At 41.6% G+C, this 53,638-nt stretch overlaps 2 protein-coding genes across 3 annotated transcripts; both read left to right on the top strand.

The window, feature by feature from the left end:
• The first annotated feature begins 6,174 nt into the window (after positions 1-6,174).
• On the top strand, positions 6,175-17,058 carry LOC137261990 (uncharacterized). The gene is made up of 11 exons (XM_067799794.1): positions 6,175-6,532; positions 6,857-6,948; positions 9,454-10,008; positions 10,377-10,673; positions 11,078-11,226; positions 12,416-12,599; positions 13,517-13,681; positions 14,197-14,573; positions 14,825-14,945; positions 15,409-15,488; positions 16,881-17,058. Exons 2-11 carry the CDS (start codon positions 6,882-6,884, stop codon positions 16,926-16,928), a joined length of 2,043 nt encoding a protein of 680 aa, XP_067655895.1. The 5' UTR covers positions 6,175-6,532; positions 6,857-6,881; the 3' UTR covers positions 16,929-17,058.
• Positions 17,059-32,777: 15,719 nt separating this feature from the next.
• On the top strand, positions 32,778-44,423 carry LOC137261340 (matrilin-2-like). 2 transcript variants are annotated; one of them, XM_067799081.1, is made up of 10 exons: positions 32,778-32,957; positions 35,224-35,329; positions 36,043-36,594; positions 37,424-37,627; positions 38,124-38,459; positions 38,869-39,024; positions 39,797-40,212; positions 42,749-42,902; positions 43,591-43,670; positions 44,136-44,423. In XM_067799081.1, the coding sequence occupies exons 2-10, from the start codon at positions 35,251-35,253 to the stop codon at positions 44,199-44,201; spliced, it is 2,043 nt and encodes a 680-aa protein (XP_067655182.1). In that variant the 5' UTR covers positions 32,778-32,957; positions 35,224-35,250; the 3' UTR covers positions 44,202-44,423. The 2 variants fall into 2 exon arrangements, with proteins under 2 accessions (XP_067655182.1, XP_067655183.1); XM_067799082.1 differs by having other exon boundaries at positions 32,883-32,957; positions 35,233-35,329.
• The last annotated feature ends 9,215 nt before the right edge of the window (positions 44,424-53,638 follow it).

The following is a 53,638-nucleotide window of genomic DNA, read 5'->3' as shown; positions in this document are numbered from 1 at the left end:
AGTTTGTTTTCACCGACTTACAAAAGCAAAATTACTTTCTTCCGGGAGTAAAATATGTTGGACAATAGGATTTTATATGACATTGCTTATAACATAACAATTTCACTCTTGGAAGTGAGGTGGAGGTCAAAATAAGATTGCTTGTAATATAAATGTCACTTCGACCCCCACCTTGATTTCTTGGAAGAAGTCTTTATGTTAAATACTGTGTCATGCAAAATCCTTTTGGCCATGATACAAATGCATATTTAACTACTAGTAAAAAGTAGATTTGATTTTCTAACTTGATGAGAACAAATCATAATCTCAATAATTCTAACGGACTTTAGCCCCTGACTTCACGGTTTTCAAAAATGGCGGCGTCCTGTTTGAGGATGTATGCTATTTAAGTTTGTTTTCATCGACTTGCAAAAGCAAAATTACTTTTCACTGGTAGTAAAATATGTATTTTATTGATGGACATTAGGATCTTACATGACATTGCTTATAACATAATAATTTCACTCTTGGAATCGGTCAATATATGGGGTCAATATAAGATTACTTACGATAATATTGTCACTTCGACCACAATCTCGTTTCCGAGGAAGAAAGCGTTATATTCATGCAAAATCCTTTTGGTCAGCAATTTTTAATAAGCAGTCTTGATTTTGTAAACTCGATGTAAACTTTAGCTCCATTTTCTATCCTGGAAGCGTGGTAGGGGGCGAACCATCCGATTTAGTATATACCACAGGCTTTCCACAACGCTCGCTTCGCACACACAAACAACCAATTTAAGCAAAAACTACGGAGTCTGGTTGAAATCTGTGCATAGTGACACTATCACCCAACCCCAAGGAGCAACTGACGGCAACACAACAATTCGGCATGTGTTTGGTGACGTCGAGAAATGAGCAAAATGACGAGCTTCCTACACATTTTCTATACATTTAACTGAAAATCGTTCCTTCTATGACGTCACTGTAGGGCTCTGGCGACAGAGTTTCGTAACCAATCTGCGGTTTCGTTTGCGGGCGAGAGAGAAGCAGACGGCTTTTAAGCAACTTTTGAACGCTTGGTATTAATAAACCACCAGCTTTTCTTTTGAAAAAAATGGTGTTCCGTTTATGACTAACCAGAAGTCTTTCTTATGCAGTGGTAAAAAGAGTACCAAAAATTGAGTTTAGTTGTTCTTTAACAAACGTTGAAACAACAACATGCACGCCAATGTTAATGAACAGCAAATACATGCACATGTGCAGTCTTAAAGGAAACGGTGTCAGTGTTTTTAGCGGGACAATGAAGGAATGCTTGGTTACAAACATGTTTTAGCTAAGAGGAAGATATGCTTACATATATATTTTGATACTAACTACTACTGACACCTACACGTATACCTAGATACTGAACTACTGACACCTACACGTATACCTAGATACTGAACTACTGACACCTACATGTATACCTAGATACTGAACTACTGACACCTACACGTATACCTAGATACTGAACTACTGACACCTACACGTATACCTAGATACTGAACTACTGACACCTACACGTATACCTAGATACTGAACTACTGACACCTACACGTATACCTAGATACTGAACTACTGACACCTACACGTATACCTAGATACTGAACTACTGACACCTACACGTATACGTAGATACTGAACTACTTGTACCTATATGTATATCTAGATACTGAGCTACTGACACCTACACGTATACCTAGATACTGAACTACTGACACCTACATGTATACCTAGATACTGAACTACTGACACCTACACGTATACCTAGACACTGAACTACTGACACCTACACGTATACCTAGACACTGAACTACTGACACCTACACGTATACCTAGATACTGAACTACTGACACCTACACGTATACCTAGACACTGAACTACTGACACCTACACGTATACCTAGATACTGAACTACTGACACCTACACGTATACCTAGATACTGAACTACTGACACCTACACGTATACCTAGACACTGAACTACTGACACCTACACGTATACCAAGACACTGAACTATGGACACCTATATGTATACCTAGATACTGACCTACCGATCATGAAGAATTCAACTCTATGTGATGTGATTGTGCGCCGCACCGTTTTGCATTCATTTACCGGAAAGGTGTTATATGATGACTAGCGTCTCTTTGCAGTTTTCTGATTGGATAGTGGATTCGGAGTCCAAGCCATAAGCTGACAGCATATTGGCTCAAACACAAGGCGCGTGAAGGCATCTCATAGCGTGTGACGTCAGCACAAGCATAGCCCGGTGCTGCTAATGTCATTTGCGGTTTTAAAGTTTAAGCTAGTTCAAATAGATCACTCCGAATAACACATATACAAAGAATATAGGCTACTCTCTGAAACCTGGCAAACTTCATCTCTTCCTGGGCTGTTGGGATCAATTTGTGTGGATTTGTTTTCATCGTATCCCGGTGTATCCATGTTATGTAACCCCTCTCCGTGCACGTAGCTGTGCGGGAGATCCCCGGGATGTTTGATCACTATTCTTCTGCCCTACCACAGACAGACACTGGCCCGTATCGATCAGTGCACGTTCAGTTTACCTATCTGATGCAATGCCAACACAAGACATCACGCCGTTTTCAGATCGACCTCACCTGGCACCAAGGAACAAGCTGCTTGTTGTCAGAAAAAAATTGACCGATCTCACTGTGGCTTATGCTATTGAGCTCAACACTCCGTAAATGCGGGATTTTATACAAGATTTGGAGCATTCTCCATTTACGCAAACAAAACTGAAAGAGCTTAGCGCAATTAAACCACTCAACTTCCTGGTGCGTGATTGTCCCCACCCTCTTTAGGAAGTCCACATTAGATGCTTGTGTAGACATTCTAACATCCCACCCCGTCAACATTCACCGATCTTGGCAGCTATTTGCGCAATTGATCTTTGTCTGTTTACTTGATATAAACAGTGAGTAATAGATTCTAGCGTGACAATGACAAGGTGTGGGAAATGACATCTCCATATAGCGTCAAAGTGACACGTTGACTAGAGTTGAGCTGTAGAGTCACAGCATCTAGGAAATACACAAGAACAAGTGAGTATAACATTCACCTTCTTGTCGGTGCTCCCTCTCTGATCTCCTGATGTCGGCATTTAACATTATTGTATTCTCTACCTCTTGCCTAATCCCGGGAGTTGTTGACGTATACAGGACGTATGCTGAATGTCTTTTCACGGAAAATGAAAGATCATGTTATCTTCCAAATAACAAACTTGAATTTTTGAAACAGGTCACGTGACTTCATACTTTCATTAGCATAATTTACTTGATTTGAACCTCTCATCATCATAATTAATTTGACGTGAATTTCTCATGATCACAATTATCTTGGCTTGAACCTCTCATTATCATAATTTATTTGCCTTCAATCTCTCATGATCACACCTTACTTGACTAAAACCCCCCATTGCCATACTTCATATGACAAATACCAGAGTGTCTTTATCACAATTAACCTGACTTGAACCACTTATCATCACTATGTACTGGAACTGAATCTTTCATTATCACAATGTGCTTAACTTGAACCTTTCATTATCACAATGTACCTGAATTGAATCTCTCATTATCAGAATTTAGTCGACCTGAACCTGTCATTCTTATAATATACAGTATGGTTCAAAATTATTGAGAATAGCTAAAGCATTTCATATTATTAAACGAGAACAAATCAGATAAAAGTGAATGTATTGTGAAAGTGAACTGACCTTTTCATGTTGTGTAGGTAACAATTTAATATTTTATCAAGTCTCCTTGAGCTTCACGGCACAGTCTAAGACGGGTAGGCATACTTCCTATCAGAGAGGTTAGTGTCTCGTGAGTTATGCTGTCCCAGTATCGGACCACTTCTCTCTTCATGTCTTCAATTTTTGTCAACCCCTTTTGATTCACACATTCTTTCATCATCCCCCAAATGTTCTCAATGGGATTTAAGTCAGGACTATATGCAGGAAATGGTAATGCAGTCACATTTTTCTCCTGAAACCACTGCTTGGCATGTTTTGCGGTGTGTTTAGGATCATTATCTTACTGCAAAATCTAGTCATTTCCATAAAACACATGTGCACTTGGAAGGAGAAAATTATCTAATATGTTAGTGTAGCGTTGACTTGTCAGATTTCCCTCAAACACACACAGCGGGGTCGTTCCTAATAAGGATATCCCTCCCCATACATGAAACTTTGGGCTGTATTTAGGTCGTCGATACAACGGTCCTGACGCAGACTTTGTCCATATTTTCACATTATTGGGACATACCCATATTGAGCTTTCATCAGTAAAAATCACATTTTCCCAGTCAAACTTTTCATGTGCCAAACACCACTCAACACGCCTGTCTTTATGTTCTTGTTTCATGAGAGGAGAAGGAATTCCAGTCTTTTTCTCCCATCCAAGATCAATCAAATTTCTTCTAACAGTAGATTTTGATACAACTGTTGATCCCCTTTCTATCATTTCATACCTGATGTTGGAGATGCTTGCCCTTTGCTTTTTAGACGCTAAAATTCCCAGCCGGACGCGATCTGAGAAGTCCAATTTTCTGGGTCTCCCTGCTCCTTTCTGGTGCCCAAAGTCCTTTCCCTCTTTAAAATTCTTCCTAATCCTATACACAGTAGAAAGAGGAGTTCCTGTTCTCTCTGCCAATGTATTTACATCATTTATTCCTTGATTACACAACTCAAAAATCAACCTTCTTTTATCTTCAGCAGACATTGTTGACAGTGCTGAGGAAAATGACGTCTGCTACAAATTCAGGGGAGGTAACTCTAATTGTACTATACTCAGTAGGCCAAGATGAGTTACCTCCCTTATACCATTACTTAGTTTTAACTATCAGTGAATCAGTTGAGGTGTTAGGATAGCTCAAAGTAAGAAGAAAAATTCTCAATAATTATGAACCAGACTATATTTGCCTTCAATCTCTCATTATCACACTTCTATTTGATCAGAACCTCCCATTATCATAATTTATATGAAAAAAATCTGTCTTTAGCACAATTTACTTGAATTGAACCACTTATCATCACAATATCCCTGAATTGAATCTCTCATTATCACAATGTACTTGACTTGAATCTCTCATTATCACAATGTACTTGACTTGAATCTCTCATTATCACAGTTTACTTAACTTGAACTTTTCACCATCACAATCTCTCATTCAATTTACTTGAGTTGAATCTCTCATTATCAGAATTTACTTGATTTCAACCTTTCATTGTCACAATCTCTCATCACAGTTTCCTGGAGTTGCACTTTTCATTATCAAAATCTCTCATTATCACAATATACTTGACTAGAACCTCCCATTATCACAATTTTCTTGACTCGAACCTTTCATTATCATAATCTCTCACCATCATAATTTCCTGGTCTTGAACTTTCATTATCACAATTTGCTTGAGTTGAATCTCTCATTATCTAATTTACGTGTGTTGAATCTCTCATTATCACAATATACGTGACTTGAACCTTTCATTATCACAATTTCCTGGGCCTGAACTTTTCATTTTCACAATCTCTCTTTACTACATTTTACTTGAATCTCTCCTTATCACAATTTACTTGGCTTTAACCTCTCATTATATCCCGTGGGAATACAAATACACCCAAATTATGAGAGAAACCCGACAGGAACGTGTTTATGAACCAACTATTCTCAAAACAATTCGCAAAAGGTGACTGACAGGATCTGGTGGTCAGACTCGCTGACGTATCCCAAGTACGCAGGTCTTTGCTCATGATGTAGATCAATGGATTGCCTGGCCCCGCCTCGATTTTTAACCGACTGGCGTTGAACAACAAACCAACCAACCACTATTGTATACGTTGACGCTTTCCTTCAAGTGAACAGCAGTAGTATAGTATATGTATAGGTAAACTTGCAATAGGCTCCCCTGTCCTACCCCAACCCCGTGGCCCTTCTCTCCCAGTACCCCAAGACATGCAGTCTCAAGAGAAGACTGATACAGTGACCTGGTGACCCATGGCGGTAGTCTCACTTTGACCTGCTTCTAAGCTGATCTCTTGATCCCACTCAAAGTCACAAATGTTAAATAAACATGTGCATAGGACGAAAAGCCATTGGGTTAACAATTTGCACAACTCTGTTCGACCCATACACTGGTCCCCAGGTGCTATGGAATGTCCGCACAGAAAAACTGGTGCATGGGTGCCGACATTTCTATGGTGAAACTGTACACTTGCCGATAGTAATAACAGCCAGGGGACAAGTACATACGATACTTGGACAGGATACTTGCTTTGAACCTCCGGGATTTATGGTACTTGACTTGAATCTCGATACTTGGACAGGGTACTTGACTTGAACCTCCGGGACATATGGTACTTGACTTGAATATCTGGTACATACGCTACTTGAACAGGATGCAGTAATAATAGGCACAGGACAAATACAAACGCTACTTGGAGAAGATACTTACTTGGATCTCTGGTACATACGCTACTTGAACAGGGTACTTGACTTGAATTTCTAGTACGTGCGTTCCTATGCTTGATACTTGAATATGGTACATGGATTTGACATTTGTGCATGATATCAAGACTCCCACATTCGTTTGAGACTGATGCATAACATGGTACATAAGCATGGTCCACATAGACGTTTAATTTCAATTTGCTTGTAACTCGTACGTACACAGTGCTTGGTGGTTTAGCATAATATTTGAGACCAGTACTTGGCTTCAGGATTGTACATCACTTCCAACAAAGACTGAGTTCGGGATGTATTTCGGGATATATTTTTCGCGCATTGTTACTGATGTACTCTCTTCTTGTAGCCAGGAGGCCACTTCACAATCAGCAATGAAAGCGGGCGTCCTGCTCAGTTTTTTTGCCATAGCAACACTTCCGGTTCCGAGTGTACAAATACGTGAGTAACTTTTCATATACTTTGTACAGATTACATTACGTACACTGTACACACTACATATACATTGGAACTATATTAGTAAAACTGCCTGGTGTGATCACAAACTGAGGCGATTCCTTGCAGTAATTATGTTTGTGATTCGAATAGCCCGATACTCAGGACAGGTGACCAATACAATGACACTCATGCGAGTTACATGCTTTGTTAAGCCATTGTTTAGAGGATCGGAGAAGATCCGGGTTAGAATTAGTTTTCACCAGTCCATGCTTGACGTAAGAGGCAATTAACGGGATCGGGTGGCCATGTCATAGAATCTACCGGAAAATTACACAGGCCGATACTCGATTATTTATAGCTGGAATATTGTCGGGTGCACCTTTAAGCGACATGCATACGCATTATTTTGAAACATTGAAATGATGACGTCCGTCATGAAGCATTGGCGATTGAGTCCAGGTTAATGTTAATGTATGGCACTTACGACTATCTTATCGTTGAGAGAGCTTCGAAAATCTGGGCCCTGGACATTATGATGATTATGGAGTAGGGGCACCAAACACAGGACTATAGAAAATGTTAACCTATACTACCTGGCTACTGGACAGCACCCCCGGTCTGGATTCTACATAATTCAAGAGTTCAGGCATGCATTGCCTGCCAAATGACACATGTACTCCGTTCAAGAACTCGGAATGTTAATTCTAATACTTTCAAAACAGAAACCTAAAATCCCTTACGTTCTTGGTTAAAATTCTATATGCTGCCCTGGTCAACAAACCCGTGTTTAGTGGTTGGGGTTCGTGTTTTACACCTTGATGTCGCAGGTGTCCGATGACACACCTGTGCTGTGTAATACAACTCAATGAACAAGTGACCTATAAACAGCCATGGCGGATTCGCATTAAACCATTTCCTCCACTTTGGTCCATCCTTTGTTAGGACTTTTTGTGCCCTGCAGTAATTTCCAGTGATGCACTGAAGTGATTTCAACAGCTGTTATGGAATTTATTTCAACGGATAACATAGGAATGTATTCTGTTGTCACGACGATTAACACTGTATATGAAACAATGCACAAAGGCATGTGTTATAGACATGTGTTCTACCCATGCACCAGCAAGTATTAATACTGAAAATTCTGTTACATAATTCAGCATCGATATTCGATAAGCAATGTAAGTAATCTTTAATGAAAGCTGGCTGTGTTTTACGACTCTGACATCATAATGACCTTGAAGAATCACGTCATATCCTGATTACAACTGGTGGACGAGGCGTAAACTGCTTTATAGGATTGTCTTCGCAGACACACGAGAAGGCATGGCAAACAAAGCAAGCAAAATAATTGTTTGATTTCATTTTATCGTCGAATTTGGATATTATCTCCACCTTGTCTACTTAAAATCCCCTGAAGCTTTACTTGGACCATAAATGTTAATATATCAAACACCGTAGTAAAGAATTCAAATAAATACAGATGAACTGATGTGAAAAGCAGTAGATCACTAGCACAGACAGCACAAGTAATTGATACTTGGAGTAAGGGGCAAGGCACATAACTACATTTATCACATCTGCTACATCTACTGCAGGAGAATTGTGATCTGTATGTCGACGATCTAAATACAAACATGCCATCATAGCCGATGACAAGCTGTTGGATGGCATATGCTGTAGTAGTGTTTGTCTGAATAGACAGGCTTCTCACGTTCGCTACAGCTTAACATCATCATGACAGACTGCAACACTCATGTCAGAAGCGGAATACCAATGACATAATTAACATCTTTCTGTATAACGTTAAACAGATACCTTCACTGCGGCCTCACAGCGACATACACATCAGACCGTTCTCTAGTCGTTCCCGAATGTGCAAGCCAGGCACTGCAGATAGATCGTAGCTATGTTTTCACTTGTGTCAAACTTCTTGCAGTCAGTTCAGTGACATGGAGACATCAACATAGCATCTAAATCACCCGACTCACGTACTACTGTACTCTACCTCGTCAGCTGTTTTGTACAGATGCGTCATCCAACGTACAAAGCCGAGTTATTATGTAACCTCCTCTCATGCAGCCAGTTAATGTATACTATATCTTATGAACCATGTTCCAGCCTACTTACATGCTTCCTCTTGGAAATCTGGAACTACTTAATTGTGAGAGCAAGGATCTAGTTGCAGGTGCATTTTGAAAAGGTTGTGTAATGTTTGAGTGAGTGAGTGAGTTGGGTTTTACGTCGCGTTTAACAACATTCCAGCAGTATCACGGCGGGGCACTCCAGAAACTGGCTTCAAATATTTTACCCATCTATGGATTCGAACCCGGGTCTTCGGCGTGACGAACGAACGCTTTTAGCACAAGGCCAACCCATCATCCCGCTCAACGTTAGAAATAGGGAACTATCAGTGATTTGGGGTGGGGATAGAATGTCTCTAACTGTCAGTGCGAACCCTCAGTATAACGGTTGATCATGAGTTTTGTAACGTTACGACGATGCTTCCAGTGAAAGGCTGCAGCTACGCTCCTGTCGATGTCCACGTCGTGTTTGAGGCGTCGACTCTGTCAACGCAGTTCGTGGGAGGCATCAACAACTACCTTGACCAGGTGGAACTCTTCGTCCTGGACGCCAAGACCACCAACCCGGACACACGGGTCAGCGTGACGGCCTTCACTGACCAAGGCCCCAGTGAATATGTCTCCATTGACTCTCCCATCACCCAAGATCAAATACGGAGCATAATGTCCAGAGTGACCACTTCCGCCAGGCCAGGGATCGTGTCGGACACTCTAGCCTTCCTGCTCAACAAGAACATCGGATCGACCTCCATAGGCAACCCAATCACGCTGGTACTCATCTTCACCAATCCTCTCTCCTCCACGTCTGTCGTCAGGGACTACGTAAACAGACTGTCTGCAGTTCAGGACATCGACGTGAGAATATTTCCTGTGGGGATCCTCGCCTACAACTCCGCCTCTACAATTCCCTTCGTGTTCAACATTCTTGGAAATAACCTAGGATTCTCGCAGTTCATCTCCGACAACAGTCTGCAGTGCAATGGTAAGACAAACGTGTATGTAAGTCCTACACTGTTTGGGCCACACACTAGTTACTGGTTACTGGCCACGTTATTAAATGATCAATTGTCCGCGACGTCATGTGACGTTGTGTCGACTATGTGAGTTCGTCCTGTTATTCACGACGTTGACGTTGTGAAACTTTGTGTCGTCCTTGTGAAAATGAAATGGAAATGTTGTTTATAGTTTGCGTTCACGTTGTGTATACGTGGTGTTAACCTTGTGCAGATGCTGTTGTGTGTAGTTGCTGCGTTGACGTTGTATTAGATGCATAAAATTTCAAGTTAATGTCTTTACGTAACATTCACCATGAAGAATTTCATAAACCTTTCTGTCGTCTCTCTAACACAGGGTCCGTTTCAGTTCGTCAAAGCACATTGTTTGTCCCAATATATACCAGCACTCCCCCAGGTGCTACACCCCCTAGTGCCACGTCCCCTGGTGCCTCGGCCCCCGGTGCAGCATGTTCCAACTGGCACGGTGGGGAGACCCTACTCTATCCCTATCCCGGCCGTTGTGACAAGTACTACCAGTGCAGCGAGAGTGGACCTCACGAGAAGACTTGCCCTTTTGGGTATCTGTACGACTCCTACCGAATGGTGTGTGATCACCCCGGTCTCGTGTTGCAGTCGCCAGTCGGAGGGTGTGGTAGGTGCTGCCAATATAATCAATGCTATAACCCGAAACTTAAGGATTCAGGGTCCCTATTTGTAAAGCATTCGTAGAGACACAACATTCTTAAGCCTATAGTAAACGATAGACTTACGACAGGTCGTAACGTAACGAGCGCTCTGTGTGTCGGGCACATATGCAATATATTACAGAACATGGATACAAACATTTCTGAGAATTTTTAGCAAAAATAGATAACTGCCACAGTGTTTAAAAAGACGTTATTTTTAACTGATCAATTAGGAGTCGTCATTGATATTGACTGACATCATCCTGCGCCCAAAGTCACAGTCACCAATCACCCTGGTATTCAGGAATATTGCCTCTTTCTCTGACGTTATAGATTACTTTCTCTAATGACTCCTCTGTTCACTGTTTAGATTACTGTGCTCCATCCAGCGTGACAGTCCATCCCTTCTCCGACTCCTGTGAGCTATACTATGAGTGTGAGGAGGGAGAGTCCGGCCCCACCCTTGCGCCCCGGTGTTGTCCTAGCAACCAGGGGTTCCTGGTCAACCGAGGATGTCAGGTACGGTCGGAATCCCTGACTACAGGCAAACTGTAGCGCAGATGGGGTTGCACCGCATAGAGAATATGACAAGTCGTCTTATATGCGAGTGAAGCGAGCAAAGGTTGGCAACCTACTTCCCTTGGTTCGACTCGAAAAACATTTTTCATGTCAAAACAAAATATCGTCACCATCAAAGGTACGCTCACTTGGTTGTGCTCTCAGATTTCCTACCCCACGTTTAATAATTACTCACGTTAAATGTCTTTTATTCAACTTTTTAAGCGCCACGCGTGGTATTCAGATCATTCTTCGCCTCCATTACCCTTGCCAGCTTCCGGTTGAAGGAAGTGACGGAACAAGAACGACCAGTATTTTTTTAAAAAAATGCCATAATGCTTAACTTTATCATGAACCTGTTGGAGTTTATTTGTCTTATCTGTCGTAACTATTGTTGGAATTCTCGTAACATTTATTCAACATGAAAACACTTCTGGTGTGATGGGCGAATGAAGCGGGGGAGGTAACTCCATATGGAATAATACCCTCTTGTTCCTTTGAATAAAAAATGTTTCATGTGAGTAATCATTCAACATGGGGTTGGAAACGTCAGCGCATAATCCAGTATGTGTATACCTTTGATGGTGGCGCCATTTTATTTTGACATGAAAAATAGTTTTTGAGCCGAAACGAGGGAAGTACGTTGCCAACTTTGCCCGCTTCGCTGGCATGTAAGAAGACTGGTCATTCTCTCTATGCTGCGAAACCCATTCGCGCTACAATGTACCTGTGCCCTGACAACCATTTTTCCTTTAGGCAAGCCAGAATCATGACATCATGGTGTTCGTATCTCGGTTGGTCCTGACAGGATCTAGCCTGATCTGCATCATGCCCTTGGTCGCAAAGTTTAACAAAGGAATCGGGTTCTTCTCCTACGTGGGACACATCTTGATGCTCCTAGCGTGACGTTCAAGGCGGTGTTACGGCCAGCGAGGTAATGGAGTTGCTTTTTGGGGCAACCCCACATTTCGTGTTGCCATCGCTTCCACCTGTGTGATACACATGAAATAAGTCCCCACCAAGATGACGCTAGTACTGCCCCTACGTCAAAGTTCTGACTTACCCAGTCAGCCGAACTTCACATTACCTTCTGAAAATACAACCGACTGTTTGCAATACGTTGTAAAAAAGTGTTTCTTTTCTCCCACAGTCGTCCCTGAGCTGTAGCCCCCGGAATTACACAGACCATGGGTCATGTCGGAGCTACTACCAGTGTACAGGGGGGGAACTCGTCTCCCAGTGTTGTCCCGACGGGCAGAGGTTTGACCCTGACCTTGGCTACTGCATTGTGGGACAGACAGAGTGTACAGAACCGTGTGGCGGGAAACAGCAGGGTAGGTTGGGGTGACTCAGTGCCGGGATATATGTACTCACTCGCTACAGAACGTCTACTCTGTGAGTCTGAACACTAGAAAAATCTACCGTATATTCCCCCTTCAAGAAATGATATTCATGTGGCTCCATTTGAATTGAAACTGAACCCCAGTGAACTGGAAGATTCAGAACCCGAGGAAAGACTGTACTGTTGTCATTTAGGCTTTTTGCATCACACCGTGTTTCATTGAGCAAATGATTTACTTACGTATGTCCCCTCAGCTTCGTTGCAAAGGTGCTTAACTGTGTACATTTCTTACAAGAACGGAATTACAAACTGCGGTGTAGTAACAGAAACTTACCAGAAGCTTCCATCTCTCAGATATCCTCCGTATTCATCAGCAGGACATACACCGGGAATATCAACATTCGCAACATGTTGAACAAGGGAGATAATTCTACAGATATTCAAATTCAATGTTTCTATGAGTGCGACGTCTCGGTGTTGACAGTAACTCCGCTACGTTTATATACCCGAGGATAACTCATCTTTGCACTGGCTTCAGTGAGGACAGCAGATGATTGCGTAAACAGCAGGTTGAACTATGGAGCCGGATATACCTACATATAACAATACACAGGATTAACAAAAGCCTGGTTGGTAGTGATTGATACAAACATGTTGATAGGAAGCCAGTTCTACACAAAAAGACAAAGGTTTATGTATAATGGACATTAGGGGTGAGATTAAGATTGTTCAAAGATGAGATGACGATAGGACAATGGGATATGGTGACCTTGACCTTCTGACGGTTGCTATTGCTCTGGGTGGCATCAAGCAGTTGTCTGTTCGTCTCGCTTCGGTGTTTCAGAACATCTACACAGATTAGGAAGGAATGTGAAAAAAGGATTTTTTTACAGTGTACATATTTTGCAGCCTGTGTACACACGGCGGACCCCGAGTCTCCGTGTAACTTCCTCACTGTTGATCACGACCGTACCCACAAAAGACGGTGCCCAGAGAAACAGGCATGGGACGCCACTGTCTGTTCGTGTAGTCCTAGCGTGCCGGGGGCAGAGTCCTGTCTGAAGGAGCTACAAAGTACGTGGAACGTTACACTCACTCATTTACACAATCACCTGCACAGACACTCAGACAAACTCTCTCTCAATCAGTCTAGCAGTCTCTCGACCAGTCTGCCTATTAGTCTCTTAATGAGCCATTTACTCATCCACCCATTCAACCACTGTGTCTAGTGCTCATTCCACCACTTACTCAACCAATCAATCAGCTGTTTAGTTACCCACTCATTCAACCGCTATGTCACTTAATTCAACCACTTATTCCAACTCTTCGTATCAATAGCTGAGTCAGCTATTTACTCCACCACTCATTCAACCACTCTGCCAATCACTCATTCAGCCACTTACTTAGCCACATTGTCAGTCATTGAACCACTTACTCAAATTCTATCAATATCTCAGTCAGCTATTTACTAAACCGCCAGTTCTGCCACATACTCAACCTCTCACGCACAGTTTGCTCAAACACCCACTCACTCACTCACTCACTCACTCACTCACTCACTCACTCACCTAATAGTATCTTTGTTCCAGAATGCAAGCTGGACTTCCTAGCTGACATGAATGACGGTGGTCGGTGGGGCTTCAGCGACCTGTCGGGGTCGTGGAAATACGTCGGCAATGTTAATGTGGTCTTCTTTGGTGGCTACGGCATCTTCCAGAACTCCGCCTACCTCACCGTCTTCCACTACCAGAACATCGACTGGCCCTACCCAGTGTGGGTGAGGGTGACATTCCAGTATTTCTCGTCTACCAGCTCCAGGCAGGTGCTCGTCAGTAACGGCTGCTACAACGCTGACCCCGGACAGGCCACGCTGTTCATGACGGTGGACCCAGCCGCTAGAACACTCAGTGCCGGCATCAAAACCAACATCACCGACTACAACCTGTCAGTTCGATGGAACTTTGGGGTGGGTTCGACTTTCGGTATGGTGCTCAAGCACCAGGCATACGTAATACTTACTACAGACACTCAGTTTCAGGTATGCTATCAGCTAAGGACACCAGTGCCTTTGTATCATTATCCATGTAGCATTCATCAACACTGGTCAACATATTTTGCAGACTTATTGGCAAGCGGATAATAAGGTCTAATCCGTACAATATGATGATCTTCTGTCTATTGTATTGTGTAAGTGAGAAGTAACCTTTATTCTAACAGACAAGCAGCGCCACCTGGCTGGTAGCCACGATGCGATATGATGGACAGAGCCTCGATCTGAACATCAGGGACAGAGATGTGACGTCATCAAGCTTAAGCCAAAGTCTTCAAGCGGAAGGTGGTGAGCATCCATTTTTGTGTATAAGCAATCATGACTGAAACAAGTAATGTTGCTGTTTGTGTCCACCGTCGGTTGCCATTGCACCAGAGAAGTAAAACATCTGACAGATCCGGGTAAGACAGAGCGAGGTAAAACTTCCACAAACATTTTTGTCAGTGTGCTAGACCATTTCGTCTTTCCTCACTTACACTTAGGGGTGGTGTGGTAGCCTAGTGGTTAAAGCGTTGGTTCGTCACTCCGACGATTCGGGTTCGGTTCCCCTCATGAATAAAATATGTGAAGTCCATTTCTGGTGTTCCCCGCCGTGATGTCGCTGTAATGATGCTAAAAGTGACATAAAAGTCCATACTCACTCACTCACACGTGGCAGCCCATCAATGTCACATTTTGAGTATAGATACAGTAAATATGCAATATCGCTTTGAACACTTCATGCAAGATATTGTTGCTATTGGTTCTCTAGAAATCAAGAGAAGCTCTTGTGCTTTGAGAATAGGCCGAGGAAGAAGTGGAGAGGCCATGTTTACGGGCAACATAGACGAGGTAAGTCGGTCCGCAGACAAATGTGTGTACATTGTCAATGACCTCGTCATATATAGATCCCATTCCCTTAATCTACGTCATATATAGACCCCACAGCCTTAATCTACGTCATATATAGACCCACAGTCTTAATCTATGTCATATATAGGCCCCACAGCCTTAATCTACGTCATATACAGACCCCACAGCCTTAATCTACGTCGTATATAGACCCCACAGCCTTAATCTACGTCATATATAGACCCCACAGCCTTAGTCTATGTCATATATAGGCCCCACAGCCTTAATCTACATCATATATAGACCCCACAGCCTTAATCTACGTCATATATAGACCCCACAGCCTTAATCTACGTCATATATAGACCCCACAGCCTTAATCTACGTCATATACAGACCCCACAGCCTTAATCTACGTCATATACAGACCCCACAGCTTTAATCTACGTCGTATATAGACCCCACAGCCTTAATCTACGTCATATACAGACCCCACAGCCTTAATCTACGTCATATATAGACCCCACAGCCTTAATCTACGTCATATACAGACCCCACAGCCTTAATATACGTCATATATAGACCCCACAGCTTTAATCTACGTCATATATAGACCCCACAGCCTTAATATACGTCATATACAGACCCCACAGCCTTAATCTACGTCATATATAGACCCCACAGCCTTAATATACGTCATATATAGACCCCACAGCCTTAATCTACGTCATATATAGACCCCACAGCCTTAATCTACGTCATATATAGACCCCACAGCCTTAATCTACGTCATATACAGACCCCACAGCTTTAATCTACGTCGTATATAGACCCCACAGCCTTAATCTACGTCATATACAGACCCCACAGCCTTAATCTACGTCATATATAGACCCCACAGCCTTAATCTACGTCATATACAGACCCCACAGCCTTAATCTACGTCATATATAGACCCCACAGCTTTAATCTACGTCATATATAGACCCCACAGCCTTAATATACGTCATATACAGACCCCACAGCCTTAATCTACGTCATATATATCCAGCAGATAGCGGTAATCCGGTAATTATTGACTTCATTGAGGTAATGTAAAGTCAGTTATACCGACCTCGAAGTTGTCATTAGTTTTTTAAGGTGGTTAGATATGATAACGCTTGTGATACGAAGATGGAGTTGTCATGGAGATGTGCTGATTTCTTCACGCTGTTAAACTAATATGCCCAATACGTCAGTGTTGCCAACACGGAATTGTTGATATTGCTTTAATTGTGATGTTTTTCTGAGATATTGCTGGTTTATATATATACCGATCTGTTTTTGAGATGTAGCCATACATGTTTGCGCATTCATTTATAACAACATAAGATTCTATTTTCATGTCTGTAGGTGTCCATCTACGCCACGTGTCAGAACCCGCCGGCTGCTGATGTCTGAAGATGTCGCCCTCGACGTGTCACCGAGTCTGAGCCATACACCCCGTTGAGAGGTCTTGGTCTCTGTTAACCCCTGTATTGTTATGTTACACTCGCCTCTCCGTCATAAACCACAGCTTCAGCACTCTCTACTCTGCTTCTTGTGTCACTGTGGCTACTTACGAGCTTTATCTCAATCTCAATCTCAATCTCACCACACAATATCTAATGACCTCAACGCTGTCGCAAAACAACACAACCCCAACACTACTTCATGACCTGAACAAGGTCTGTCTATGACCTAAACATAGCCGTAAATCAGGTATGAAGCTGCGAGCTGGATGACATGTATCCATTCTATAAACGATATAATTATGACGGGCTAATAATATTATAATATTTTAAATATTTGGTTAGAGGGTGTATTCTTTTTGCTGTTTGAATGGACGCTGCAAAGACCTGAGAACCTTCCTTTGATACTAGACATGAGGTTATCGCGACATGGCAGCAAGAACAAGGTGACAGAGGACGCTGCAGCTCTCTCTGCTGGAAGGTAATTTTGGATGTTGTACATGTAGTGAAGATCGTTGTGTCTAAACAGGGTGATTGAGAGCACTGCAAATTGTGTTGAACATGACTGCATGACCATTGCAATTCCTTGCTCGGTGTAATATTCAATGCGTAGCAGCAAAACAAACAAACAAACAAACAAATATGAAAACTAACTACATAGATATCAGCTGGCCAGTATGATAGCTCCTGGATGTCAAAGGGCCCAGTGGCCGAGGGTGACGATACACGTTGCTGCTGGGGACTGAATGGACACAATGTGCTAATTATAACTATTACAGATCGGGAAATCCTAATCTCAGGCGTATCAGTGTGTCCTTCGTCATTCATACTATCAGCCACGGGGAGTTTTTGTTGCTTGGCAACTTGTTGCTGTGATACATAAAACTCAAAGCATGTTAGAGAGCACCAACTCGCTGTGTTTTGTAACACTCACGATCGTGACAGCCGTGAATCTTTAACTTATTTTGAGTGAAATATATGGGCAGTTGGTGACAATTTAACAGCGGATCCTGATCAGAGTGAATCGAAGCGATGAATACAGAAGCCCACTTCAACACAAGAGCTGCAGGGAGAGTGAACTCGGACACAGTGGATAAACAACAAAAGCGAAAACTTAAGCCTGTTTCTCTGAGAAGCGTCACATAAATGACTGACCGTTGTCCACTTGCTTCAACACTGCTCACTGAGATAGGCATTGTCATATGATCGATTTTACAGGTGAGTTAGTATATTGAAGGATCTTCATACAAAATTGTTTTTAAGAATCATGACCATTCGAATGAATCGTTTCCATGCACTGCGTTGTAGTATGGCTGGCCTAAACATTTGGCATTTGGCATTTGGCATTTGGCATTTGGCATTATATAATGGATATACCATGCATGGATACACTAGTTTGCATAGAGAACGCATCGGACAGTTACCGTGGGGACATTTGAATTCCAGTAATAACAATAAAACAAAAAAAACAAACAAACAAAAACAACAACAACAAAAAACAAAACAAAACAAAACAAAACCCACAATTAAAATAAAAAAGGGTGTGACTGCAACTGCAACTGCAACTGCTTACATCGCGGGAGCCAGTTTTCTCCATTTTCAACAGAAAAGTGGTTTTGTTGTGTTTTCCATGTTGCTTAATGGAGTGTCTGGCAAAAACACTGGAAGTCATCAGTTCTAGGCCAGATTTAACAGTTATTGCCATCGTGAGCTAATAAGATCATATAACTTGACTTCAACATTAGTACCAACATTAGGCGCTGCCACCCGTTTCTCCACGCTGAAAGAATCACGTATATTCCATACATAGGGTAGACCTAGGTCTAATTATCGCAAACAACTTCTGGTCGCGAACAAACGTTACCCACGTTTCCAAGGTGCTGCTGAGAGTTGACGACTGAGCATGCACGCTAAAAATACCGTTTCCAATTGGTACAACAGACAGGGACATGTTCACTATCTTCAATGAGTCCCTGTGGCTACTGATACCATGATCCGCGGCTGGTAAGCGAAAACACATTTGTAAGAATGGCAGCAAAATCGGGGCGCGGTGGGAGAGCTGTCTGAGGCATCAGGTTAGTAATCCAGCGAACTTGGAGGTGACAGGATCGAACTCACCTGTGACCGGGTGTTAAAAACCTTGGAGTCAACCTTTTGTGCAGACTCTTTCAGTGTTGTCACAACCACTAGTGTGCAGTACACAACCCTGTGCATTTAAAAGAACCCACAAATACGTTTGGTAGATGACCAGACGGTGGCCACACGAACACGTGCAAACACCTAGTGCAACGTGCAGTAAACTTGTACAAAGTACTGTGGCCAGTCCATCCAGCTGTTAATGGGTACCTTCGAAAGGATGGGAAAGCCACATTAAAAAAAACAACATATGTCGCTTTTAGCAATATTACAGCAATGTGGCGGGAGCACCAGTAATGGACTCACGCACTGCATCGAGGGGAATCGAACCCGGGGTTTCAACGATGTCTCCCTTGGTCTGGGTTGCACGGAAGGTGAATGCTGTATCTATACCGAAACTCCGCTATTATACAATGAAGAAGTTCATCATTATTGCTTGCAACTTCTAGAATGTTCACAGCCATCTTGGCGCTGAGGTGATCATAATTCCCATTCATTAACCTAGACTTAACGTAGTCGTAGCGCTGAGGTGATCATAATTCCCATTCATTAACCTAGACTTAACGTAGTCGTAGCGCTGAGGTGATCATAATTCCCATTCATTAACCTAGACTTAACGTAGTCTTAGCGCTGAGGTGATCATAATTCCCATTCATTAACCTAGACTTAACGTAGTCGTAGCGCTGAGGTGATCATAATTCCCATTCATTAACCTAGACTGAAAGTAGCCTTAGCGCTGAGGTGATCATAATTCCCATTCATTAACCTAGACTGAAAGTAGTCTTAGCGCTAAGGTTGTTTTTGTACAACGGCAAATAAAGGGCTTTTTTCACGAAGCAACCTACACTAAGGTTAACCTTAACTCCCATTCTTTAACATTGCGCTAAGGTTACCTTAGTAACTTACGATCTCCTTTGTGCTTTCTGAAAGGAGGTCACAAATCAATTGAAGTTAAGAAACGTCGAGCGCCGACAGTCTAGATGACCGTCTTTGACGCCTTAACTTCTGAGAGTTTCTTGGACTTCAGTCCTGCCCAACAACGAAGCATTCGTGATACATGTGGTCTCAACTTAAGCAAGTGAGTTTGTGTAAGTTTGCCTTCTAGCGCCTCACGGGCAGCTTGGGTTATCCGGGGTAATGATAATCAGATTCTGATTACTCCGTCCACTGAGTAACCAGCATCAGATAGATACTAGGCGCTATAGTATTATTGTATTATTCTTAAAGAATTTGGAGAACTATCATTCATAATCCAAGCGTTATGGGTATGTAATTGTCATCATAAACAAACGAAGGTGTATATGTATTAGTTTACATTTATTCATAGGTTTTCTTACTGACGTTTTCTCCTTTGAAAGAATTCTATGAACCTATCCAAACAAGCTTTGTATTCCAAACAACCCATCAAATATAGGGAACGTTTAAGAGTTGTAAATGCGTTACAATGTCAGCAAAACTCCCAATCTGTCACTGTCATCTGTAGGAATCCCCGGTATGACAGAAAACGATGATGGACGCAGCCGATGCTGCAAGCTGCAAGCTGCAGCACGAGTTCAGTCAAGTACCCCCAGCACCCCCACATATGCTATCTCGTGTTTCCTCCCACGATGCTAGGCGACGTGGTTCTGTTATACAGTATTGTTATAGGACGGTGGTAAGGGGACCTTCTTTGACCGCGGGCGTCAAAACTGTACAATAGAGTGTTGACGTTCCAACGGCAAATAAAACCAGGGTGGATGTAACTAGAGGGTGGGAGGATGGAACCACAGGGGGACCTATTGTACTTTCATGTTTCAAGTCGGGATTGGTCCACAGTCGCGTATGTTAAAGTGTTTCACGGGGTCATTAGATAACATAGCTTTCAATAGGAACTGTGCTTCATTGAGGGACAAAGTTAGAAGATGGGTGTATATTTAGTCCTGAATGAGAAATTTATGGCACTTGACATATCTCAGCTCAGTAGCTGCACTGTGTTCTCCATGGCAAAAGTAACAGTGGTATGGCTGAGGTGTGTCGAGAGTGAACGATACTCCGCCCCTCTCTCACCAACGGGTCTTTATTGGAACAAGACATAAGACACAACTAAACGCCTCAACGCTTGGTATGTGCAGCATTGCCATACAACTAAATAATCTATTACAAATCTACAAAAAGCACAAAACATTTTAGTGTTGATATTTACCGCACAAGGTCAATATCGTCTAACAAAAAATACAAACAAGAAAACACTTCAATGCAAAAAAGAAACAAAAATATATTTAAGTTTATGCATTTTAGTTGACCTGCATCCCAGTTAATGTGCATTCCAGGTGATGCATTTCAGTTAAAGCATCCCGGTTGATGCACATCCCAACTGAAGCATTCCAGCTGATGTGCAACCCACTTAGTGCATCCCAGTTGATGATGTACAGCTATTCCGACGGGCTAGTGGTCTTTGACGTCCCTTTACAATTATTTTCTATGTAACTAAGTGAAAGACAAAATCGACCAAACAACCACAATGATTTTCCAATACGTAAACACCTGCAAAAACATTATAATCTTGCTACCCTTAATTCAGACCACATAACATTAGAACTGCCCCTAGCACCTTACTACATTCATAAACTGTTACAGTTGTTTTATAAAACTCTTCTCCCGTCAAAATTCAAGAAATCAGTCTCAAATTTAAAATGGGAAACCATACCTGAATCTAACATTGATGAATCAGATTGGAGAACTTACAATATCATTCCATTTAGATGTACACAGAGTACTGAATTAAGATGGCTCCGAAGGAAAATTATTTACAATATCTTAGGCACGAACTATTATCAACATAAAATAAAAGCCAGTGACTCACTTCTGTGTAGCTATTGTTATACATATTGTACATACTTTATTTGTCTAGTAATGTAGTACCAGCTTGGTTATAGTCCAAATCTAACGCTGAACTTAAACAAAGACTGTAGAGCAATATACATGTTTATGACATTAACACCATCACATACCTGTGAATACATATCAGGGCTTGATTTAATGCTTTGTGAGTCTTATGAGTCTAACCTGCACAAGGTGCAAGTCAGTCTTTGAGAAATACATCAACAATAAGTCTGACATTATAAGCATACATATGTCAGCTCCCCTTCCTGGTCATAGACACTTCTCGGCTATGACAATGCATGTGAACAGGGATCAGCTTTGTCTTCATGTTGCTGTGGTTTCATGGTAACTACATCAAGTTTATACGCACCGAAACCTGTGATGTTTTACACACTACTCTACAGCTGAAACTTGGAATTTGGCTGGTGCAGCTGGGTTCTTGTCATAGGCTACACCCGGTGCAAGCAGGATAGCAATGTTTGAATTCAGCCCTGTATACTCTCTTGGAAATATGAAGACCATGCAATTGTTACCTACCCTTTTGTCGATTACAACATGTAACATGTGACCTGTACCCAGAAGTAAGTAAGTAAATAAATAAATAAATAAATAAATAAATAAATAAATAAATAAATAAATAAATAAATAAATAAATAAATAAATAAATAAATAAATAAATAAATTTACGTAATGTTGTCATCGTGTTATTTCATAAGAAAAGAACAATCCAAACACAGCCATTCCTATTCATAAGGAGATAGGATTTACATTCTCCAATGTTGCTATGATGTTTGTGAGAAAACCCGCAATATAGATTTACAGAGTGGACGATTTGAATATCCTTTCTTACTTGAGTGTCCCATAAATTTATTTACCTGGAATGGATTATTTTTTCAAAATTATTCTATCATGTGTTTACGCCCAAATTTTATATCAATGAATCATTCCTTTTGTTGAATTTGAAGATCTTTTCATTCTGTTTACCCATGTAAGAGTTTGACATGTAGGTAAAAACTTATTTCGACACGAAAATGTTATGGTGGAGTATACATGCTAGTAGATATCGGTTGGCCTGTTAAACCCCGTTTTTAATTTCCACCCAATTCATCACTCGTCGATCAGGCTAAGATGTGCCTTGAATGTCATAACCTTCACCAGTTAACGTGTTAGCAAGTGACGGACGACGCGTTTCCAATGGACGTTTTAGATTTTACTGCACATGTTTTTAAATATGGACACCAAAGACAGAAGTTGCACGTGTATTCCTCATAAAGGGAAAGCTGACACCAATTGTCACATGATAATTGCTACCCTAGTTACAGGGTATGTTAAGTGAAAATTACTTCTCTAGTTACAGGGTATGTTAAGTGAAACTTGCTGCCCTAGTTACAGGATATGTTGAGCAGTAATTGCTACCCAAGTTACAGGGTATGTAAAATGATAATTGTTACCCTAGTTACAGGATATGTCAAGTGATAATTACCCAAGTCCCAATTCCGTGATTCGCCTCTTACAAATATGGGTTACTGAAGACCAATTATAATCCGTATGCAAATGAAAAATGTATATTATTCATAACAATTTCTATTAGCATGTAAACATTTAAAACAAATAAAACCCACCCTAAATGTAGTAAAATATGTATTTCATTTATTGCTGATGTTTTACACCATATGCTATTTTTTTTCAACTTCGGTGTATTTGGTAGACATCATTTGTGTATCAAACCGGTCTTTGTCAGACATTTGAATATAAACATTGCGACAATGAATACTCGTAATAAATATATACATACTGGTCATCGTCTACAGATAGACGTGCGCAGTATGGAAATTTCAAACATTTTTACGAATTTCATCTATAGTTTGCAGCTGTCAAGGAAACGAAGTATGTAACTGATGGGTCCCAAGTAAGTATAGACGCTTGAGAAACGTTTTTTAGACAAACTGCTAGAGATTTACAATGAAGATAAGACACCACTTCGTGTATACCTCAAGAAAGGAAGGCCATTTATATGGGTGTACAGGTGATGAAAGTTTGTATTTATCTCGTCACACCTAAACTACCCCGTGTGTCAGCGTGTTGGTCCTGGGTCAGGGAGCTGGGCTTGCCAGTCAGCGGAGTGTTTGCGGTGACCATTAAGGTCAGCACGGTGTTGTCCAGTGTTGACCATCTACACACACATGTTGTCTCTGGTGACGTTCATTACCCAGTGTTGTGGAGGTGTGGGATTTGTGAAGCACGTGATTAACATATCGTGACAACAGTTGATGGCGTAATGTGATACTGAACAATAGAACAGAGGCGATATATATCGCCAGACAGACCCGAAGATGTTTAATGAGTCATCTTAAAGTACACAGCGCCATTTCTCTCACTAACACACCGCCATTACTCTCCCTGGCACAGGTTGGCCATTATAGTGGGCACACAATTGTCAGAGGAAATAGGTTCCTTTCAGGAGCTGATACAGCTTTTTTTAAAAAGAGGAGTGGGTTCTACACAGTTCATTATCACTATCACGATAGGTTCAATGATAATTTAATAAACGTCCAGCACAAACTAGCAACCTCACCCGATCTGTCTAGTTGACCTCACCCGATCTGTCTAGTTGCTCCCAGGCGCAGGAATCCTGGGAGTGAAGATGGGGGAGTGGTTAAATATTGTAAGCAGTTTTGAAAAGCGGGGTTTTGATCAAGCTTTCGGTTCTGATGGGAAAGTGTTCCATAATCAAGGTCACACATTTTGCTTGTGGATACTGGTTGGGACAAGAGTAATTCACCAGAGGAAAGTAGAGGTCTCGATGGCCTGCAGATATTGATAAGCTCTTTCAAGTAGAGAGGACTGTTGTTACCTTAGAGGGATCGATGGGCCAGTAACAGAATTTTATAGAACATGACTATGTCATCGTATCATAATTGAGTAGATCAATGCTCACGATTTTCATCACTAGATTGTCTAGTCCAGACTCGATTATGTACAGACCGCTATGTACAGAACGGGTTATGTTAAATATCGTTAGAGGCATGCATTCAAAGACAAAGGCTAGTGTTAAGTTCAATAATATAAAAGCTTCGGTAAAATTATGATTCCTTGAGTGGGGTTCGACAAGGATGCATTTTAAGTCCTCTTTTATTTGCGTTTTTTGTTAATCTGTTGTATACGAAAATAATTACTAGTTGTGACAGGGGTGTATTTATTGCTTCAGAGTTTATGGAATTGTATTTACTTCTGTATGCAGATGACTTATGTTTGTTTGCAGATTCCGTCGTCAGTTTTCAGAAGAAGATCAATGTTTTAGTGGATTTTTATAAAAAATGGGGTTTATCCGTAATTTTTGAGAAAACAGAGGTGTTAGTCTTTAGAAATGGTGGTAAATTAAGGAGAAATGAATCATGGCATTTTGGTGATCACAAGTTAAATGTTTCTACATATTGTAATTATTTGGGTTTACAGTTTTCAAATAGACTTCCATGGTCTAAATCAGTTCAAAGTCTGGTAAATAAAGCGAATAACGCCTTGTCATCAGTTAAGATTTAGACTTAAAAATATTTCTTCATCTATTCTGTTCAAAATCTTTGACGTTCAGATAAAGCCGATAATTTTGTATGCTTCGGAAATATGGGGTTTTCAGGAATGGCATATTATTGAACAGTTTCATATTAGGTTTTGTTAGTATATGTTGGGTGTAAACTATAAATGCTCTAACACGGCCGTCTTGGCGAATGTGGTAGAAATTATATTTATGTTGATAGTTTATTACGTGCTATGAAGTATTGGTTCCAAAATTTACTCTTATCAAAGGATAGAAATCCAAAGCGGTGCTATATTATGTTGCACAAATTAGATCAAGTTGGTCGCAAAACGTGGGTATATTGTGTCCGGAATACCTTGTTCAATTATGGTTTGGGTTTTGTTTGGGAAGCTCAAGGAGTAGGCAACGATGAACAGTTTTGGAAAGATATTTATCTATGAGTTAGTGATTGTCAAAAGCAATTCATATTTTCAGAAATACACAAATGCTCATCGCTGGATGTTTATTCCAGTATTTAAAGTGTATTTTGCATTTAGCCGTATTTAACGTTTTTGAAATATAAAGATGCGAGGCGTAGAATTACAATGTTACGAATCGGAGAAACTTCCAGTATATAAAAATACCGGTAGATTTGACATAGTTCCGAGGCATCAAAGATTTGGTAATATTTGTAATGATAATTTTGTTGAAAATGAATTTCACTTCTAATTTGAGTGTAGAATGTATCATGACTTGCGCTGTAAGTATTTTAAAGCACTACCGCACTACATACATCAGCAATACTGTCTTAATACATTATCATGCGCTAACTTCTCAACAGCAACTAATTGTTCTTCGTGCATTAAGGAAGCATTGTCATTGTGTTCTGTATACATGAATTGGACTGTCAAATGCCACTATCTTACAATAACACTTATATATTTTGTATTGTACGTGGGCCTAAGGCCTTACTACGAAATAAGCTTGATGATGATGATGATGAGACCACTGCCATATAAACTGGAATACTGTCGAGTGCGGCGTAAAACTCACTCAATCACTGATTTACATATATTCCATAGTTTCTGAATTAGAAACATACAGCACAATCATGTAACACTGGATTTTCCTGAGTCGGAATCAGTTTTTCGAAATTGTGTTTACATCTTCTGTACATCGACGCTGTTTTGAAGCAGCAGAATGTCTAATGGGAGGCTTACTCGAAGTTTGTCACTGATAGCGCCTCGCAAATAACGAAGTTCTGACAGTGGTATATGTGTACATTTGATACGATTCCATGGCTAAAGTTGTCAGTTACACGTTTTCATGTCTTCAATCGATAGCCACCTAGCCATTGGCAAACCTTTATAGAGTTGCTATATAATCGCGTAAAGCACATTCGTGAACATGTCTAAAAAGAAACTTCACAAAAATATAATTTCTATAAATAATGAATATTCTTTCTCTGATGATATATCTATGTATCGGATATGGGACCCCCATCTTTCGACTCTCGGAACACGTTAGCGAAAGACACCCAAATCCATCCATTCGTCGTGCAAATGACGTTAGTGCTAAATCAAGGTTTTGCAATTTCAGTCGATCACGTAATCTTCGCATCGAAATTTTCTTCATTTGCACGTGTTTACAGTGGCCTCAAGAATTGTAAAAAAACCCCACACTTTTAAACCACAGTTCTAACGGTACTTTGAATGCCACGATTGTCAAATGTGCAACGTGAACATGCCATTGGCATGTTGCAAGCGGGAAGATCAGTTATTGACGTTGCAAGAGCAATGGGATGCAGCCGTCGTACTGTGCATGACTTGCGAGGTTGTCTACAACAAACTGGCACCACTTCTGATCGCTCAAGGTCGGGTCGTCCAAGTGTGACGTCCGTCAAAGACCGTCAAATCGTCCTATGTCACCTACGTGACAGATTTCTGCCGGCTACACGAACCAGGGCTGAGATGTTTAGAGGTCGACTGTCCTCACAGACCATTCGAAATCGGTTGCGGGCTGCCAATCTCCATTCTCGACGTCCATATCGTAGGCCAGTATTGATGCAGTTTCATCAACGTCAACGTCAGCTGTGGGCCCAACGTCACCTCCAATGGGCCTAGAGAGATTGGAATCGAGTCGTCTTTAGCGACGAATCCAGGTGTACGCTCAGATTCGCTGACGGCAGGCATAGAGACGACGTCGTGAACGGTATGCTCAATGTTGTGTACACGAAGTCGACAGATTCGGGGGTGGAAGTAGCATGGTGTGGGTGCCTTCTGTGGGAACAACTGTTCCCGTCTTCTGGTCATCCGTGGAAACCTCACAGCTGCTGCTTACCGCGACCAGGTGCTCACCGCTGAACTCGTTTCTTTCATGGCGGCTCATGCCCAGGTCTACAGTTCCAGCATGATAATGCTCGGCCACATACCACGATGTTGACACCAAATTTCCTCCTGGAATCAACGTCATGGACTGGCCATCGAGGTCCCCTGACCTTAATCCAATAGAGCACGTTTGGGATGCACTTGGGAGAAGACTTCGCGGTCTTCGGAACTAACATCAGAATTTGTAGGAACTTGGCCCTGCCTTGCAAGAGCAATGGCGCAGAATCCCCAACCACGTGTTCACAAGCATCAGGCAGTCGATGAGGAGACGGTGCTTGGCAGTGGTGAATGTGCGGGGCGGCCATACACAATATTGAACTGAGAAATTTCCAATTTTTATTCTTCTGACTTGACATTGTGTATATCCATGTTTTGGAACGGCGGTATAGCCTAATGGAACTGACTGTGGTACTGTCAGTGTATCGAGTACATCACACAGATCTCAACAGTGAAGTAATAAGAATTTATAGTGCCCCGAAGAAAGAATGTGAAGTTTCCTTTTTTGACTCAGTATATGTGTTTCTGACTTGTCGAGCGAACAGTTCACGCACATTTCCGAGAACAACTGTCATCATCACTATTAGACAGATGCTCATGGTTATTTCATCTACTGCCAAGATTAAGCAACGACTTTATATGCAAGTGGAAAACATTTTTTCGCTTTTATATACGCCATACTTTCAACACTGTAAAACTCACATCGTATTTCGTAGTTATTGTCATAGTTATTTTTGTTGAAAAAGTTCAGCTCTGTCAAAACCGCTTTCAACATAAAGGACACTTGACGTAGGCTACATCTGAGAAGTGATAACCCTTTTCACACATGTAAATGATAGTTTCTCACAACCATGGGGCGTATAAACACAGGTTTTACGGTTTTTCTTTATACTTTAAAGACGGACATTTAGATATCCTACTCAAAAGATGTTAAACACATGTTATTTATACACTCCATCATGGTTGTAATGACGTCATGTCACAAGTACCGTAATGGTATGGAATACACAGCTTAGCTCCTGTTTAACAAAAAGCAATCAGGTGACCTGAGGAAGGGGCAATCATACACTCTGAAACGCCGTGTTATTCACAATAAAGAAGTTGACATCCATCAATCTTCCTTTTCCTTTGTGTTCCACTTCGAAATGCCCTTTAAAGATTTGGTTCATAATCGTATTTACACTATTTTTAAATAGTCGAACAACTCGACCTAAGTGAGACAAAGGACAATTACGCCAAAAAGACCCCCCACATGACGAGTATCGTTGTATGTCCGTGCAGTTGGGCGCCGACTCCAAAGGTCACAGTTGTGTGGACATCCAACCATACGACTCCAAAAGTGTTCTGTAAATCTTGCACATATAATACTAAGCAAAAATAAAAACTTGACACTCAAAAATTTTTCAAATGGTGTTTTGCAACTTTACTTGAAAGAGTTCTTGTGATCATGGTTAAATGCATTGTCAAGGGTATTACGTCACACATTCATTCTCCTGGTCGTGAGTAGCACGTGCGAGAGCATTGCACGCTAAAATCACGTTTTGACGTGTCACAAATCACGTGACCTATGATATTGATACGGTAGGAGAAAAAAACACGGTTTTATGGTTAATTATTCGTTAATTTGCAATGCCACGACTGTCAAACATTCAGCGTGAACGTGTCATTGACATGCTGAATACGGGATCGTCCGTCACTGATGCTGCGAGGGTTATGGGATGCAGTCGACAGACCATCCATAATCTCCAGACACATGTCCATCAAACTGGCACCACAGCTGACAGCCCCCGTCCCGGTCGACCACGTGTGACGTCACACGCAGAAGACCGACAGATTGTATTGCGTAATCAGTCTGTCACTGCCACATCCACTGGGAATGTATTGTTTAGACGTCGAATGACTGCCCAAACCATTCGAAATTGCCTGCGCTCTGCTCGTCTTCATGCACGGCGACCATATCGTGGACCAATTCTAACCCGTTTCCATCGACGTCAACGTCTTCTCTGGGTACGACGGCACCTGAGATGGACCCAGCGAGATTGGTATAGGGTTGTGTTTAGTGATGAATCAAGGTTCACATTAACCTTTGCTGATTGAAGGGTTAGAGTTTGGAGAAGACGAGAACGCAATGCCCAGTTTTGCTTACAGGAAGTGGATCGATTTGGGGGCAGTAGCGTTATGGTTTGGGGTACTATCAACGGTCATGCTTGATCACGACTCCTTGTCATCCAGGGAAACCTTAATGCGGCAGCATACAGGGATCAGGTGCTCGTTCCAGAGCTTTTGCCATTCATGGCAGTTCATGGCCCAGGTCTGACTTTCCAAAAGGATAACGCCAGACCTCATACGGCCAATTTAACAACGAATTTCCTCAGGAACGCTGGCATCAATATGATGGAGTGACCCTCAAGATCTCCCGAGCTCAACCCCATAGAACATGTGTGGGATGTGTTAGGCAGGCGGCTCCGTCAAGTAATTAACCCTTACCCTGGCATCAATATGATGGAGTGACCCTCAAGATCTTCCGAGCTCAACCCCATAGAGCATGTGTGGGATGTGTTAGGCAGGCGGCTCCGCCAAGTAAGGAACCCTCCACAGAACTAGTTGGAGCTTGGTGCCATGTTGGTACAAAAATGGCGGCTCATTCCCCAAACTGTGTGCAGACGCATCATCCAATCCATGATGAGAAACTGTATCGCAGTTGTGAACGCCCATGAAGGACACACCCGATGTTGACAAAAATGTCATGATTTCATCAAGTTGTGACTCACAGTTTTTGATCATGGCCATAGTAGTCGCATTTCCGGTGGAACCGATTCCATGACAAACATGATCTGTGTGCTCTAACATCTTTGATTACAAGAGAATTCAATGCAATCGTTATTTCAAACACATTTTCCAAAATGTACAAATTATTGACTTTGATACGAGTGTAAAGTTTTTATTTTTGTTGAGTGTATTATATTCCACTAATGTTCGCCACCAAACGGTACAACTGTGACTCACTTTGCCATTCAGTCATTTTTCAGCATGCACTCTGAAGATGGCAGCCATGCCTTTGTCGCTGAATATAACCTGCAGTCATCAAGCATGAGCAAATATTGAAATATACACATTGCTTAATACACGATGTTGCTGCAGAAAATGTCACATGATAAAGCAAATACCGACTGAAAGTAGATGTTATGCATTTGTTCGTGAGTACTCGTGAATATAACTGTTCACTGTTCATTTTGAGAAATGTTGCTCGCCGGCCTGCCTGGAGTGCAACTGCACAGTGCCACTGCACACTGTTTGCCAAGGGAGGCTGAAGAACAGAAACATCTGTACCCACACACCCGCCACCCCACCTCCACCCCCGGTCACGTGACCCCTGCTTTCAGTGACTTAGCAGACACAATGCACTTTTCTGGATGATTAAAACAATTTAGAATATAGCATGATGCCGCTGTGATACAAACTGACACGCACATGAAAGTATACATCCGGCTTTAAGGATGGTTATAATGGAACATGCGGGCTGTGTTAGTCAGTGGCGACGTATCGGATGCGAATGTAATAGCTATGTTTTGAACACCACGCTTGCAATGTTTCAGTGTTTTCATACTTGAAAAGTTTTGATAATGTTTGCAGATGTAGGGTCCCAACTATTTGCCAGGCAGTCTAGGACTTTGCTATCAATCTGGTGACGGAACAATAGCAGTAATAGCATGTCTAACACGTGTAACCCGCCAACCGCTTTGTGGAAATGTTCTAAATGATCAAGCTGCTAAGTTTCACAAGACGTTGCTCAGTGTGGACTGTAGATACAGTTTTTTCATCAATGTGCAACTGTGCTATCATGAATTTGCAGATACCGAAATGCATATATACTTGGGATTGTGATGTATATTTGAGATTTTGGAGGTTCAAGTACGAATCACTATACCTCTATACGCAAAGGCATTTCTAATCAGATAGATCGTTAGTCCACGATACAAAACGTGATGACACAAAGACGATGAAATCAAGTAGTACACGCACAAGAATCAGACTGAACAGTTTAACAGTGAGTGAGTAAGTTGGGTTTTGTTTGAGGTTTTTGATGTGAGGTTTTGCGGCGCTTTTAGCAATATTCCCCAAAGTCTGAGCTGCATCAGTGACCTCATATTTTCCTGTGATTAGTGATGAATAAAGCTGAATGTTGAGGAGGCATCTTTGGAAGCGTACATGTTTCTAAGTAGATTTTTATATTATGAATGATCAGCACGCTTTCAGTACGTGTGTGAGTATAGTTTTACGCGGCCCTTGGCAATTCCACTTATATGGCGGCAACCTATAAATAATCGAATCTGGTCAATCACGTGATCAGCAGCACAAGCATGGATCTCCGCAATCGGGATACGATGACGTGTCAACTATGTCCACGAGTCTGATCACCCATCCCATTAGTCGCCTCTAAAGCACGGGTTACTGAAGATCAATTCTAACCCGGATCATTTTTTTTATCAACGGGTTCAATATACTTTCAAGCAGTACAGGACGCGTGCCCGAGTGTTCATCCCTGCTCATTACGATAATTCATAGACTGGATCCCGAGACATCAGAGGCAATGCTTCTTTGCACGGGATTGGCGGAAAAGTCGCTAAACAAATGCGAGTACCGTCTTTCAATTTGTGCGGGCACGCGGGGTCTCTGTAACAACAAGACTTTACTTAATGCTAGTTTATCTTTAAACGTTTTACATATTTAGTATCCGTGGTCTTTCTACAGACTATTTACCAAGGGCCTGCCAATAAAATTGTGGAAATCCAATATTTACCCTGTACCTCGGTGGTTACTATGTGTCGTTTTATAATCCGCTGTGGGGCACTCCAGCCCACTCCCCGTACGTCACTGTAGGTTTAGTAAAGAATAAAGTAATAATTACTTAAAGAACATTTGAGCTGAATAAGATGAACAAAGGACGCGCTGTTGGGTAACAATCCCTTGGGTTATATAACTGCTTGTCGTGAGTTCGGGGTCCATTTCGGTGGAGTCCGTCTTACTGAAGGAACGTTTAATTTACAAGATATCTCGAGAAACCGAGAGACATACTGACAAGGTGGGTTGGTTCTCTTTAAATATTTAACATCTTTTGTTGTGCTAATTTCTAGAAACATGCCATGCATTTGTGTCACAATAATGTTATGAATTAAATGTTATCAAATGACTCACCAAATATTTTGTAGAAACCCATCCCCCAAAGAGCCGTTGGTAATGTGTGTGAATTACAGTGGAAATCAAAGCGATATTTGAAAAGGAAGTTCCGTCAGGCTCGATTCAGTATTTATCTCGATAATTGTGGTATTTGTATTGGATCCGCGCTTCACCACATGTAAACCTGGGAAAGTTTATCCAAGGAATATCCCACAAACGCGAGTCAACTGATAACATATTTTGTGTAAGAAAACACGACTTTCTCAATACAGCGGGCACGTTGATACACCGCGAGTTTCAGCCAGCTCGACAAAATGGCTTTTTTGAGTAAACGTATGACATAATTATATTTGTGGACTTACAGTTACGATCTTTTTAGTGTTTTCGTCTTCTAAGAAAAAAAACCCTCAAAATGATGAAACGCGTAGATATAGGCTGCTGTTGAAAATATTTGTTTTACAGGTTTATTCGCATTGTAAAACATGAAACTTATCAAATACTTTATCTCCGTTAACACCGTACAGTAACAAAAGGCCGTCTTGAATATACTCAGGAACAGGTTCTAGTTGGTGTAAAGTAGCCGTGAAAATGATATACTAGCCACCCAAAGAAACTGCGTACATAGGAAATCAAAATATGTAATGGACGTAGATATGTGCACAAGTACAGATCGAAACATGAATGGTGAAAACTGTTGTCGATTTGGGAAGCACTATTCTTTGATCAAGTTTTGTCAATCACCAGCTTAAAAGGCAAATGAGCACTACACCAGGCCATGAATTAAGACTGCACAAAGTCAGAAAGTCATTGGGACTGTCAGGTGGTAACTGTGTCAACGTCAGAAAGCCATTTGGACTGTCTGTGGGGAATTGTGTCAACGTCAGAAAGCCATTTGGACGGTCTGTGGGGAACTGTATCATCGTCAGAAATCTATTATGATGGTCTGTGGGAACTGTATCAACGTCAGAAAGCTATTGGGACTTTCTGTGGGGAAAGGTCTCTACGTCATAATTCTACTGGGACGGTCTGTTGGGGACTTTGTCAACGTCAGAAAGCCATTGGGACGGTCTGTGGGGGACTAAGTAAGCGTCAAGTCACTGCACATTTCCTTTGCCACTGAAAAAATATTTCATTACTGTTGAGATGATACCCAAAAATGATGGAGTTGCCGATGCCAAACGTGCATAGGACGTTCACGCTTGTCACCACGCCCTTTCCAGATAGCTAGATAACCCATCCGCTATATAGGTTTCACTACTCCCACCATTCCAGAACGTATCATCCCATGCACAATCTGGTTAGGACAGTACGGAACACCGACCACGTCGTCCCGCCATACGACCTTTTCTGACGCACCCTTTAAACGTGCTATCATGCCTGTCACCCCCGGTTGTGGTGGAGGACAGTCTGACGTTCATTGTTGTGACAGACTTCAACAAACCTCCAGACGTCTAGTCGATCCTTATGCTAAAGCCTGTGTCATGGAGTGTTCCGTGACGATCATGGGAGGGACGCGTGGACGCGAGAGGACTCCTTTATTTCAGGGCAATACGTCCGATTTGATCAGACTGTTGACATGTTTAGCGAGGAACAGAATAATTTGTGTCATTGGGTTGTTACTGTCAAATTAGTACGTCGAGCTGATATTCTGTACATTGACTACGGAATCTACAGAATGCCAATTTTCAAATGCAGGGTGAGCCGTTGACCTTGTGTGCTGGCGAGTAGGTGCGCGACTCTAACGTGTGTGGGTTTGAATCCTAGAGGGACTCAACGTAACAAGGCTACTAAAATATGTAGTGAGAAAGTGTAATAAAAACTATAGCGAGAGTCATTTTTCATTCTCGTCATGTGTTTTCAAGATTTTCAGCTTTTAGAAACGCTGAGTCAGACTCTTTTTGCGGCTATTATATCAATAGACAACTGCAAATCCTGGGGAGGGGCGTTACTGGGGCATTCCCGAATGTACTGAGGAGCTACAGACGAGCTACTGGGGACCAAAGACGGACATCTGAGAGCTGACAAGATGTCCCCTTGTTAATGAGGGGACGTGGGGTCACTGAGGGGCTCATGAGAGCAAAGGTTGGGGAGGCAACTGGCATCCTCTCTATTTTTGAACTGGTATTCTCTGATGGTGTATATGCATTGAATTGTTCATTTCAACATTGAAGTTAAAACAGAAGGAAGAACCGTGGAAGATGAAACCGCTTCTAGCCACCATTGTGCTGCTCGCCTTAATGAAGGATAGCGATGGAAGAACACCGTCCCCATTGTTCAGTAGGTGTCTGACTGTTCGTCTGTTTGTCTATCTGTCTGTCTGTCTAACCATATGCACTCCTGAGTACAACTTGTACAGCTTGACCTGATCGAGTGAGTACTAATACATTGTGTGACCTTGTCACAACTGGAGGGGTCTATCATTGTGAAGGGGCTCATTTGAGTGATTGTTCAAAGTCCACACAGTCGAGACAAGATTGCCGTTGGACATCTCAGTGTTGAGAAATCGTCAAAAAGAAAAAGCTACAGATGGCTTAATGTTTCCTATGTATACACGAACGCAACGTTAATAACTCCCTCTGCTTCCATATTTTAATGAAATTAACTCGACCTTCCGTTTGTGCCATTTGACCTCCGTGTCATGCATATGTAGATTAGCTCAGGTCAAGCTGAACAAGCTGCGACTGATTGTATTTCCAACTAATTTATATGTCTGTTGCCTGCTTTTATTTGTGTTACTTTGTATGACAGTTGCCAGAAGACTGATTGGTTCATCTTCCCGTGTAACATACTAAGTCTTGACATTTACAAATTTTTGTTGTAAGAAACGACTTACGGGTGATATCTTGCTTTGTTGGTTTATGCCATTGTATCCCAATGACCAAGATCGATACTTATGATGTCATTCACTGGCTTGTGTCGATTACGACACACCACAAGCAGATGATTCAGTACAATATTGTGTACGACTGTAGCGAGGTCCTCTGTTACAGCATGCAGCGACTCATCGAATGTCGTCCTGGTTGTTGACCGATCCCAAAGCGTTGCTGGCTCATTCGGTGCCGTTCAGATTGCTGTCAACAACTTCATCACGGAAATCGCCAACAACAACCTGAACATCAACGTCGGTTTGGTGTATTACGACAATTTTGTCGTACAGCAACAGCCACTGACTCGGGATGTCAACGCTCTTCTGTCTTTCGTCGCCTTCCAGAGTGCGGGCAGTTCGGGAACCCGGACAGACCTCGCCCTCCAGGAAGCGATCAACATGCTCCAAACATCCCCTTTACCAGCAACGTCTGGCAGCATCATTGTCGTCACTGACGGCATCTCCCAACTACCCACACAGACAGCTGCCATCGCAACAGCTGCAAGGGACGCCACATACACCTTGTTTGCTGTCGGAATCAATGTTGTCGACAACAACTTCTCACAAGAACTGTACGACATCACCCGTGACTCATCTCAGGTCAGACAGGTAGCTGACGTCAACCAGTTGTCCACGGTCATGGCCAACATCGCAAGGTCTCTTTGCGCCTACACAGGTAACATACTATTAACACTGCACATATAGTAACGCTCAGTCTGAACGGTTAAATATTTAATTAATTACACAGATAGACGGGGGTTTCATAATATCTATACAGACAGATCTTTAATTAATTCACTCTACTCAGATAGGTTTGCACTACGGATGAATGACACTAAACAGGTAGATACACTTCCTGATTAAACAACACTACACAGGTAGATAAACTTCCTGATTATATAACACTATAAGGTAGATACACTCCTGATTATAAAATACTGCACAGGTAGATGCACCTCCTGATTATGTAACACTGCACAGGTAGATACACTTCCTGATTATATAATACTGTACAGGCAGATGCACTTCCTGAGTATAAAACACTCCACGGGGTGGATACACTTCCTGATTATATAACGCTAAAAGGTAGATACACTTCCTGATTATATAACACATCACAGGTGGATACACTTCCTGATTATATAACACTAAAAGGTGAATACATTTCCTGACTATAGAACACTACACAAGTAGATACACTTTCTCATTATAGTACATTATACAAGTAAATACACTTCCTGATTATATAACACTAAAACGTAGATACACTTCCTAAGTATAAAACACTGCACACATCCCGGGTGGATACACTTCCTGATTATATAACACTGCACAGGTGGATACATTTCCTGATTATATAACACTATAAGGTTGATATTATATTTCCTGATTAGAAAACACTGCACAGATATCTTCTTTTAAATAATACCAGAGAGTAAACTGATCTCAGGTAAGCAGTTACAGAGGTTGAATTCCAGTCATGTCACACCTATGTTTTTTGCCAGTGTGTAACGGCTGCGCTGTGGACGGCGGTACCCGCATCACAGAACACCCTTACAGGTGTGACAAGTTTTACCTGTGTGAGAGGAGACCAGGTGAACAAATGAAGGCATATGAAAAAGTGTGTCCGATCGGAAGCCTTTTCCATCGTAGAGAACGCACCTGCAAACCCAGCAGATCTATCCTGAGGGACCCGACCAGTGGATGCTGTAAGTTAAGTATCATCGACCGTCATAACAAAATCAGAGAGACGAGATTCCATGTCTGAGCGGGGAAATGCGCTTTGATGGTCTCAAAATTTCTGTCTGTTTTGCCGCGACTACAATCAACTCTTGTGAATTTGACCAAGGTGTTTAACTTCAGCTTTATTAAGGTCATAATCTGATACCCAAAGGTATTGGTCAAATTAGCCAAATCTCTCCAAATGTATTTTAACCCGAACGAGAAGGGTAGTGAGTAGTCGAGTGGTTAAATCGCTCTATTCCCAGATGGGTACAATACGTGAGGACCATATCTGGTGTCCTCAGCCGTCATATTGTTGAAATATTGCTAAAATCGGCATAAAACTAAAGTGACTCACCGACAGAGAAATAATAGCTCCTCATATTTATCATTTTGATATTCTGAGAAAAGCGAAGTAAAACTCAGCTCACGCATGCATGTCCAGACAAGCTGCATGAACGGGAACACATCTTTCTTCTGTAGCCAACTGCGTCGGCGCTCAACAGAATTTCCCCGTGGGAGACTATTGTGAGATCTACTACACCTGCGGTGTCATCGAAGGTGAAGCCGTCTTGAACGTTAACTGCTGCCCGACATCTCAGCGCTACGACAGCAACCTCGGCGCATGTACGCCAGACAATACCTGCCAACGACAACGGTACGAGGACAAGGCGTCATGTCGGAGTTACTATTCATGTGATGGACCATCCACCACATTCGTCTCCACCTGCTGCAACAGCAACTACTTCAACGCAAGCAGCCAACTGTGCGTGGTCGACACCAACTGCAAGGGGTCATGTGACACCTCCGTTTACCACCGTGAGTTCTGCTCCTGCTCCAACTAAATGATACACATATCCCCATAGTTGTGCTTCCACTTTATTGTTGCTGAAACATCACCCAACTCTCCACAGGACAATACAGCGTGTCCATCAATCATGGTGGCTAAAATCAAGCATTCATTTGGGTTTGACAGTTGTGTTTGAGATCTAAGGTTGCCGTTACGTTACTGGTCAAGATACATGTTGAGATCTAAGGTTGCCGTTGCGTTACTGGTCAAGATACATGTTTAGAGGAGCGCTCTCCTCTTCATGGCAATTACACACCCGATAGGCACACACCCGTTTTCGCTATCAACTAACGAATTTGTGTCCACAATAGTAAACATATTCAAACTCGAAAATGTCTAATGTCTGTTGGTGGAGAAAACGCAGTTATTTCGTTTTAGGATGCGGTGAGCTTCAAAGGAATCCTGCCGACAACTGCACGTATTTTCAGCAGTCTGGTACTAACCTCATCCAGATGAACTGCCCCGGTGGAACCTCCTTCAGCGAAACTGAATGTAGATGTGTGCGTGACTCGTCTTGTGTAGCTCCTACCACATGTAGGTACCATGTCCTATTACATATTAGTAACACATTCCACCTCCTCCTCTTCCCCTTTTTACTTTCTCTGTCTCCTTCCCATTTCTTCCTTCTTTTTCTCCCTCCTAGACCACCTCTGAAATCCTCCTCCACTCCTTCTTCCCTACTCGTCCACTACTTCTTCCCTACTCGTCCACTACTTCTTCCCTACTCCTCCACTCCTTCTTCCCTACTCCTCCACTCCTTCTTCCCTACTCGTCCACTACTTCTTCCCTACTCCTCCACTACTTCTTCCCTACTCCTCCACTCCTTCTTCCCTACTCCTCCACTCCTTCTTCCCTACTCCTCCACGCCTTCTTCCCTACTCCTCCACGCCTTCTTCCCTACTCCTCCACGCCTTCTTCCCTACTCCTCCACTCCTTCTTCCCTACTCCTCCACGCCTTCTTCCCTACTCCTCCACTCCTTCTTCCCTACTCGTCCACTACTTCTTCCCTACTCCTCCACTCCTTCTTCCCTACTCGTCCACTACTTCTTTCCCAACCTTCTACTCCCCATCTTCTCTTTCCTCCCCACTCTCTCTCTCTCTTCTCCCTCCTCAATGTGCCCCCTTCCTCTTCCTCCACTCCTCTTTCTGCCCTTCTTCCCCTAACCATCTTCTCATTCTCCTTTCCATCGTCCTTTGTCCTTCTTCCCCTCCTCTTCTCCTACTCATTTTTGTTTCGAGTTCCTCCTCATGCTCCTCTCCCTTCTTTCTCTTCTTCTCCTTATCGTCCAGTCTCATATCATTACAGCCTGTGAGCCTGACGTGATCATTACTGTCACGCCGTCTCAGACGAGCAGCTGGGGATTCAGTGAAACTAGTCCCAAACGCAACTGGATAGACGTTAAGAACGTGACATACCAAGGTGGAACCATTCGACTGGCCGGGCGAGACAACTTTGTATCTGTCCCATATTACGCCAACAACGACCGAGCGTTTGTCAAAAACACGGCATTCTTCCGGGTCAACGTGAAGGATGACCTCGTTGGCCTTTCCGGAAATACTCAGGAAATGGTGGTCCTCAGCAACATGCCGTGCCCGGGAGGGAAGAGTGAAGCAGGAATTGAGCCGTCGGTGTGGATAACGATGAGGCCATCTACTGGGGAGGTCAGATTTGGAGTTCGAACAGTGACTGGGCAGGCAACTGTCAGCGTTACTTACTTCCCGGTGAGTGGTTGTGCTTCTATTCCTATTACTTTACAAAACACTTATAACTAATTCCCATTAAACAGATAGAACTACGTTCAATTACACGGACACATAACCATGATTGCACCCATACACCATGACTCCACCCATACACCATGACTCCACCCAGACAGACCATGTAACTTAACTCCACCCACTGACCAGACATATCATGTAGCCAAGGCACTACCCATAGACCTGACAGATCACGAAAGTGTGACTCTACCCGTAGTCAAGACTGATCATGTACCTATGGCACTACCCATAGACCTGACAGATCATGTAACTATGGCACTACCCACAGACCACATAGATCATGTAACTATGGCACTACCCACAGACCACATAGATCATGTACCTATGGCACTACCCACAGACCACATAGATCATGTACCTATGGCACTACCCACAGACCACATAGATCATGTAACTATGGCACTACCCACAGACCACATAGATCATGTACCTATGGCACTACCCACAGACCACATAGATCATGTAACTATGGCACTACCCACAGACCACATAGATCATGTAACTATGGCACTACCCACAGACCACATAGATCATGTACCTATGGCACTACCCACAGACCACATAGATCATGTACCTATGGCACTACCCACAGACCACATAGATCATGTAACTATGGCACTACCCACAGACCACATAGATCATGTACCTATGGCACTACCCACAGACCACATAGATCATGTAACTATGGCACTACCCACAGACCACATAGATCATGTAACTATGGCACTACCCACAGACCACATAGATCATGTACCTATGGCACTACCCACAGACCACATAGATCATGTAACTATGGCACTACCCACAGACCACATAGATCATGTAACTATGGCACTACCCACAGACCACATAGATCATGTAACTATGGCACTACCCACAGACCACATAGATCATGTACCTATGGCACTACCCACAGACCACATAGATCATGTAACTATGGCACTACCCACAGACCACATAGATCATGTACCTATGGCACTACCCACAGACCACATAGATCATGTAACTATGGCACTACCCACAGACCACATAGATCATGTACCTATGGCACTACCCACAGACCACATAGATCATGTAACTATGGCACTACCCACAGACCACATAGATCATGTACCTATGGCACTAACCACAGACCACATAGATCATGTAACTATGGCACTACCCACAGACCACATAGATCATGTAACTATGGCACTACCCACAGACCACATAGATCATGTACCTATGGCACTACCCACAGACCACATAGATCATGTAACTATGGCACTACCCACAGACCACATAGATCATGTAACTATGGCACTACCCACAGACCACATAGATCATGTAACTATGGCACTACCCACAGACCACATAGATCATGTACCTATGGCACTACCCACAGACCACATAGATCATGTAACTATGGCACTACCCACAGACCACATAGATCATGTAACTATGGCACTACCCACAGACCACATAGATCATGTACCTATGGCACTACCCACAGACCACATAGATCATGTAACTATGGCACTACCCACAGACCACATAGATCATGTAACTATGGCACTACCCACAGACCACATAGATCATGTAACTATGGCACTACCCACAGACCACATAGATCATGTAACTATGGCACTACCCACAGACCACATAGATCATGTACCTATGGCACTACCCACAGACCACATAGATCATGTAACTATGGCACTACCCACAGACCACATAGATCATGTAACTATGGCACTACCCACAGACCACATAGATCATGTAACTATGGCACTACCCACAGACCACATAGATCATGTACCTATGGCACTACCCACAGACCACATAGATCATGTAACTATGGCACTACCCACAGACCACATAGATCATGTAACTATGGCACTACCCACAGACCACATAGATCATGTACCTATGGCACTACCCAAAGATCGGACACATCATGTAACCATGACGCTACCCATAGATCAGACACCTCATGTAACCATGACGCTATCCAAAGATCAGACACATCATGTAACTATGACACAGAACATTATCCTGGTAGAAGAACACTAAGTTCATAGTACCATGCTCCAATGCTGTAGTGATGCTGCATCAAGTGACAAAGGTGCCAGTGTAAAATAGCATCAAGTCACTCAATGTCTGGAGGAGCTCCACTGAGGATCTTACTTTGTGTTAATTCTTTGTAAACCTTTTTGCACGGTTTCTCGAGGGAAGCGGCTTTGTACTGCTTGGGGTAGATATCAGCGACAAGTAAATCTTGGTATATTTTCCTCAGTTTGACGACCTCCGTAATATTATATTTGTGTCTATATCATGTTATGTTTACGACTCTTGTACCTAAATATCGCTCTGGCTCTGGCAATACGAACATGTAGGCACTCGTGGCGTGGACATGTTATGTATGACATCAGCACGAATATAATATCCTCTATATATGTCCATGTCCTTATAAACTTGCATCCTGAATGTTGACCTCCAGACTAATTCGGACGACTGGAAGGAGCTCACAATGAGGTACTCACAATCCCCGGGGCTGCTGGAGGGACGCGTCATCCTCTACAGCTTTGACGCCTTCGGCAACCGCATCTTCAACGGCCAGGAGTTTTCCGGAACAAATTCAACTGCATCTGGTCGTAAGTAATGTCTGGACGTAAACAGAATGTTATCACCGAACTCTATGCTATATATGTTATGACCGAACTCTATGCTATATATGTTATGACCGAACTCTATGCTATATATGTTATGACCGAACTCTATGCTATATATGTTATGACCGAACTCTATGCTATATATGTTATGACCGAACTCTATGCTATATATGTTATGACCGAACTCTATGCTATATATGTTATCACCGAACTCTATGCTATATATGTTATGACCGAACTCTATGCTATATATGTTATCACCGAACTCTATGCTATATATGTTATGACCGAACTCTATGCTATATATGTTATCACCGAACTCTATGCTATATATGTTATCACCGAACTCTATGCTATATATGTTATGACCGAACGCATTCTTATGCTTGTTATTATCGAACCCTGTGTTATAAACGTTATCACCAAACCCTATGTTATAAACGTTATCACCAAACCCTATGTTATGCCTGCTGTTACCGAACTCTATGCCTTTAATGTTATCACCAAACCCTATGTTATGCCTGTTTGCACTGACCCCAGTGCAGTGTTTGTTTTTCGTACTGGGACCTGTTTGCTATCTGATGTTCGACCCCACCATCACAACATGTCGCTGTATTTATGCTTCTCATTCTCTTATTTGTTCAGTCTAAACAGTGTATGTGCTTTCCAGGTATCCTGACAAGTGACTGTGCCATCAAGCTGGGCAGTGGATCGTACACTGACATCTCACTCGCTGGCCAGATTGACAATGTAAGTCCGCTATATGCATCCGTGCATAAACAGAGATGTAATCCTTCACACACATTATATGATCTTCACACACATTATATGATCGCCTTAACCTCACCCTTATGTCAGTCTCACCCTTACGTAGTACCATTCCCAACCTCACCCATTTGTCAACCTCACCATTACGTAGTATCATTCCTAAACTCACCCTTACGTCAGTCTCGTACCATTCCTAACCTCACCCATTTGTCAACCTCACCATTACGTAGTATCATTCCTAAACTCACCTTTACGTCAGTCTCGTACCATTCCTAACCTCACCCATTTGTTAACCTCACTGTTACGTACTATGATTCCTAAACTTACCATTACGTCAGTCTCACCCTTACGTCGTACCATTCCAAACCTCACCCATTTGTAAGCCTCACCCCTACGTCGTACCATTCTTAACCTTACCGTTATGTCGCTGTCTCGTCAACGTTACAGGTTGCGTTCTACACGTCTTGTGATTCTAATGCTCCTGCCGTCAACGCTCTCAACATCCCGGTCTAACGCTGATCCGTCAAAGATCACGTCCTCATAGAATGTCACGTCATGAGAAGAGCGCTACGTCCTGTCATCCTATGTTTCTCATACGATCTCGTTATTTTTCACTAAAAACAATTTGTAGTTGTGAGTGATGTATCTTCTGTGTACACGTTGTCTTGTTGGGCCTTTTGTTGTTGTAATACTGTCTGGATGTACCGGGTAATAAACAATAATTTTGTGTCGTGATATCTTGTTTACATTTCGTGTTTATGAGAATACAATATGAACTAGTTATAAGTAGACACTTCCGTACCTCTAGCTGGATAACGATGTTCAGACATCGCGTTCCTCAATTACTCCTTTCGTTGTGAGGAGTTGTGTTCCTTTGAGAGCCCCAGGATGCAATTAAGACACCTATTAGCGCTTCAACAAAAAGACATATTATTTGTTTTCTCCGAAACTGGAGAGCAAGAAGTTTATCTTGTTCAAAACTACTTTCCCATCAACAATTATTACCGTACATGTGAAGAATTCAGAAACAAGTCTTTCGAAAAATTAAATCTACCATTGAAACAGTGGTATTGGCAAAAACATGATACTGGTAAATCAAAACATTGTGTTCCGACTTTTATTATTTAACGATCAGGATAATTGGAGAATAGGTAAACGTTTCCTCTTAAATGTGCTGTAAGATCGTATTTCGCATTCCAGGTTCTCGTAGCGAGCGATGGTCGCAAGCGTCCTCGAGATTTAACTGTAAGCGGTGGGGCAAACCGGTACTTGAACTGTATTCTTAAAATCACTTCAGGTTAATGATAAAGCAAGGTGATACAGAGAAGGCGGGGAGTGAGGCCTGCGCCTGTGGTAACTCCAAGAGCAAGTTATTTGCTCAGCTGAAACCACGTCTTGTACAAGACAAGAGAGATAATGCACACCGGGTATCGTTTCCTGTAAGGCGTGTATGGGAAAATAGCCCAAAATAACAACTTCCCGTCAACTGGCATCCACCTTTCACTACGGATGTTCATGAAGCGAATTACTGAGAGTTAGTACATTGTTGTTAGTGTGCGGCACTTTGTAGAACCCACGAATCCGTTGTTATATGAGTTGCGGGTACAACAAAGTGCCGAGAACCTGCACAAACTACTGTCACTGTGTATTCCAAACCACCTGGCTGTGAATGGGTACCTCGTAAGGATTGGATAGGCACATTAACGTGGTGCGCTTAGTGGCTGCACACATTGTATACTCCCCAGGGAGTTGAGACTGTGCAGTTGAGACTGACATCCAAATATTGAGGGAAGGACAGAACGCTTTGAACATGAATGTACATGGGATATACAGCAGCCTACATAAATACACAGCTGATAATAACAGTACGTCAGTACGTGATGGTGACTTACACACATTGTAATAACTTGTCTACTGTAGGCGTGTTCTCTTGTCCTGCCGACAAAATATGCTCTCTAATGCCTACTTTTTTCACGGCTACACCGTTTATGTGTACGGCTGCCACGATACAGTTAGAAGTACCAGTATTAGACATAGACACATTACTCTGGAACACAATGCTCTAAAAGCCAGGAAAAAATCTGGCTAATTTTAGATTTTTTGAAATATTAAAAATGTCAATCATAATGATCATTTATCTGGCGTTCACATTCTGCATCATATAGCTATGGAAGCGTATTAGGGCCACGGTGAACATTTTTTGGGTGTTACTATCTCCTACGTAGGACTTACTATCTGCCACATACTATACTGTAGTACTTAACATATCCTCTTAAAGGTTCGGATTATGAAGTGTGGTTATTTAATTGAGAAATGTTTGGTTATGCAGGACGTTAGATAGTAGAAATGTTTATTTTTTCGTAACTGTTTACAAGTTGACTTGACACTAGTGGAAATGTGTTGAATGCGGCGTAAAGCGATACGGAATTGCAAAAGATTATACACTGTCATTATAGTTGTTTGTATAAGTATAAGGATATAAGTACACATAGATCGCCAACGACAGACACGTCAGTGCACGCAGATTATGACTTATGTGCAACGACCTCTGAAATATCCAGGGCATAATAGAAAAATGAAACGAAGTGCAACATGTAACAATAGGGCAAAATGAACTCGCGCCAGTAAAGTACAACAGTGAAGTACAACAGTAAAGTACAACAGTCGGTTCAACACATGAAAGTAATGTGCAACAAGTATACTACCAATCTAAAGTCTAGACTCACTTAAAACACCCACTATATGCTATATATGTATACATGGTTACAACGAAGATGAATTTCTCCACCAACTTGGGGGAAACAACTGCAAACCTTATGCAGATTAATTGCACGAAGATGATTCATCAACTTGCTGAAAAGCATGTGCAAATATGTGAACTGCTGCGTTTTGGTGTAAAGTTTTGATAAGAATTTGCCATTTTTCAGCGAGTTTAATCATTTGTGGAACGCATGACAATAATCTTGTCAACGTTACGAAATTGTTTTGTTATACATCAGTCCAGGTGTAAACAGTACCTTCAAACAGTATGGAATATTTAGCAAAATCTTGTTTATAACAGTTGACTGAAGTATGCGGCTACACTTACACTAGTGAGTCTCAACTTTTGATGGTTAGTATTGTTGAACACACTGGTCTAATTGTGAAGGAAACTGTAGACTCTAAGATAACTGTACACTCTAAACGTAAGTAAAACACATGGCTGTAATCTCTGAAACAGTGACTGAAACAGTCAAATAGGAAATGGTTTCCGTGTCTGGGGGAACTAACTTCACCATTTCAGATTAATGTATAATAACACATGTCGAGCATCTCCTACAGGAGATAGTAAGGCATACGTAGGTGATAATAAGTCCTACATAGGAGATAATAAGTCATACGTAGGAGATACTAAGTCCTAGATTATGAGATAATGAGATTAAAAAAATATTTCACCGTGGCCCTAATACGCTTCCGTACATAGCTCTATTCGCTTATAAAGGATTTATCTTTATCTGTGTATAGACTGTATGTTTGATAGTTCAATGCCTGGAATATTCAGTCACAACCCTGACGCTTCTATGGCCACAACCTGAGTCGCAACCCTACACCCGACCCCGACTGATGTAAGGGAGATAACCCCATACAACACAATATTACCTCCCTTTATCTATGAAACAGTTTCATGCACATCCCAGTAAGAATATAAAGACAATGTGAATAAGTAGGTATACATTACTTCCTGCCACACCTTCACATGCCTTAATATCTTCAGAGATACAGAAATAAAAACAACGGGATGCTTGTCAAACCAAGCACTATAGTTTCTGCATCTACAGGACATAACAGTTAAAACATTTCCATAAAAATTTACATTCTACGTTTGTAATTTCATGTTGATAATAAGGAACTTCCCATTTGTGAGTAAGTGAATTTGTATGTATTATTGTTTTACATAAAACGTACTAGTTTCAGACAAACAGATAGACAGACAGACTGTTAAACAGACGGACAGACAGTATTTAATTCAGTAAAGAGGCCCTCGCCCATAATACAATCAGACTGACATTGTGTTTAGTAGGTGCGCAAAGCAACTTTGCCCTCTATGCCCTGGAGTTGATCAATTTCTGTACATGGTTTAGTGAACTTTGTTATATATTTCTTTCTAAGAGTATCATAGGGATTACAAATAAATAGTACATGATATTCACCTTCTATAAAATGCTAGTGTCTAGTTTTTCAAAAAGGAGTCTTTCTTTTATTTCAGTTCCATTATACCTGCCACATTCGACAGCCGTGTTAAAGTTATTGATCGAAACAATAACATAATAAATCTTAAGTGCATGGGAATATCACCACTATCAGTACTAGTTTCATATGTAAGTATAACATGTTGGATGAAGAAGATGTACTTGTTTCCTTGTTAAAGGTGCTTTTCCACTATTTAACGTTACCTAATGATGGTAGATTTCTTTACAGACACTCGAATGCTATGCACAGGGCTTAAGTAATTGTAAAACATGATATCCCTGAATAATCAACAAATACTATTTCAATTTATGGTTTCAAGCAAATAAGCAATTGGGACCTAAAATTATTTTGCGAGCATTTTCAGTTTATCAATTTTCACATTTGATCAGATATGGCTGCAATATTTAGGAGTGCCATTGAAATTTACTACAATACAATTTATGCTACAACTGAAAGAACACTCAGCTACACAAACTGGAAATACTGACTTTAATCCGGTATTCCAAATTTGAAATGCGTTTTTATTGACATTAACTTCATATGAGAGTAAAGCCACATGTAGCGCGTGGTATAGTTACTTACATCTGGTGGCATCGACGATTTTAAATCTTACACGGATACATTCAGTAAGTATAAACGTTATTCTGCCGTCGTGGCCCAGCGTATTCCGTTTCGTTGGGTACCAGTTATCAAGTCACAAACCCATGCATCACGATTAGGATCAATCAGGATTTAAAGTCATAATCATCATGATTTTATGCTGAATATCTGCCTGGACCCTGCACTCACCATGACCCTACACAATTCCAACTAGAAAACAGTGACTTTCTCAACGTGGGTTTTAAAAGAGCCTGTCTGTTGACCAAGAGGGCGGCTGAATACACTACTACACTAATTTAGTCAGACCACATAAGACTAGTATAACAGGTTTCCCCCACAGCGGTGTCCTGTGTCCAGCCCTCTTCGTCCAGCGACTCATGAGTCAGACTGACCACTTTCCTGTTTACCATTACATAACTTATCTGTCCTCCGACTTATCTGTGAACACCAGGGCCCTTATTCTCGAAACGTTCGCAGCCCTAAGAATTCGTAACCTTGATCGTAGCCAATATGTTTTGAATGGGCTTAAGGCGTTCGTTGGGCTACGAACGTTTCGAGAATAGCCAGCCTGATCCGTGTTATGAATACTTGCCTTTATCATGTGTTCAGTAGGTGTCATGGCTGCCTGCCTTTGTATTCTGAACACTCGACAGTGTATCATGTGTTCAGTAGGTGTCATGACTGCTTGTCTTTGTGTTCTGAATACTCGACAGTGTATCATGTGTTCAGTAGGTGTCATGACTGCTTGTCTTTGTGTTCTGAATACTCGACAGTGTATCATGTGTTCAGTAGGTGTCATGACTGCTTGTGTTTGTGTTCTGAATACTCGACAGTGTATCATGTGTTCAGTAGGTGTTATGACTGCTTGTGTTTGTGTTCTGAATACTCGACAGTGTATCATGTGTTCAGTAGGTGTCATGACTGCTTGTCTTTGTGTTCTGAATACTCGACAGTGTATCATGTGTTCAGTAGGTGTCATGACTGCTTGTCTTTATGTTCTTAATACCTGACAATGAATCATGTCTGCGATGGATGCCATGAAAACCTGCCTTTGTTGTCTGAATACCCAAGAGTGTATCGTGTGTTCAAAAGGTGTCATGACTACTTGCCTTTGTTTTCTACAAGCTGACAGTGTATCGTGTAGGCAAAAGGTTTCATGAATACCTTGGTGCATGAGGGAATACCTTGGTGAATGTCGTGAATACCTTCTTGTGTGTCGTGAATGCCTTCTTGTGTGTTCTGAATAAATGATAGTGTTTTGAATTCTATGACTTGGTCTAACGCGAAGTTAAGGTGATCTATCTTGTCCTGACTTGGCGATCTCAAACATATCTTATCTTGTCACGTGACGAGGTGTGTCGTGACGTGTCATGCAGCGGCCATGGAGCTCATGGAGTGGAATGGTGTGATCGATGCTATTGTACAAATACCAACGTGCGGGTCATACCTATCGGACAATAGTTTGTTTGGTTTAAAAGCCGACCGATGAATTGCAATCTAACTCGAAAACTACTACACATAAAATACTCAGTGAGATGCTGACCAAACTTAAAACATATGCAAACTCTGTGAGTTCTTTGCATTTTTTCGTCCTAAAAATAAAAAAGTTTTTTTGTCCTAACAATAAAAAAAAGTTGTTTAACTAACTCTCATTAAAATATTGACACAGTTCACTGTGTGTTACGAGGGAGGAATTCAGAGAAAGGGATAGCCAGGTGTTCGAGAAAAAAGTGCCGAGAAAGTCAGTTATTCATTAACCTGTGCTGTGCTGTCTCCATTCTTTCTCGCACACGTGGTTTCCGCTTTCTCAGCCCTCCTCTCTTGTAACACATAGTGAAATGTGTCAACATTTTAATGAGAGTTAGTTAAACAGCTTTTATATCTTTAGGACAAAGAACAGCTTGTTTTAGAAGTGAGTGTGTGAATTTAGATTTACGCCGCACTCAGCAATATACCAGCTATGTGGCGGCGGTCTGTAAGTAATCGAGTCTGGACCAGACAATTCAGTGATCAATAGCATGGGCATTGATCTGTGTCAATCAGATCAGCGAGCCCGACCATCCCATCCCGCTAGTCGCCCCTTACGACAAGCAGAGTCGCCTTTTGCTGACGACCTATTCTACACCGGACCTTCACGGGTTAACGTTCCTAAAGATCGATTTAGGACAAGCATTCTGCAAAAACACTCACAGAATTGGTATGATGTTTTGATTAGGATCAGAGGTGCGTTGGGTAATTCGTTGTTAGGAGATTTCGAATTAGATTGCAGTTTATTGGTCCGCAAGGCGGACTATACCCAGGATGTAGTGAAAGAAAGTCCGCGCTAAATGACATTAGTTTGATTACTTTAAGTACCCAGGTTGGAGTGGTACAATCACATGCAGCTTGACGTACAATTACATATTTACGAGGTATCATGTAAACTGAACGGATGTGTCATTCTGGCATTGTCTGTTTTCTTTTGACATGTTTGGTATCGATGGTCATCTTATGGACTCTGGCTGTGTCTGGGTATTTGGTATCTACCTGATTTAGATGCAAGTTTAAGCTGGATCCGAAGAACGTAAACGGAAAAGAACATAGTCAGTTGCCAGGCAACCTGGGTGGTCTAACAAGGAAGATCGAGTGTAAAATGTCCCACTGACACTGAGCATACGATAGCAGATGGCTAATAGCGTCATGGAATTAACGCTACGTAATTGTTAGTTTAACTAGTTCACTCATACTTAGTGTTTGTTGATTCTCAAGAAACCCAAAGAATGTCCTAAATGCTCTCATTATTGTGAACAAGTAATCCTCTGAGACCTGTATCACCCACAGAAGATTCCTTCACACCGACCAAACACAAAATTGTCCTAGGGGGTTCACTTGTAAAATCTCAATAATTTCCTCTCGATGTAACATTTGCACTGGTCTGTCGTTGTTGTTTAGAAGAACTTCTAGGCTAACACGAAGCCATATACCAGAAGATATTTTACACCAGTATAACCACTAAAAATGCTTCTTCGCTATTTTTATATCTTTACAAGGTTGGATGCGTCACAAAGCATCAGTGTGAAAAAAACACCTTTGTCGGAAATGTAAATGATCGGATGAGCATATAAAATCAGATATAGTAATGAAGGAATTTAGTTACATGTTTTGATCACTATTGTTTTATTGTCTGTCCGTGTTTGTTGTAACAAATACAGCCGCAATGTCAAGTAAAATTTCAAAAACGGACACTTGGTACAAATCTCTCATGATCTCTTAATGAACGACCATTTTACTGTCATGAACATTCACCTTAAGTTACCATTCACTGATATAAATAGCCAAGGTGTCCAGAAATATTTGTAATGAAATAAGTATAAGTGGACTTAACAAAAAATATTAGACTGGCCTGTTTCAGTGGAAAGTGACATTCACGTTTACAGATATGCAATAAGAAATTATGTGTAGCCAGTAAAGCAACATTTTACTCTTTACACTTATGCTATCAGTCTGTTGTATTCTGTCGTATATCCCACAGGAGACTCAAATTTACATCATATATCATTCATGAAGGTAACACTGTACCATTTATATAGATATAAATAGGTAACAGAATAGGTAACAATATATTGTGCATACTCCAGGAGAATTAATGCTATATTCTACATTCTTCAGGAGAATTAATTCTATATTGGAGATCTTTCGGGGGAATTCTACATTGCAATCCTTCAGGAGAGTGTACACAATATTGTATATACTGCAGGATAAGCAACACTGTTATGTGCATCTTTCCCTATTGTACATCCTTCTGGAAAATTGATTCTACATTGTACATCCTTCTGGAGAATTTATTTAATATTGTCTTCCTACTGGAGAATTAATTCTATATTGTCTTCCTACTGGAGAATTAATTCTATATTGTCTTCCTAGTGGAGAATTAATTCTATATTGTCTTCCTACTGGAGAATTAATTCTATGTTGTACGTATACATCCTTCTGGGGAAGGAGAATTCATCCTATGCACCCTTCAGGAGAATTAATTCTCTATCGTTCACCTTTCAGGAGATTCAATTTCATATTGTACATCCTTCTGGAGAATTCATTCTACATTGCCTTCCTACTGGAGAATGAATTCTATATTGTACATCATTTGGGAGAATAAAAATTGATCTTATATAATTGTACATCCTTGTAATTAATTCTACATAGTACATCCTTTCAAAGAAAGACAAAATGAATTAATCCTATATTATACATCTTTCAGGGGAAATGATTCTATATTATAATTCTTCTAGGAAAAGGAGAATAATCCTATATTGTACATCCTTCAGGAGAATTAACGCTATATCGTATATCCTTCAGGACAGCTAAGAATTTATCATATATCCTTTAGGATAAGTATCACTCTTTTGCACATCTTTCAAGGGAAGTCATTATTCAATATTGTACTTCCTTTAGTAGAATTAATGCTACATTGTACATCCATCCTTCAGAAGAATAGAATGTAATTCGACATGGTATATCTTCCGCTAGAGTTAACACTATAACATATATCCTTCAGGGTACGTAACACCATATTGTACATTTGTAGGTGGACTAATTGTATATTGTATCTTGCAAAGGACAGTTAACACGAGGTTGTATATCTTTCCCGAGAGTTTACAACATACCTTATATCTTTCAGGAGCGTTATCACTATGTCACATCCTTCAAAGAGTTAACAATTTATTTTATTGTATGTATTGCATCCTTCAGTAGAATTAATGTTACAGTGTATCTTGCAGTTACAATTAACACTATATCATATATAAACAGAAACGTCAACCCGATCCGGTTAACAGGCTATGATATATCATGCTGAGGAGCTATACTTATGTATTCAGTGATACAGGATAGATAACTGTATATGGTATATCCGATGTGAGACTGTAAACGATATCATAGTGTAAATTAGCTCTCCACCCAAGCGCTGTGGTTGAGTTCCTACACATATTTACACAGTAGTCTTGTGCGGATGGACGCGCCGTATGTGGAGGGGGGTAGATGTGTGAAATGTACCGGAAAGGAGAGTAGTCATCAGACAGCACACAGCACTAGGAGTGGGGCATACGGGGGTTTAATGTCACACCTGTCTTATACTAGCATAC

This window comes from Haliotis asinina, chromosome 14 (genome assembly GCF_037392515.1).
Source record: "Haliotis asinina isolate JCU_RB_2024 chromosome 14, JCU_Hal_asi_v2, whole genome shotgun sequence".
Taxonomy (NCBI): domain Eukaryota; kingdom Metazoa; phylum Mollusca; class Gastropoda; order Lepetellida; family Haliotidae; genus Haliotis; species Haliotis asinina.
The sequence above is the reverse complement of the archived record's forward strand: the minus strand, read 5'-3'. Positions and strand labels throughout refer to the sequence as shown.

Bases quoted from the DNA above. Each gene is read 5' to 3' on its own strand.
- LOC137261990 (XM_067799794.1), top strand. From the start codon at position 6,882: ATGAAAGCGGGCGTCCTGCTCAGTTTTTTTGCCATAGCAACACTTCCG. The intron at 11,227-12,415 runs GTACGGTCGGAA...TTTCTCCCACAG, and splicing joins TGGTCAACCGAGGATGTCAG to TCGTCCCTGAGCTGTAGCCC. The intron at 13,682-14,196 runs GTACGTGGAACG...TCTTTGTTCCAG, and splicing joins CTGTCTGAAGGAGCTACAAA to AATGCAAGCTGGACTTCCTA.
- LOC137261340 (XM_067799081.1), top strand. From the start codon at position 35,251: ATGAAACCGCTTCTAGCCACCATTGTGCTGCTCGCCTTAATGAAGGAT. The intron at 36,595-37,423 runs GTAACATACTAT...GTTTTTTGCCAG, and splicing joins GTCTCTTTGCGCCTACACAG to TGTGTAACGGCTGCGCTGTG. The intron at 39,025-39,796 runs GTAGGTACCATG...ATATCATTACAG, and splicing joins TTGTGTAGCTCCTACCACAT to CCTGTGAGCCTGACGTGATC.